The following is a 72,089-nucleotide window of genomic DNA, read 5'->3' on the forward strand; positions in this document are numbered from 1 at the left end:
CAGCAGGCTCGAACTGGCCTACAGGGCAATAGGCCCATGGTTGAACCAAAAATGCAAAATGCTGGTGTGGGACAGCTTTGGGGTGAAAGGGGGCCAGTTTTCGTGGTTACTTCACTATGTGGCTAGTATTTGTGTCCATTTTTTTCCCAGTGTTTCTGAAAATGTGCTCTTTAAAATGCACAATGAACATCACACTTTATTTAAAAAACTCCCCCTTGGGTACTTTAAAAACGTTGTCACAAATTGAATGAATTACCATTTGCAACTGTGGGCCACGTTTTGATTGGTGCCAGAGGCAATTTCATGGGCCAGTCTGACACCGAGGAGCAGGAGCAACATTAGGAATGGGCGGGGCTCTTTGAGCAAGCCTTTCTCATTTCCTAAGTGTGGCAGGCTGCAAGGGTCTCTGTATGACTGTCTTTTACACATACACCGTTTTAGCCTGCCACAATTGGGAAAGGAGCAAGGCTTGCTCCCAGAGCCCTACCATTTCCAAATGTAGCTCCTGTGACAGATAATGAGCCCAGGGTGAAACAGAGGTATTTAGCTATCATGCTTAATGTCTCCACCTCATCCTGGGCACATTTTTAGTTACAGGAGCAACATTAGGAATGGCGGGGCTCTATTAGTATGCACCTCATCTTTTCCTTTTGACTGTCTTTCACATGGACACTGTTTTAGCCTGCCACACGTGGGAAAGGAGCAGGGATTGCTCCCAGAGCCCTGCTGTTTCCAAATGTAGCTCCTGTGACGGATGATGAGCGCAGGGGAAAACCGAGACATTTAGCTGTCATGCTTAATGTTTCCCCTTCATCCATGGCTCTTTTTCAATTATATAAGCTACTCTTAGAAACAGCAGGGCTCTGGCATGAAAGTCCTGAGAGCGCTTGCTCGCCGGAGCCTGCCCTGCCATCTAAAAGTAGCTTATATGATAGTAAATGAGGTCAGGACAAAACGGAGTCATTAAGCATGATAGCTAAATGCCTCCGTTTCACCCTGGGATCCTTTCTGCAGAGAGTTGCTTCTGAGCTGCCAGTCCCTCCTCCAACAGCGCAAACAGCTGTGTGCACATGAAAGGAGGAGGGTCCATAGTAGCTCGGCACAATAATAATAAAAATATCACCATCCTCCTCCCCCGGCCAGATCCGACCTCACCTCATGTGCAGCTTCAGTCAGCCTCCGTCCTTTTAATTCAAGCACCAGCACAGTTCCAAGATCCAAAAAGATATTCTGGCAGTACAGAGTATCTTACTGTGCGCCATGGTGCTTTTAAATAAGAAAGCCCGGGCTAACCCCAGAGTACAAAGGGAAACAACTGTGGCCAATGGGGGCACAGCTTTCCGCAAGGAACTTGCTCTGGCCAATTACAGGACTCGTTCTATATGCTTTAGAGATCTGCAGCCCTGTGATTGGTCAGAGCACTTCCTTGCATCATTTATTTATTTATATATATATTTTCTGACAGTGGAGCACAAGTGACTTCAAAGGCGCAGGGGCCTGATGCATGTTTTACATGTACACAAATATACAAGGCCTATGTGGCCAGAGGCAATGTTTAGAAAGGCTGGCAAAATACAGGCCCTTAGGGTTAAAAACAATGTTTGAGTTTCATGGGCTTTTTGTAATTTTTAAATACACTAAAAATACATAGCCTTGTGGGCCAGATGGAATGATTACATGTACATGAATATAGTGGGTCTTAGGGAGCAAATTAAATGTCAAATGCACGTGCCAGGACAAGATGCAATTATTAAATTGCCACAAAAATATATGGCCTTTCGGCCAGATGCAATTTTTAAACGTATGCAAAATACGGGATCCTATGTGCTAAATGCAATGTTTAAATGTGCATGAAAACACAGGGCCTTAGGAGTCAGATGCATTGTTTGTTGTTGATATGGCTGAGATAATCAACCTTTTAAAAGAGAACACCTTATTCACAATTCATACATTATCCATAAACCATATTACACAATATTAAATAGTCACAATTTCAACTAAAACAAAGAAAAATCATAATATAGACAGCAATTCATTATAATACCACCTTCTAAACAGAATCAGTTAACATATCAATTGCAACACGGAATCTAATAGTCGCTAAAATCAAGGATACATATTGGCCTCTAAAAGTCATTGCCCTTACCTTATCTTCTGTTAAAATTGTATAACGTTCAAAGAATTTAAACAAATATTGTTTGCTTTTTTCTAACAGTTTTGGACAGGATATCGGCAGATTTCTCAATGTTTCAATTTCTACATGGTTTTCACAAAAACGACAGCATTTATCTCAATTAGGCCATTTCAAACATCTACCTCTAACTTCCCTTCTAGGCCATAGGTTTAAACGCATTGTTAAAAAACAATTTCGAAATTTGTAACAGGGACATTTCTTTAAATGTCTCTGCCGAGAGTTAACAGACTTTCATTCATATTTAAACATTTAAAACATCATTTAATTATTACATTGCTCCAGGGTCGTACACTGTTCATGTCTCCATAACTTTTGTTTTGCTTTCTCAGGCATCGATGTGCAAGTCTCAAAAGAAATGTACACTGACGTTAACCATTCCGAACATTCACCCTTCCACTTGAGCATAGGTCGATCTGTTTCCTCCTTTAGGACATTTCTGATAAATGGAATTTGGTTGCACTAACAAGCATTATCTCAAAAAATGCCAAGGCTTTCTACTTTACGGCAACTGCCAGGGAGAGCAAACCCAGCTCATGCATATGACCTGAACTGGACCTCCCTCCGGAAGCACCAAGACCCTTTCCCAAAAAAGGTCCTCTATGAGGTTCGTGTTCAGGTTATTAACAGATAACTTTGTCTGTGTGCCATAAACCAGGATTGGAACCACCTTTTGTTTGTAGAATGTTTTCAAGGACTCACAAGCATACCTACCAAACCATTGATGAAGGAACATTCCTTGATAGGCAGCTGTTTTAGCCTTTTGTATTAGTTCTGTTATATAAGGGGCTTCCATCAAGTTATCGTTAGTGCATACACTGAGTATATATATTCCTTCACCAATATTAGAGGGAAGTTACGCAATCACCAGTTAAAGGAGAATGTTTTATTTACTGAATTGGCTCCAAAACTCATTACATTTGATTTCATAGAATGAATTCTAAAGCTGTTATCTCTGGCATATAGTTCCAAAATCGATAACTGTCTTTGGAGCACATTAGAACAAGATTGTCGGCAAATAGCAACCATGGGACCTGGGCTTTACCTAGTTTTGGAGGAAAAATGTGTGCTACACTCAAATAGATTCCCAGGACAGCAATGAACAAATTAAGCAAGGCATGGGCCAAAAATTGACCCCTGCTTTAACTCTCTATGGGTTGAAAGAGGCTTTGATGGCTGCCCTTGATGATTCAAGCGTCACTGCGCGGATGATTGGGAGCAAAGATCATTCATTATTGTCAACAAATAAAGCGGACACCCCCATTTGTTTAGTTTCGGCCATAAAATAACTCGAGCCACACAATCAAAGGCTTGCTTAAAGTCAATAAATGTCAGGTACACCGGCTGACCAATAGGTTGGGCTTTCCTTTTTATCGCTGCTAAAGCAAACAAGTTAACTAGGGTACCCAGCCCAGCAATGGATCCTGATTGGAAGAGTCCTTGCCTGGGGCATCCAGAAGGGCTTTAGGGTGGTAATACAGCGGATCAGCCCGGTCACCTTTCTTAAAAACTGGTATAAATACTTATTTCTTCCATGAGGCTGCTATACATCAATTCTCCAAAATCCTTTAAAACAAAGTATCAAGGATTTGGCCCAAGCCTCTGGGTAGGTCTTAAACATTAGGTTAGAAAGCCCATATGGACGTGGGGCTCTCATATTACTAGATTAAGCAATTATCATCCTAATATCATCCAGCTCAAAGGGCAATGCCCATTAACATAAGGCAACAGTCTAATTTGTCTGACCAGTTTCAGGACCTGAAGCAAACCAAAGTGGGACACCCAAGCTTCTTCAGATATAGGGTCTGCTTATAAGACCACTTCCTGAAACTTGTTGACATTTTTTTTAACAAGGATCAGATCTATGCACTGTTTATAGAAGCTAGAGCTGTCAGCATGTGTTCAGCATCAGTCTGGGTTAATATGCTCCCATGGCTTCTGTGCCAATGTTTTAATTTTAGTTTTACGAGTTTAATGTTTAAATATCTCCCCTCTGTGTCCATTACCTTTGATCGCCTAATTTCTGCTCTAAGAGCTCTTTTCCACACCTGTGCCTCAGATTAAAAGGCATGTTTGTTTGCAAAAGCCACTCCGTTTGGACTAATGCACTTAAATACAAACACGTTCAGCACACTAGTTTAGGGCAACAAATGCTGGCTTAGGCTAAATCTATTTGTGGTGCAATTCTCCAGCAACTAGTTATTAAAAGCTAACAGAGAGCTTGCATTCCGTCTGAAGTTTATTCCGCCTGAACCAACTGTTAGTTTTGAACTATAAATGTAATTTTCTTGGTTCCTAAGCAGGAAACCGCATTTAGTAAAGACCAGATCGTGGTCACTGCTCTTTAGTGATAGCACGTGTAGCTCTTCTATCCACATAAAAACATTACTAGAGACAAATAAATAATCAATTGTTGCTGACTGGTTTTCCCTATGCCAAGTAGGCTGCGGATGAATGTCCGATTTCACACTGCCATTAACGATATGGAACCCCCTCCCCTCCATCAAATCAAGCCATTTATTTGCCCTTAGCTGTCCGGGTGAGCCATTTATGTTCACACATGTTTAGGGGAGCAGACACTTATCATCTTAACCCAAAGCAGACCCACCACCTAAGAAGCAAGTGCATGTTTTGTATGTAAAGCAAGTTTATTGTACAAATGGCCAGCAAGGGCTAGATGACCCTATGGAGTCAAACTAACCCAAGTCTCCCTGAACCACACAAGTTGACACATTATATACATTTTTGCAATATTTAAAACACTCCCATATATTTCATTATACACCATCCCCCCACGTGATTAGTTAAAAACTATATAAAGAAATCCCATCTTTCTCCAATTCTTCCATTCTCATTGGTAGCCGTTATCCTAACTACCATCTTCAGCTCATGTGTAGAACAGATCTCTTTTTAGGATTCATCCATGGGAGGTCATGACATCATCACACAGTTAAACATTTGTGTACAAAAATTCCCAAAGAACATTTGATCCTCGCCTGAGCTGGTCAAAGACCTCTTAATCCTAAATGCAATTTGCACATGGTTTGACCGGATACTTCAAACGACTTGAGAGAGAGCAGAATAAACAGGTTCTCTTTGAACTGTCGATAGCCAGCCTGCATGGAATATCCTGAAAACAATCAAAACACAGAGAGTATCGGTCAACCCTCTCCCTAAGTGCCCTAAACTCAATGTTTATTGTTAGTCAAAAACAAATGTTTGCATCCCTTTGCATTCCCCCAAGCACTTAAAAACAATTACATCTGCCTTCACGATATCACTAGGCCATAAAGGTTTTGGCTGATTTAGCTGTGCTGACCATTTACTAAGGTTTACCCCTCCTCTGGCCTCTGAAACTCTGCAAACCAGTTTCTCCAAGTCAATTAAAATTCATCTTGCGAATACCTGACGGTTGAGTTTAATCCATTTACCCTTCCTCCGGCCTCTGAAACTCTGCAAAACCATTTTCTCCAAGTCACTTGAAATTCATCTTGCGAAACACTGACTGCTGAGTTTAATCATTTATTAAAAAAAAGTCCACTAGATATAGATCTATAATTCCTTGTGTATGTATATCAGTGTGCATGCATGTTTAACAGCTGTCATGTTTTCTTCACAGTAGGTTCTCTATGACCCGTCCGCTTCCTTGCAAGTGCATTATAAAACTCCCCACTTCCCAACCTCTGGGCACTTCATCCCACAGTGTATCTGGATCATGTTTTATATTTCATTTGATGATTTTGGCATTTGTCTTTCTACAAGCGTGCACATCGAATATTTATCAACTAGAACACAAAATAACACTAAAGCAACATATCCCATTCACATTTAACTACACTGGATACATATACACCATTGCAACATCATGCTAGCTTTGCTGCATCCCCAGTCACACATATGGTACATGCAACATGAACCCCTCTTCATCATTAGGACCTTTCCTGACCACTCCAACATTCACCCCTTTCAGTTAATACTTTAATACTTTTAAAGTTAATACTTTTGTCTCGGGAGGATAGCTCAGGGCAACGTGCTTGCCCTGGAAGCAAGATGACACGCCCTGGAAGCAAGATGACACAGAGCACCACAGGTTCGCTCCCTGGGTCTGCGCATAGAAACCTCTGGATATTAAGTGCATTATAAATAACCTATCATATCATAACATAACTAACAAATCATATCCCTGTTCTTCAGCACCACCTTCTTGGGGAGAAACCCTACAATCATCTCTCACATCGGTCCCAAAACAGGCATACTGCTCTGCTAAACAAACCCAACTCGCACCCCCACCATTTCTGCAATCTACCCGCTGCTCCAAAACAATCATCCCAACTTGGTGGAGGACACACGACGGCTTCAGTCTCAGTACCCATGTAAGATGAACTGGTAGTGGTTCTAGCTTTGGACAGGGTCAAAGTCATCATTGCAGCTGCTTTTGGTACCTTAGCAGAACAACATCATAACAACATTTGACAAGAACAAAAGATTATTAAAAAGATTATTAAAAAAAAGCACTAGAATTCTCACAGCTAAGCTACTCCAAGACAGCAACCATGAAAAAAGAGAATCCAACCATGGGTCATTTGTGATCCCAGCGTTGTTCTCTGTATTACTCTAAGCATGTGTAAGGCAGCAAGAGTCTGAGTCAGGGAACCATTCTCTTAATCATTGGGAGGCAACAATGTGCAGCATGTGCTCCCTATCTTCTGACAGACCTCTCTCTGCACAGCTGTTAGGGCGCTCAAGAATATACCTATTCTGCAAGGTTATAAGCCTCATGATCTCCAGTGCTTCTTTGATAGCACTGAACGTTGATTCAGACAAATTAGCAAACAGAAAGAGTTCACACTGGGTCACATGGAGCCCCTTGGCATTTGCTATGGCTTGGACTCCAGGTGCCAGCAGGGACATGAAGATGGTCTCACTGCGACTAAACAGCCGGTATTATTCAGATATTTCCATTCACAGCTTGGTCAGATGCAATAGTCCTTTCTTCCCGTGGTCTGATAGAGTCATTGACATGTCCACATATGATGATGAAGGGGAAACAAGGGGTACAGGTGAGAAAGGGGCATGGGTGTGACATTGGGCATTGGGCAGGCGAGGATCAAATGTTCTTTGGGAATGACAAGAACTGACACATGAAGTGTGGTGAAACTGTACACACCTCGCCAGGCTGGAGGCAACTGCCTATCGGCGTATGAAGTCTAAGGTCTGCAGCCAGGTCAGCAATGCGAAGCGTGTGGCTGCAGTTCCCGTTTGTGCCAACAGCCATCTCCCTTAAAACTCAGAGAAAATCAGTGTCTGTATCTTAAAAGTTTTTTTCTGGCTCCTTGAGCCACGTCAGATGCTGCAGATAACTTTGCCACAAATTGCCACATTTTTGATTTAACATGCCACCCCTTCACCTGATAATCCCCTCATCCCTCCAGCTCTGCAACTCTTCAGCCCTTGCTCCCATCGGTTATTTGTGATAATAAACCCTTTTATACTCAATTGGACTCTTTGAGTACTCCAAATATTCTTCTGCTCTTTATGATCTGTAGCTGAACATTCTTCATCGATATGTAGAATTGATGCTGTGACTGATTACGCATTTGAACTACCATCAGACCCTGCACAAAGCTAGATGCACGAGACAGTGTGTATTCTAACTCTACTTCATTCAGTATTAACAACCTAGGGACACCAGAAGCATGGGGGATTTTAGAGCAAATGTAGCAAGATCCTACAGACCACTCTCTCCCAACTTTCCTCATGTGGCTGTAGCAAACATTATCTGTTGCAAAACCATGTGCATCTACTATTAAGTCTATTTAACCATCCTTATTGATCAAGAACTCAAGATCAACATTTCTTCTTGACCGCAGCAATATATTATTAGATACTATGAAACTAGATACATGTAAACCATCTATATTCATACTCATTGCCATCTTCGAGCATGACAACAAAAGAAACACAATAAACATGTGAACACTCATCCCAATAAACATTATAAATTTGAAAATGTTCATCTTTTTTTTTTTAACAAAGAAATGAAATTCCTAGATTTTTGTCCACACGTCCTGGAATGAACTGCAAATCAATATGTATACTTAACTTTGAGCCTGCTCTTGTGCCGAATGGAGGGGTACCGGTATCCCTTTGTGTATCGATAACAGGGATTCCGCTCTTGTTGTCCTTCACCTTCAGAGCAGTTGAAGTCGCATAAATCACACAGTGTGGCCTATGGAAACGCTGCTCATTGCAGTGGCACACAAAGGACCCAACATAAATCCAGTCTCCCAAGAGTAATGGTTGCTTGTGCTTATCATCGGTTTCATTGCTGCTTTCTGCTGTAGACTGTTGGTGAAACACAACCTGTGAATATATAATCTTGACACTTTTGGTTAAAGCCCTAAGGTACTCCCTAAACTCCTCTCCTAGGACCTATGTAGTCTTATGTGCATTTTATGCAGTACGCACAGTTGAGAGCGGTGTGTGTGTAGTCTACACCCGTCATGATCTTGTGAGGACTGAGTTGATGTTCTAGACAGTACAGTCATGATTTCCTTAATTTGTGTTACATCTTAGTCAACCAGACCTTGAGAACCCCGTTTAGAAGTTCCACAATCACGTTGGCCTGTGGCTGGTACACCAACCACAACCTGTGCTTGATTCCTAGGAGAAAAGTTATTTCTGAGAACAAGGCTTTAAAAAAGTGGGTCGCATTGTCGGATTTCAGGACCTCACAAATTCCCCACATGGCAATAACTCCACAAGGACTACAATGGTTGCACCCGTATATCTTTCACCAGCGCCCTGATCAATCGTCGATGACCCATCAACAAACAGAACCTAACCTCCATCTAAAGCATCCTCCTTAACACTTGCCCTCTCCTCCTCTTCTCCCGCATATGTTGCACAATCGTGGACAATATGATCAGGTTTCACTGATTTGGCTACAAATGTCACAGGATTGACTAGTTGACACTGTATCAATGTATTTGATAAAATAACCTCATACCCCAAAACTCTTTTAGTCATCAAAGTGGACATGGACTTTTCCAAGATCTCAAAGACTGCATGCTCCACGTACAATGTCACTGGGCAACCCATGATAATGGTTGACGGCTTTTGAATTGCAAAAAAGGCAGACCTCTGTGGATTCCCACGGGTGTCCTCTTTTGGGAAATGCATGGGGTTCCCTGTTTTCCTTGCTTGCTTCAACACTCTAGGCCTAAATCTGTAGGTTGCCCACATGAACAAAATGGGCAGTGGCGAAAGGCTTGGGGTTACCAGCGGGTTACCCTTTTCCTTGTGTGCCCCCGATAGGTGCACACACACATGTGAGGTACCGTTTTTGTCGGGACACCTGTGGGATACATTCTGGGCCGATTTGTGCAAATCATACCTCTGTGGATTCCCACGGGAGTCCTCTTTTCGGAAATGCATGGGGTTCCCTGTTTTCCTTGGTGGCTTGGACAGCCAAGGCCCATATCTGTATGGTGTGCCAGTCGGCAGAGAGTCTGAAATTCCGGTGTGAAAACAGACTTGGGGTTACTTGTTTTTTAGGCTTTCCCCTTGGCGCCCAGGTAGCTTCACCCACACATGTGAGGTGCCGTTTTCATCGGGACCCCTGTGGGAACACGGGACGGTAAGCCATGTGTTGTTGGGGGCGTCTTTCGATCGGTGCACCGAGCGAAACGTACGGAAAATGCGTTTTTGTCCCACATTCCGTACTTTGCCGGGGTGTCTGGGTAATAAATTCTGGGGCGATTTGCGCAAATCATACCTCTGCAGATTCCCACAGGTGTCCTCTTTTCGGAAATGCATGGGGTTCCCTGTTTTCCTTGGTGGGTTGGACACCCGAGGATCATATCTCAATGGTGTGCCAGTCGGCAGAGAGTCTGAAATTCCAGTCTGAAACCAGACTTGGGGTTAGTTGTGTTTTAGGCTTTCCCCTTGGCGCCCAGATAGGTGCACCCACACATGTGAGGTACCGTTTTCATCGGGACACCTGTGGACATGCGGGACGGTAGGCCAAGTGTTGTTGGGGGCGTGTTTCGATGGGTGAGCCGAGCGAAATGTGCGTAAAGTGCATTTTTTTCCCCACATTTCAGACTTTGCAGGGGTGTCTGGGTAATAAATTCTGGGGCGATGTGCAAAAATCATACCTCTGCGGATTCCCAAGGGTGTCCTCTTTTTGGAAATGCATGGGGTTCCCTGTTTTCCTTGGTGGCTTGGACACCCGAGGCCCATATCTGTATGGTGTGCTGGTCGGCAGAGAGTCTGAAATTCCGGTGAGAAAACAGACTTGGGGTTACTTGTGTTTTAGGCTTTCCCCTTGGCGCCCAGGTAGGTGCACCCACACATGTGAGGTACCGTTTTCATAGGGACACCTGTGGGAATGCGGGACGGTAGGCCAAGTGTTGTTGGGGGCGTTTCGATGGGTGAGCCGAGCGAAATGTGCGTAAAGTGCATTTTTTTCCCCACATTTCAGACTTTGCAGGGGTGTCTGGGTAATAAATTCTGGGGCGATGTGCAAAAATCATACCTCTGCGGATTCCCACGGGTGTCCTCTTTTTGGAAATGCATGGGGTTCCCTGTTTTCCTTGGTGGCTTGGACACCCGAGGCCCATATCTGTATGGTGTGCCGGTCGGCAGAGAGTCTGAAATTCCGGTGAGAAAACAGACTTGCGGTTACTTGTGTTTTAGGCTTTCCTCTTGGTGCCCAGGTAGGTGCACCCAGACATGTGAGGTACCATTTTCATCGGGACACCTCTGGGAACATGGGAAGGTATAACATTTGTTGTGTTTGTGTGGTTTTCATAATGTTTTGACCCATTTGCCGGTGCCCTTTGTCACACAACCCTTTCGTTTCCCAAATGTGAACTACATTTAGTCGCTGCTTTAGGCACCATACACTTTTGTAACCTGCACAAGTCACTTACCCTTGAAAAGGTCTGCCTGTGCTCTTTCAAAAAATGTATGCTTGCCGTTCCTCACCACATTGTTTTTCCTGATTTACACATGCTAAGTGCATCTGTTCAGGCCGTGAGCGTAAAACTCCTGTGTATCATGGCTCATTGTTTGGCTTGTGGTATTGCTTGTTTTGTAAAACACTACAAAAAATGTGTGCTCCCCTAACTGCAAGAGTCAGGGGAATGTAGCGGAGCATTGCTTTTCTCAAAATTCATAGAAGCCATTGCCGTACCAAGCCAACCATAGCCAACACATACCTTTTCCCGCTTTTCCCCCAATCTATGGCAGTTTCCCCTACCTAGTTGTTGCCTGACCTATGCAAATTACCCTTTCCTAAACTTGGAATTTTATCTACTTTTCAGAAATATATGCCTTTCTGTCCTCCAATTCGGCTTTCCTGCCCTTTTCTTCCATTCTGTCCATGCATGTCCAATTGGCAAAAATGGCCAAAATCGCCTACCTCTCACAAATCGGTTGATAACCACATCAAAATAATTTGTTTTTGTTTCCACTCAACTGGTTCCTGAAAGCCAAGACATTGGGGAATTCAGCACAGCAAACCATTTGTTCCTAGCTTTTACAAGAAAAAAAACACAGGCTTCTTTGTACATCATTTTATTGCATTATTTGAAAAAACCCAAAATGTTCCCCCTTTTTGGTTATTTTCTCTCACCACCCTACAGCAACCTAGGATTCCTGGGTGGCGTTACGACTGCCTACATGTGGGGAAAAAAGGAGCCAAATTTGGCCGAGATAAAGTTACAAGCCATTGAATGGCCACATACCGAAATCACCAAAAAAGGCCCTGGTACTGGGGAGAAATACCCATGGCACTTAAAGGGTTAACCCTCTGCTATAAAGGGCTTCACATAACAAGAGTAGTGAAAGATCCATGATCTACAAAAGTTACAGAGTCACAAAAATTGCTTCATCTGTTTCACCGTGACTGGCTGAGGCGTATTCTGAAATGTGGTGGCCCTCTCTGGCATTACCTTCCTTCCTGTGGCAATATCACTCGCCCCAAATATACTACCTTTGTCTGGCAGTAATGCAATTTTTATTTGTCCACTTTGTGTCCCTTCTCTGAAAAGCAGGGTGAGGAGCATTTTTATATCTCCTTGATACTGCTTTTCCGAAGTGCTACAGAATAGCAAATCGTCCACGTACTGAATTACTCTACTTAACACATGACAATTCCCCAAATCTATTTGAGCCACCCTGTTGAAAACACTCTGAGATTCACAGCAGTACCCCTGGGGCAACCTTGTGTACTCAAATCTCTGACCAAGATTTGTAAACGCCATGAGGTACTGAGAATCCGGGTATAAAGGGACAGAGAAAAATACCTTTTTTTTTAATCAATCACTGTGAAGTGGTTCAACCCAGTAGGGTTATTACAGAGAATGATGGCAGAATTTGGTACCAACAGAAATGTTGCCTCAATAATATTTTTGAGGGGGCGCAAATCCTGGACCATCCTCCAACTGGATGCCTTCACTTTTTTCACAGGGTAGATGGCGTGTTACATGGAGTCTCAGAAGGTTGTATTATGCCTTGCTTTAACATTGCCATAATGGTCTCATGAATTCCTATGTCTTCATCTCTAGACATGGGGTACTGCTTAACCCGTGGTAATATCACAGCAGATTTCAATTTTATTCACACTGCTCCAGCACTCTTTAGCAGCCCCACATCATGACTGCTGGTCTACAAATGGTCTGGTACCTTTCCCTAATCATGCTTCCAATGTGATGATGTATTTCTAACAATGAGCATGGACTGTGTTACTTCACTTTGCCCTATCACTATCTGACAAGGCACCTCAATCTCAAAAAACATATCTACTGAAACTTCAGTGTCTTGAAACAATTGCTCATCAGACAGGTCCCTAAGCGATAAGGTTGGATCAATGCACAGAACTGTGCACCACTCTCTGCCTTCCTCCTCAGTGCATGAGAGAACCACTCTTTTCCTCTTCATCGTTACTGCCTCTAGGATAAATGGTAACAATGGTGCCTGGTGCTGCCTCCTGCGACACAACAGACCAAAACAAAACCTCAATTGGTACCCATGTCTGATTTCTCATCCCCAGGGCACAAATCAACACAACCATTACCCTGTAAAGAAACAAAGTGGAATTTACTGCCTTTCCCTGATTGGGCTGTCACTTCAATATTCATGCAAATGTACTGCTTCTCTCACCGGACTTGTAGTCAATCATAATATACCTTCCTCTGTGAAAGAAATCAACATTTAAAGGATGCTTAAGAGGTATCTACCCAAGAGATTTGCAGGGGTATCTGTACAAAACAACAAGGGAACAGATAAATGCTGTGTAGCTACCTTGATACGCAGATCTTGAGAATAAGGAACCAACCGGTCAGCCCCATTGAGTTCTGTGTGTCCATCGTTTTGCCTGACAAGGGAAACACCCCTTCCTTGATGCAAGATTATGTAGCCCCTGTATCGACCATGAATAAAAACTTGTAGTCACCTACCTGTACACCTATCTAGAGTTCCTCTTGTGGATCGGTGGTAATCAGCAGGACTGGACACATCAGAGATCCCTGTGGAATATCCAACTCTTGGTGCATATCTGCATCTGGATGCAAAAATAGATTCCCTCCAAAAACAACTGCTCCAGTACAGGTGCGTTACAAAATGCTGCATCAAATCATAAAATATTATGAGTGACTGTTCCTTGGGGTAAATGATGTTCTCCCATGTTTCTACCAGTGTCTGTGCTGGCATGGCATAGTCATTGGAATCCCATAGGTCTGTGGCACCCCAATCAGTGGGTTCTGTTCAGCCCATTGATGCACAGAGCCTGGGGCATATCGCATGGTTGGGGATTGCATTTGTTGAGATCCCACCTTAAAATATTGTGACATGTCTTTACAATCTTGTGACACGTGTCCCATCCCTTTGCAAGACCAAAACTGAATCCCATACAACCCCCATAGTTATTTCCTATTGGCCCATTAAACCAGGGCCCCATTCCTCCAAACCCTCCAAATGACCTACTTCCTTATGAAAATCATCCACTACCCCTTGGAAACACTCTAATTTTCCTTGGACTGGGAACATACACATCCATACAACCCTCTGAAATACCCGATTCACCATGTCCCTGTTGTCCCAATTGCCCCTGCTGTCCTTCCATGGAGCTGATAATCACTGCTCCCTCCAAAAGATGTTTCCTATTTTTTTTTTAACAAGCTTGGCCTCTTCATTTTGTGCCTGTTCTGCACTCTCCTTTTCTCTCTTTTGCCTCCTTTTACATGCACAATGTGTGTGTGAAATTCTGGCCAACTCTTGGCTTCTATCATTACTACTGTATCTACATCATTCTGTATTTCCTTAAGGACTCCCTTCATTGGCATGTGGTAAACAATTGCCACATTCTTATGCCACACTTCTCCTGTCTCTGCCCTCCACATCTCCTGAATTACCTGAATGTGTGCAGCAAGATCATCATCCAACTTCATTGCTTTGTCAAGAATCAAATTTATATCAGGCACATTGGGAACCAAAGGCCACACCATACCTGCACCCTGTAATTATTGAAAATGGCACCATTATGACAATTGGAATCCAACTGAACTCTCGGATAACCTGCTCTCCTCCAAAGCTTGTCTGACCGTTCCCCAATCAGAGCCACAATAAGCACACTTTTGACTGACCTTTCTGTAGCAACAGAAACTGAGTTGCACCTGCTTTTACGGGGGTGTCACCTTGCTCTCCCTGCTCGACATCTGATTCCCATTCCCCTTTGTCTCCTACTCCTGTTATCATTTCCCCTGATATTTCTACAGGCACAGAACCATACTCAGCACTACCATAGGTTGCAGGCTCCCATCCTCCTTGCTCAAACCACGTACCCATAGCAATATTTCTGTTCTCCAGGTTCACATTAACCTTGTTGATAATCAATGTATCCAACCTAACAAGAACCTACCCATGCCTCCACCTTCCTTCCTCTACATCCATTGCCTGTCTCTTCACTTCTTCCTGCTCTTCATTTCTCTACTGCGATAACAGCATTACCTCTTCCTCAGATAGCCTCACCGCTTCTTTCATTTTTTCCGGCTCGTGTGTCTCTACAGTTTTTCACAATTTATCCTCTATCCTAGTGGAAAAAAGGCATAACCTCTAACTTCTCCTGCAGTCGCAACCATACATCTGCTCTTTTAGCTGCCGGCCCCCCTCTCTCTTGTTCTGCCACCCTTAATCTCTCTGCTAACCTAGCAGTTGGGGGACTTATTCCCTTTCCGCTCTCCATGCTCAGCCTTGCTTCAGACCTAACTATTGAAGGAGTAACCCTTCAACGTTCCTCAGTGTTCCATTTTCTATACATTTTAGCTGATGGAGACATTACCTGTTTCTGTCTCGCAACCACTGTTAGGGTTTGGGCTGGTATAGGGGCCAGGAGGGTGACAGCCGCGCTTGTAGGGGTCAGAAAGCTTTCCAACAAGAACGCCAGTTGTGTTCTCCATCCCTTTTACAGAACTGTGGCACAGGGATGGAGAACAGCCTGGATACTACAATTCCCAGCAGGCCGTGTGCAACACGAGCCTGCTGGAGAAAGGACTGCCATGCCCCGGCCATGCCCTCACCAACACACATGCGCGAGCCGCGCCCAAGGAACGTGGCTTGCGATTCTGACTGCAGATAGCAGATCTCCCGGTGGCAAGCTTCCGCAGGGCACCCGCCCGCCACCTGCAGACACACCTAAGGCCTGCATACCCGTTCAGATAAGTGCGGCTTAAATCTTATGCGCGCAGACAGTTTCGCAGTACCGAAGGGCGCTGCTACATCCAGGAAACACTAGCATGCAGGAACAGCGAACAGGATAAACGGGAAACGCAGTGTGCTTTCGTATTAACCCTGCATGAGACTGAACTAATAGCTCTTTCATGTGTCACTAGAAACAATGATATTGCTGCATGACTTGGAAGAGTGATTCCGCCTCGCGGAGTAACTAACTGTAGGAATTAACCCACGACAGTGTCACACATGTGGATGTGTGCCAGTATTGACGTTACCCGTGCTCCTTGCAGTGATTAACAAGGCTGGGAGTGCTGCAGGGGCAAGCCAACACGAAAAGGCCCGAAAAGACAACAAACTCGAACAGAAAACCAAAGCTAAGTGTATTTACGTTTTTTTCCTTGTATAGGGGACACGTACTGCATGGGGGGTATATGAATGCCTGTTACGACTGCATGAAGTAATGCAGAGTAGGAATCCTGCTTGGAGAAATGTGGGGATCCATGTCAGTCTAAGCCTTACAAGAGATATTGTAGGGGTTTGCAGAGAAAACATGTGCAGTGCAAAGAACCAGATGTTCTATGTCCTGGTTAAAGGGCTCCAGCATAAAGGCCCTAGTTAACCCTCTGACATATTGTGTGAATGTGAGAGTGCAGGAGTGTAAGGGCGGAGAACTCCAGATCTAGGAGCAGGAGCCGAGGAGCATGTGACCCTAATCTCCCCCAAACTCATCCACAACATCTACCTAACCCTCTTCCCGGTGTTCCTAACCTCCCCTGCCTATCCACTCAACAAACTCTAACCCTCTTTCCCCGAGGGGTCAAGGTGGCCTGTGTTAACCTCTCCCAGGTGCCAAGACCTAACGGGGAGGGAGGCGTTTGTACTGCCTCTGCACCTGGATGAAGCAAGATCTGACAACCACTGGAGGGCTGCTGGGGAAAATGGATGTTCAAACTCGGGATCTGTATACCCCTCTGCTGGTGATAAAGCATATCACCATATGTGGGTGGTGCAGAAGAAATTCCTGTATCTCCTTTTTTGGCCGTTTCTCTGAGACTTTAACATTATGGGCCTTCCTGCCTTTTTCATACACCTTGCATAACTCTAAAATGGTTAACAATTTCTCTAACTTTGAGCCCTTGTACTTTGTAGTTAAAAAGTATGCAGGTTCTCCAATATACCCTTTCGTAAGACCCCTCAGTAAGCGACAAATTTAGCATTTTGCCCTTAGATTCCCACAGCTATCCCCAATAGTATTTTGTTTGTTTGTTTGTTTTATTATTATATTGCGCACCAGACCCGGGGGTATTTGGGCACGAAGGCATCATGAGGGTTGTTAAGCTTAGGTTAAAAGTTAGACAGTGATAAGTACAGCTATGGTTACAGTGCTGTAAACATGAACAGACAAGCAAAGCGAAGTGGTGCATACAGTAGATTTACAGAAATAAGTGAGTGGCACATAAATATAGCAGAACAAATGAACAAAATAGCTCAGAGGGTATTGTCAGACGTCATGTTCCTTTAGCCATTGAATGAGCCAAGCTCTGAATTGAAGGTAAGGGAGATCTTCCCTTAAAGCAGGGGGAAGGGAGTTACAATATTGAGCTGCTTTAACAGGGAAGCTGCTCCCACCGGATTTGGTAAGCTTAAATCTGGGTACTAGCAAAAGGTTGGAGTTGTCTTTTCTTAGGGGGCGAGAGGATGTTTGTCTGGTGAATCTGTCTATGAGGTATTGTGGTGCTGCATGGTTAAGGCATTTATGTGTCAAGGATGCAGTTTTGAGGAGGATTTTATCTTTTGTGGAAAGCCAGTTGGTGGACCTTCTAAGGTCTGATATATGGGCATTTTTGGGGAAATTTAGGGCGGCTCTCAGGGCATTATTTTGGAGGGTCAGAATTTTGGAGGTCATGTATTTGTTACTGCTTATGTATAGGGCGTTACAGTAGTCTAGTTTAGACAGGATAGTGCTCTCGCTAGGGTGACACAGTTGTTGGGTGAAAGGAAGGGCTTGGCTGCTCTAATTAACTTGCATGTGTAGGAAGTAGCTGAAGCCATGGCATTTACTTGTTTACCAAAGGTAAGCGTGGGGTCTATATAGACGCCAAGGGTTTTGACCACCTTGGCCACAGTAATGGTGGTGTTGTCAATTATGAAGGAGGCATAGTTGGGACCTAGTTTTTTTTAATGTTGGAGGGTTTGCCTAGAATGAGGAGTTTGGTTTTGTCATCATTCAGGCATAGACCATGGGAGGCCATCCATGCCTGGATGATGAGGTAGACTCTGTTCACAAAGGCCAAATCCTTGTCATAATCTCCCGTCAACGGGATGAGGATCTGTGTATCATCTGTATAATTAGGGTAGGTGATACCTAGACCGTCTAGATCATTGAAAAGGGGCTTTGTGAAAATATTGTACAGAGTAGGAGATACACATGAGCCTTGGGGTACGCCGCATGTTATAGGTGCGGGGTCTGTGGCTGCTAGAGGAGAGAAGACTCGCATTGTCCTGTTGTCTAGGAAGGACTGAATACATGCGACTGCCTCTTGAGAGAAGCAGGCTGCCGTGGCCAAGTGGTTGCATAGTATTGAGTGGTGTACCAGGTCGAATGCGTCACAGAGGTTGAGGAGTAGTAAGAGTGACGTCATACCTTTGTCTGTTAGTGTGTCTATTTGTGTCTTAAGGTCTAGGAGTGCGGTCTCAGTACCATGCTGTGGTCTGAAGCCAGACTGGCGGACTCCTAGGAAGTGGTTTAGTTCCAGATGATGTTGAATTTGTAGGTATGCTACTTTATCTAGGATTTTAAGTAGGAATGGCACGGTGGTTATGGGGCGGTAATTAGTAAGGATAGCAGGGTCCAGAGTTTGTTTTTTAAGGAGAGAGAGGACCCAGGAATGTTTTAGATTGCTAGGTATGGTGCCTGATATGAAAGAGGCATTCATGAGTTTAGTGATGAAGGGTGAGCGTTCAGGGGCCGCGTCTTTTATAATTTGGGCTGGACATGGGTCGCCTTGGCAGTTGGATGGTTTGAGGGTGAGGATAACTTTCTCAACTTCTTTGGTGGAGAGTTTGTGAAAGTGGAAGCGTGGAGTGTCTGATGTGGGTGGAGTTAAGGTGAGTTGCGGAATAGGTAGTTTATTTGTGGCAGACTTGGAGGTGCCGTTACTATCAATTTTTGGAGCAATTAAGGTAGCTTTTTTGTTGTTAATCTTCGCCTGGAGCATTGTTATCTTGTTGGCAAGGGCATTTTGTATACTTGTGCACCAGTTCTTTTCCTTAAGGCACGAGTCAGGGGCTTGGAAAGGGGATTATACTTCCTTCAGGATGGCAAACAGTTCTTTGGTGTTGGATTTGGCTTGAGAGATTCGGGAGTTGTAGGAAGTTTGTTTGGCTAAGATCATTTCTTTTTTATAGAGGGTAGCTAATTTATTCAGATTATTTTTATTGATGTCTGATGGGTCTGATCTCCAGATTTTTTCACTTAGCCGTTTCTTTTGTCTGATATCTTTCAGAAGAGGTGTGAACCAGAAATTTAGTTGTTGGCAGGGTTTGCTCTTTCTAATCTTTAATGATGCAATAGTGTCCAGAGGCGAGCATCACTTTGTTATACATTTCTACATGGTAGCTGGGTCAGACTGATCTGAGATAGAGTTTAAAGTAGGGAGGATAAGAGGGATAAGATTTTCAGGAGTGATATTTTTTTTTAATTTCTGGTGGGTGCGGTGGGAGCTAAAATACTATTGTTCAAGGGTGGTGTGACTTCTAGGGTGAAGGATACTAGGTGGTGGTCGGACCAAGGTTGAGGCATTATGGAGGTGATACTATTGTTCAAGGGTGGTGTGACTTCTAGGGTGAAGGATTCTAGGTGGTGGTCGGACCAAGGTTGAGGCATTATGGAGGTGATAGTGGTTGGGCAGTTGTGTTCAGCAATCCAATCAAGGGTCCTTCCTTTGGTATGTGTAGGTTCTGTAATCTTTTTGGTAAATCCTAGTTCCTCAAGGGAGTTATTAATCTGTAGGGCATTAGGGTCTTGTGAGTCATTAAATCCGAGATTAAAGTCAACTAGGATGAGGCATTGAGTGGAATTTTTTAAATTATTGGATAGTAGGATCATAAGGTCTTCCTCGAAGGAACCTAGGGGGCCTGGTGGTCGGTATATTAGGTGAATGGTGATAGTTTGATTGTTGGCAATGGTGAGTTTAGCCGTGAGGGATTCACAAGAGTTGGTATTGTGGGGTGTGGAGAGTCTTAGCGTTAGATTATTTTTAACAATTATAGCAAGGCCTCCACCTCTGGAAGTGGTGCGATCCAGACGTATAAGAGTGTAGTTGTATGGAGTGGCTAGCATGAGGCTGGGCCTGCTGCTGGGTGGAGCCAGGATTCGGTGATAGCCAGGAGATCTAAGTTTTCATTTTGGATGATTTCAGCTATTTCAGTGGCATGGGCTACCGTAGAGCGGGCGTTTATTAAGGCGCCTTTTATGCCTGGTGGGGTAGGTGGAGCAGAAAGCGACTGAACTTTGTGTTGGCACTTCGGGGGGAAGGTGGAGTCTCTAAAGAGTCGACGGTTGAGTTGTAGTGGGTGTTGGCCATAGTTATCTTTGTGTGGTAGAGTATTGGTAATATGCAGGGTGTGCCTGGGGCGATTGGTTGTGGGCTGGGCATTGGTTAGAGGATCATAAATTCTTGGGAGTCTGGCGCGAAAGTTTGAGGTTTCGCTGTTGGAAACTGCAAGGTTTGGTGGCTATGTTGGAGGGCTGAGGAGGTGCCCTGCCATAGGGTAGTTGGTTCTGTGGCTGATGGTTCTAAGTAGAACAGTGTAGAATAGTGGCAAATACATTGTATGCTCGTTTAGGTATTTGTATTTTGTATTTTATTACATTTTATATAGCTCTTTAATCCAAAGCGCTTCACATGAGAACATCAAAGATACAATAGAAGCAATATGAAAAAGTCACGAGTCAAAACGAGAACAGTATGTGGAACAATTTGCTGAGTCCATTAGATTAAGAATCTGGGTTAGGGGGGACAGGGAGGAAGTAGTAAGAGCAGTCAGGAGGGATGGTGAAGAAGGTGGGATTTTAAGGAAGAGCGGAAGGAAGAATAAGAGGTGATGGAGCGGATAGGCAGAGGTAGAGAGTTCCAGTGGAGGGGGCGAGGAGCTGGAAAGAACGGAATCGGGAAGGGGCACAAGGAGGAGGAGGAACATTGAGTAGGAAGTGGTCAACTGATCGGAGATGGTGAGAGGCAGAGTAGAAGGAAAGGAGGGAGGTAAGGTAGGGAGGGGCAAGATTGTGAAGAGCTTTAAAAACTAGACAGAGGAAGTTGAATTTAAGTTGGGAGTGAAAGGAGAGCCAACCGAGAGAAGAAAGTGAAGCCGAGATGGAATCATGAGGAGAGAGGGAGCAGAGAGTACGGGTTGCTGAACGGTATAGGGATTTGAGGGGGGCCAGGTGAGAGGGGGGAGACCGAAGAAGAGAGCAGAACAGTAGAATAGACAAGAGAAGATGAGGGAGGAAATTAGGAGTTTGGTCGCATGGAAGGTGAGGGAGGAGTGAATTCTACGAACATTGTAGAGATGGAAATGCAAGCACAGGAAGTTAGAGAGATGTGGTGAGTAAAGGAGAGGTTAGAATCAAAGTGGAGGCCTAGATTGCGGGCAGAGCCAGAGAAGGGGAGATGAGAGGGGGGAAAGAGGATGAAAGGGGGGGAAGATGGGGGAGGAAGGTTGTTGGCGGGAAGAAATAAAACCTCTGTTTTGGCAGTATTGAGGGTACGAAAGTGGGAGGACATCCAGTTTTTAATAGCAGTAAGACAGGAAGAGAGTTTGAGATGGATGTCAGGAGTAAAGGAAGAGAAGGAGAGAAAAAGCTGGGTGTCATCAGCGAAGAAATGGTAAGAGATACCGAACGAGGAGATGATAGGAGCTAGAAAAGAGGTATTAAGTGAGAAAAGGAAGGGGCCAAGTACAGAGCCTTGGGGAACTCCAAAGTCAAGGGAGTGGGTGGGGGAGGAACGGCCACCCCAAGAGACAGCAAAGGAGCGGTTGGAAAGGTAGGAGGAGAACCAGTTCAGGACTGAGCCTTTGAGACCAAATGAAGAGAGAGTGTTGAGGAGTAAGGGGTGGTCTACAGTGTCAAAGGCAGCAGAGAGGTCGAGGAGAATGAGAATGGAAGAGTGTTTGGAGTAGCGAGCAGTGAGGAGCGAGTTGAGGACAGAGATAAGAGCAGTTTCAGTGGAATGTTTTGGGCGAAATCCAGATTGAGTAGGGGGGAGGAGAGAAAGGTTGGAGACACATGTAGAGAGTTGGGAGTATACTAGACGTTCAAAGAGCTTAGAGAGGAAAGGTAAAAGAGAGATGGGGTGAATGTTGGAGGCAAGGAGAGGGTTAGCAGAGGGTTTTTCAGGATGGGAATGATAGAGGCGTGTTTGAAGGCTGTAGGGAACGTAGTAGTGGTAAGACAGGTGTTGAAGAAAGAGGTTAGGTAAGGTATGAGGAGGGGGTACATTTTGGGAATAAGAGGGGTGGGAAGTGGGTCAGAGTGGGCAGCAGTGGGGTGAGTTTTGGACAGGAGGAGGGAAACGTCAGAATGAGTGACAAGAGAGAACGAAGATATGCAGGAGGATGGGGTGGAGAAAGAAGTGGAGGAGGGGAGTAAGAGGGGGAGAGAAGAATATTTTGTCGTAAGGAGAGTATCTTCGAGGAGAAGAAATTAGCAAATTCAGAGGGAGAAAGAGGAGAGGTGATGGAGTGGTTGGGAGTGGGAGTGGGAGAGGAGAGAAGACGAGTCAGGGTTTGGAAGATTCGTTGAGGGTGAGAGGATTGAGAGTGGAGAAGTTTAGAGAAGTAAGATCGTTTGGCTGAGTTGAGGCAGGAGTCATAGAGGGAGTGGTAAGAGAAGTAGGCGGCTTGGTTAGCTAGAGAGCGAAGATTAAGCCAACGTCTTTCAAGGCGTCGGAGAAGGAGGCGCATAGAGAGAAGGTGAGGGGAGAGCCAGGGTTGGGCAGGTTTGCGGGAGGGGCTAAAGGGGGAAAGAGGGTGGAGCTGGTCTAGACTAGAAGAGAGGGAGGAGGAAAGAGTGGATAAGGCTTTGTTAGCGGAGAGGGAAGAAAAGTGGGGGAGAAGAGGCAGGAAAGAGACGCAGCTATTGTAGAATTGAGCAGGGTCAACGTTGCGGAGATCCCGTCGAGAGAAAGAAATGGGGGAAGAGGGAGGAGGGGAAGGAGAGGCAGGTGGAGTGAGTGAGAAAGTGAGTAAAGCATGGTCAGAGAGGTAGTTGGGGAGGGTAGAGACAGGGGATAAGAAGAGCAGGGCAGGTACCGGGAGGTGGGGGCCAAAAAAGGAACCAAGTGGTGCAGCCCTCAGGCAGATGCTGTGTAATTGGTCGTTGTTCGAGTCAACTTGATCAGGTCTTTAGTAGAGCCCGGAGATCAATCAATGGTGCCCGAGGGCGGATCAGGCCCAGGGAGGTGAGGACAGCTGGGGACCAAGCGCTGCAGTAATCAGGTGGAAGCAGTGAAGAAAGTCCAGTAAGGCACTGGGAGGTCCAGACCGGGGCCAGGATCAGTAAGGATAATGTGAAGATAATCCAGAAAGGCGCAGGGAGGCAGAGGACCAAGCATTGAAATCAGTGATCAGGATGCAGTGAAGAAAGACCATTAAGGCACTGGGAGGTCAGACCGGGTCCTGGTCCAGAGGGATACAGTGGAGGTAGTGCAGTAAGGCGCAGGGTGTCCAGGTCAAGAAGGATACCGTGGAGATAGTCCAGTAAGGCGCACGGGGTCCAGGTCAAGAAGGATACTGTGGAGATAGTCCAGTAAGGCGCAGGGAATCTGGGGACCAAGCCCTGCAGTAATTAGGCAGATGCAGAGAAGAAAGTCCAGTAAGGCACTGGGAGGTCCAGATCAGGTCCAGGTCCAGTAGGACGCAGGGAGGTTGTGGTCAGGGGGGACAGGCGTGGCAGGTGAATGCCGTTGATAAGCTGGCCCTGTGGAAAAGAACCTGTGTGGGCCTGGAGTTGAGCCCGGAGATCTTTGCCGGTGGAGCTAGAGGGCGGCTAGGGACAGGCAGGGCTGCACTCAGGTGGGTGCCGAGGACGCTGTGGAAATGGTCCTGTGTAGGCCTGATGATAAGCCCAGATATATGCCGATGGAGGCCTATAGAGCACCAGGTGCAGCGGTGATCAGGTGCCGGAGGAGTCAGAGGCCTATAGGGGCCAGGTGCGGCGGTGATCAGGTGCAGGAGGAGCAAGAGGGCAGAGCAGGCACAGGGAGGCAGAGGCCTATAGAGCACCAGGTACGGCGGTGATCAGGTGCCGGAGGAGCCAGAGGCCTATAGGGGACCAGGAGAGGCGGTGATCAGGTGTCAGAGGAGCCGGAGGGCGGAGCAGGCCCAGGGAGGTGGAGGCCTATAGGGGGGCAAGGTGCGGCGGTGATCAGGTGGATGCAGTGAGGATAGTCCCGTAAGGATCCAGCACTGAGTTCAGAGAACCGCCGAAAGGAGACTCGTTGCCGAAAGGAGACTCGAAGCGGAGACAGCTTAGGGAGAAGGGAGCAGCTGGTGGTCAGACACAACAGCGTTCCCCACGAGAAGCCCGCTGAAAACACTCACTGCGCTGGTAGACAGGAGCAGGGTGAGCCGCAGCTCTTGTAATTTGCAGATGATCAGCCGGATGGAGCGAAGCTTAGGAGCGGATTGAACGCTGGAACGCTCACTGCGAAGGATCCAATGTAGGCGGAGACTTTGAAGGTGCAAACTCGGCAAGAACTGTGGGCTGGAATCTGGCAGGACCATGTACAGAGGAGCCCGCTGTAAACACTCACTGCAGTGGTAGACAGGAGCAGCTCTTGCAATTTGCAATGATCTTCTGGATTGAAGCAAAGGCGCATGAGCGGATGGAACGCTGGAACGCTAACCGCAATAGAGCTAATGTAGGCGGGATACTTTAAAGGTGCAAACCCGGCAAGAACTGCAGGCTGGATTCTGGTAGTACCAGGTAGCGGTTGTTGTGGAGATTTGGACCAGAGGTTCCAGGGGTGATACCAAGCGAGATTGGATGGTGTGGTATCAGAAAATTGTAATAAATACTGGATTCAGTCGTTTTGAGTCGGCCTGAATGTCAGAGACGCCGGATCAGGCTTCCGTGCTTCAGCGCCCCCTGGTACTAGAATAGGTGTCTAGAAAGCTGGTGACCTGAGTGAGCTTTGCTAATACCGGCAAGAGTAGGTAGCTTTACTAATACAGGCAAGAGTCGGTAGGCAGTGACTAGTAGCTAAAGGAGATATGCAGGCAGCCTAAATGCAGCTTTACTAGTGCAAGCAATCCTAAATACGACTTTGCTGGTGCACGCAAGAATAGGTAGCTTTGCTTACCTGACACAAATGATTCAGAGGAGTCTCCATACTCCAATCCAATTTACCAAAAATAATTTCACAAAAAAAAACACTCATGCCAATCCTGCGGCACAAAATGTCCACCCAAAGAACCCCTCCTTTTAACATCTTCCCAGTTTCATAGTCTTCCCCCACAATCACTCATCTTACTTGCTTTCATCACAATCCCCTAACTTAGCTATGCACTTTAATTATACTTCTCACTCTTACACAAAATACAGGATCTTATCCAAAAAACACACATCTGAGAAAATCTCAGAGATATCTCCTTCACTCACGCATAGAAGGATGCAGTGTTTTCCACTACAACACCACTGCTCTTGTTCTCTCCATCAATACTAGGGTCTTCTCTAACACAATACAGTCTTTTCCTGACTACAGGAAGATTCCCTTCACTACTTCGACTAAATATGAAAAGTGGGGTGAGGGCTCTGTCCAGGCAGTCAATGCAGAATGAAGGCCGCCAAGAGTATACTTCATGAATGTATCTACAGGAGAACGTGCCATAAGATGTCGCCTCACTTCTAGGTGAGGGCTCCAGCACCAGACAAGCAAACTGTAGGTCAGGACAAACCTCACAATGGAAGTGCTGGGTAGGATACCACCTCACATATCTAAAATAACAAACTAGGTAAAAAGGTATGCAAAGGACTTTCAATGAAAAACAGTTCATTCACTCCTTCAAAGAATTCACCATTTCAATCCCCATAACCTCAGCTCACTCCATACATACCAAACCCATTAAATCAAATACAACCACTCTTTTTCACCTATTTCCTCTCTCGCTTAACCCCCCAAAAAAGTGTTCTCATATGAATATACCTCAGCTCACTCCACCCATACAAAACCCATTAAATCAGAGAAAAACCCTCTTTTTCACCTATTTCCTCTCTTGCTTTACCCCCCCCAAAAAAAGTGTTCTCATATGAACCTGAAGCACTCCAATGTGGTGCGCCATCAATTTGTCCTGCACAAATGGACCACAATACCACACCTCCGGGGGACAGACATGACTTTAACTAATATGGCACCCCGTAAACCTCTCTTTTTAACCATGCACAGAAGACTGGTCCCCCCAGAGAGGTGCTGCAGCCACGTTGTGTGGACAGGAGACCCCCAACATCTCAGAAAACCTGGGGATCCTTCCTGGTCTCCACAAATGTAGGGGCAGGCCCCTAATCAACTTAACCCAAAGTGGGCCCACCACTTAAGAATTGAGTGCATGTTTTGTATGTAAAGCAAGTGTAATGTACACATGGGTGGAGGGGGTAGATTACCCTATGGAGTCACACTAACTCAATTCTCCCTGAACCAAACAAGTTGACACATTATATACATGTTTGCAACAGTTAAAATACTCCCATATATTTTATTACAAACCACGTGCACATTTGATTGGTTGAAACCTATTTAAAGAAATCCCATCTTTCTCCAATTCTTCCATTCTCATTAGTAGCCAGTATCTTAACTACCATATTCTGCTCATGTGTAGTACACACCTCTTTTTAGGATTTGTCTGTGGTAGGTCATGACATCATCACACATAATCACACAGTTAAACATTTGTGTACAAACATAATTCATTACAAGTCTCAGCTGGTCTGAGACCTCTTACTCCTAAATGTAATTTGCAAATGGTTTGCACAGATACTTCAAACAACATGCGGTGTTAACATCGATCCTAACAAAGGTATGTAGATGTGACTGTGACTGTCTGTAACTATTGTGGATGATCAATTGTTGCTAAATGTTGAAACTTTCCTTTGGATCTGTATTCACTCTATTGTTGACAGAGGAGTCTGGAATGTAAAGACATTGGCTCTGATGCAAGTTTGTCCAATTCTGTTTTAGTGCTCTTCTTTTGCATTTGAGATGATGTAGTCAAACACGTGTTTCTAAGTGTATTATGAAATTTGAGTCATGCAAATATATCCACAGACTATATCCACTGCATATGTTATCATACATTCAGTATCGTCAGAAGAAGTTGTGTTATAGTGACACTCCTTGGTCTGGATAGATCGAGAAAAGGAGACTGGGTGGAGGTCAATGAAGTACCTGGTTGGAGAAGATGAAACTATATTCCCAACTTATAAGGTCAGAGATGAAGGAGAATTTAAGGTTTATGGAGTAGCCTTCCATTGTTTTATATGGTCGACAGGCTGGCAGGAAACTTAGATTTTCCAGACCATCAATGATGCAATGCATGATGATTTGATGGGTCAACACCCCAGATGTTCATGCCACCCGTGTTTATGTGTTCTTTAGACATGATAGTGTACCTTAAATGAGATTGAAGAGTTCTGTTGGGAATGGCAATTGAATTGTATTGGCGGCATAAAAGAACCACTGTGAAAGAGGTGTTTCAGCTTGTATAGATTTTACCAATAGATATACAAGTGTGTCATATGGTATGCCATGTCTGTTATTATATGCAAATGATGGCAACTCTACTTCCATTTTCTGTGGCTCTGTTTTGGCTGTGACACTTGAAGATAGATGGTTGCCTGTGATTAGTTTGTATATATGCATTGCATACATTATTGCAGATCATAAACTGCTCCGTATGCAAGTAGGGGCCCTTAGTGATTGGCGGGCATGGATAATGGTCTTGTCCTGCTGCTTCCAATTGGCATTAGAGGTTTTGTGGGAAAAGCATCAGTGTCAACAATTGATTGCTGTTATTGGGACACGATAGGTTACAATTGTAAGGTAAGGGAGATACTGATTGGGTAATATTGCATCTTCCAGTGCCTCCTGTTGGTTCTGATATTAAACGCTGGATAAGGAGCAGTGTGACAAGATGATTGTGACATGGATCCATCACGTGTGAAGGCAATATTTTGAACGTTTTTGTGGATGTTTGTGGAATATTTGAGAGATTCAAATCTGTGTTTAAAAGAAATAAATAAAGTTTGAATTATCTGCCTGTGCCATGTATGTATATATACAATTCCACACCATTTCACCAATCAGTACCAAATTTTGCAGTTACCTGTTATGACCCTCTGGGCAATACTGGCTACATAACATATGGAATTTCTACTGCTTTCCCCAGATTTCAGCAAATGTGTGGGTTTGTGGCTGTTCCCTATACAATTGCACACTGTTTCACCAATCTGCACCAAATTGTGCACAGTCGCCCGTTAGAACCATCTGGACATGACTGGCTACATGACATCTGGGCAGCCCACCCCACTCAACAGATTTCAGCAAAAGTGAACATTTGGGTGTGGGTTTGTGGGTTTCTGGTTTTGCTATATTCCCTATACAATTCCACATAGTTTCACCAATATGCACTACATTTTGCACAGTCACCTCTTAGGACTCTCCGGGCATTACAGGCTACATGACATCTTGACACTCCACCCCTTTCCCTGGACTTCAGAAAAAGTGTAAATATGGGTGTGGATTTGTGGCTTTGCGTATGTTCCCTATACAATTCCATACCGTTTCACCAAACTGCACCAAAGTTTGCACAGTTACCTTTACCTATGAGGGAATGAAAGCCTGTTAATGCTGGGTATATCAGCTAGTTTATAATGAAGCAAACATTTTAGATTTTGGGTGATGCGATGTAAGTGATTGGCCCCTGGGAAATGTCCTGAGGACACTCGATTTAAGTATTTTTCTGGCATTTTTCAATACATAGAGAAGGACTAGTTGGCTATTTAATTTAAATATCCACATTTTTTGAGGTAATGAGTTATTGTGCTTTGGTCATTGTAGTTATTTTTAAAGCACATTGATTGATGTTGGCCCTCCCCAAAAATTAGAAACAAGCATGGCAATACCATCAGTTTGAGCTTTTTTTGTAGGCATGGGAAATACACTTGCCAGGTACTGCTGTAGTGGTATTAACTATCTATTGAGGGTAGCAGGTGCAAAATGTTGCGAGTACCTGGGAATCTAATAGCAGTGCCTGGCAGATGCCTAATACTTATACACAAGCCAAAACATTTGGCTTTGCCAATGCTTGTTTTCACAGGACTTCAATGAAGGACCGGCATAACAGGAGCTGCTGAATGCAGACTTGCTTAAATAATTTTTATTACACTAATAGCAAGTGTACAGCTCCAATTAAGTAATTAATTCTCGGAAGACTGCTTTAAAAAAAAAAACATTGGCAAACACTTCAAGTACGCAATTTGATGGTGCAACTTAATGAAAGTGAGCTCAAAGAGTTCCCATGATGAGGTGTTTTGCATGGGGAGGGGCAGGAACTGGGTGGGGAGGGCCATAGGGATTAGCATGACCATGGGATGTCAGTTAATGGGTGGGCCAATAAAGAAACAACACTTCCAAGCTGTGTGTTCGTCTTCTTCATAGGCCATTTCTCCCTATCTGTACCGTAATGCAATAGTTTCGGCTTATAAGTGGCACACGCGACACCTAGTAGCCCAAATTAAAAATGAATACGCTTCCAGGCTTGAAGTGTCATTGCTTTAAACCTCTTGATATGTTCTAGGATCACTGCATATACTTATTGAAATTGTGATTCAAGAACTATGGGGAACTTACATTCATAGCATTTTTGCATGCTGTGCTTTTGTTTTTGTAATTGTCATTTTAATAGTCATTTATATAGCGCTGTTTCCCCATTTGTATGGCGTCTGGGCTCAATGTGCTTTTAACAAACAGGACCAAATACACCACACCAAGACAAAACTGATGTTGTGGGTGCTAGGCGAATCAGAGGCAACAGTGGAAACAAGGGGCAGGAAAAAACACTGACACAGATCTCCAAAGCCTATCCTCCATGGGTATATGATGTTCCTCAGAATGTAGAAGACATAATAGGACAGATTCAGTGCTGTAGCAGTAGTCATTACATTTTGCTACAAGATAATAAAGTTCAGATGGCGGCCATTTTGATTTTCAGGGGACTTTCCCTGCTTGGACGGCATTTTGATTTTCAGGGGACTGCTTTGAAGGAAGGTAGGTACCTGGTCACAAATGGCTCCATCGAAGGGGGAGATGAGAAACTTGTCCTTGCACATCCCGTACATTGTGAACCATGGAACCTTTGACCAAGACTCAGGCCTGTCTAGGCATATGTCTTACTTCCAACGCCACAAGTGCAATGCGTCCCGCTTCGCGGGCCGGGGCACACTGGAAGCATGGCTGAAGCAGGCTGCTCCCAAATGATACAAATGCAAAGAGAGTGCACACTGGCCTTTCATCAGAGTTCCCAGAGTATGCGATACTGCCGCCGTGTGCAGCAACCTCTGGGGAAGGAGATGCTTTCAGGGTGCATGCTGTATCGCTGACAACAAAAGGTGCACATTAAATGTAGGGAATAAATGTCGTATAGAACAGGTGCACATGATGAACATCTGAAAATGCACCGGAGCATTCATGCAGTGGTGCCCAGCAGTGGAAAAGTGCTCATAAATGTCATGATGAAGTTGTACCAGCTCTGACGAATAGCTGCCCATACAGGCACCTTAAGATTGTGGAGTTCTTCGCGAGGTACCCGAGGCCCGCCTCTGCCATCTTTGAAATGATAACACATAGGCGGTTTTAGCATCTTTTTGGAAACATGATGGCCATGTGGGTGTGCACCTCTGAGCAGGCGGAGGACTGTTCAGTGGCAGATGTGAATGTTTCACTTTCCAGCTTTGGTTGAAGTAGTTATGCACCTAGTTTCAGAGGGCTTTGCTTCTGTGAGATTGCCTAGCACATGGGACTGTAGATTTATAGACAACACTTTGAAACACAAACCTCTAGTAATTGTTCTGAGATAGAATTATAGAGCCTTATAATTAGAAATTCCAGGATTGTCCTCTGTTGCCAGTTTATGCACCCATTCAAGTATGCGGTCAAAAAATAGGTCGAAAGTAGATACTCTGATTAAGTAACGTGAACATAAATGCCAATTGACACTCTCAATAAGTTAATCTATGTTCTCTTTGAGCACACACAAACATCTTATTTGCGTTAAAAGTGTCTGCTACATTCAGATGTCAGCTTCAGTGTGGCATGCTGTCACTATTCTTCTAAGACTGTCTCGTGATGGCTTTGGAATAACACATACCTATGTTAAATGATGCTATTTCATCTAATGTAATGTAGGTTATGTTATGTTGCAGTGGTTAAACTCTCAACTCTCATCGGTCCTGAAACACTGACGAGTAAGGAATCTGTAATTGCAAAGGGCATTGGCCCAACATCGCATATAATCAAGCACTTCATTGTATCACAGAGGGGATTCATGTAGTTACTTTAGTAGTGAAGACCAGATAAGTTTGAAAAGGGCAATATAGATATTTTCTATCTGCCATGTTGGAGTCTTTGTGTCGAGGGGTGACTCCAGAGGCCACTGCAGACCATGACTCAACATGATATTGCCCAGTGGCCTGCTGTGAGGAGAAGAATGATGCCTGTGCAACAACAATGGGTTTAAGGTCCACTGTGATTCAAAGTAAGGAATACTCACATTCCCTGCTTGCCATAGCAAGGGAATTCATTAAAGAGAGCTCTTTCCAGTTCGCACTGGCTCCCAGAGATGGTAGAATAATTTTCTGCTATCAATTGTATCATTGATGGATGCAAGTACAGCCTGATAAGTATTTAATGCAGTTTATGTCCATAGCCAGCACCTACCACGCAGACCGGGGTATACTCTGTTCAGTGAAACTTTCAAATTAGTTATGTGACATTGAAGAAGATAAACCATTTTATGAAAAGAATCATCTCTCCAGGGTCTTCTCAGTATGACAGTTTGTGACAATAGACCAACTGTTGGGCAGAGTGTTTGCAATGACACCTTACGTCTCAGGGGCAGTCAGACCTGGGACGTGTATCTGTAGCACAACACACCCATTAAATATTACATATTGCGTCTATCATTAAGCCATTGCACCAAAACTCTCCCTGGGTAAATCAGATGGGTAGGAGTCCAAATCGTAGATAGTTTAATTTACAAACATGCATTTCAAGGAGTAGTTTAGTGGTGTTATATGATGTGCCAATACTACTAGGGTGTGATGAATCAACTTTCAGGGCACCAGTGGTCCAGGGATGAATATCAGTTTCTAAACCATCAATCAGCCCCACACATCTAGTACACCAGAAGGGATCCAAACACAAGCAAATTATAACCCTCCTTGTATGATTTTGGTAACGTGGATGGAACAGCTGGCTTATCGCTGAAAGGTTGTGGGTCGTTGGTCAGTTCAAACGCAGCGAAAATACAACTATTACCCAATGATAAAAGGAACCTAGTCAAGGTGGTATAACAATATCTACTTTGTTGCTATCACAACAGACAGTTCTACCAAAACTATGAAATACAACCCACCCTGTAAAGAAATGCAGAGGACAGAGACTTTCAAAGAAGAAAAAGGAATGCACGCTGGGGACTGACAGGAGGGTGGTACGTATCATAAATAATCACAACAGTTCAAGGATACTTGGCTTCAGCACAAAGAGAGCAATGGATCTTAAAATGTCTCTGGGGCCTTCAGACAAGGACCAGGGGGACAGAACAATGTACCCTGTGCTTGTAGGTGTTCTTGGTGCTCGACAGGGACAAGTCAGTTTACAGGCACTTTGCAACTTCTGTGACAGAGTTCAAGACAGGAGACAGCTGCGGGTATCAAGCGGCAAGCAGTTCAGTGAGTGAAGCTGGACGGATGACTGCAGGCAGGCCTACATGGCGGCTCGGGGTCAGGCATTGGTTTCTCAGTGCTGGTCAGTGGTTCTGCAGCACTGTTCAAGACATCTAGGATGGCTTTAAGCAACTAAGGCGCAACAACAGTCAGCATTGCAGCCAATTGCAGCTGGAAGGACTGGACTTGCTCGAAAAAGCTGGACGTCGGTAGATGTTTGTCGATGCTATTCTCTTAGCATCTTCATTGGGCTCATGTCATTTTATAAGGTGGCTGGCCCAAAGCTGAGGAGTGTGTTGCAGGCAGCTGTCTTGCCCTTGGTTTCAGGTTCAGAGACTCTTTGGCACTTCCCATCTAGTAAGATTACTGCAGAGCCCAGCAGAGCTACTCCCTGGGTTATGTTTAGGGGAGTTATCTTGCTTCCCTCTAGGAGGTCCTGGCCTTCCTTCACTGGTGGAAGATGCAAGGCAGACTGTACCTTCAGCCAGGATCCAATGAAGAGTCCTTCCTTCTGCTTCTGGTGAAGCCTTCAGATGATTTACCAAAAGAGGTGCTTGTCCCTCTTTTAAAGCCAAATGCACCCCAGTGATTGGTGTAGGCTAAGTCTACCTTAATCAACCAATCATAGGTCCCCACCAACAATCTCCTGTATGCTTGAGGTCGTAACCAAAGTACTTTGCTACAAAAAAATATAAAGGGGTGAAAACATATAATACTAAGTCCCACCCATCTTCCTGTATGTTGTGGATCAAAGGTTCTCTCTGGTTAATGTAGCGCTCTGTGGTTCCTGATTAAAGCAGCCGGTCTCCCTAGAAACTGTGGCAAGACCAGATTCCCTGCCTCTGCCAAACCACATACGTGTACCTTGTGAAAGGGGCCCCCTTGCAGGGTGAAGTACTTTGAACATGCAGACCCAGACATGGTGCTCACTCACAATTGATACTGAGGGCGGGAGCTGGTTTCTGGTTGACACAGCTGCATATGGAAGGTTGTTGGGTTTTTCTGTCTCCTTTGTTAACCTCTGCATCCAGGCCCCATGTGGGCCTGTTAAGAAGTACATTCTATGTGTATTTTAATCACTGACACCAGCTCCATGGCTGAACAAAAGAGCAGGGCAGATCCCTGGTGGCTTTATTAGTTAATCAGCCTGGTCATGGCAGGGGGATGATTGGCCCTCCCCCTTACTGACATGAAATGGTGTACTCCTGGCTTTCATATCCCAACTAAATATGCCAGGGGGGACTGCATCTGTAGGCACTGTCCACCCAGAGTACACGGGTATATGCGTAAATCGTGCAATGAGCATGGGAACATGTGTGTGGATTAGCCCCACACATTTTTCAGAGGTTGATCTACCATCATTAATTTTCATTTAAAATGTCAAAACGCACTGGCGAACGCACACCCACCGTGTGGATGGTTGAATTCCTCAAATATGGTGCCTAAAAAGCCAAATAATATTATGTGACTGATGAAGAGGTAAGTAATAGGAAATAACGTGGGTTTCACTTTCTTTACTTAAATGAAGGACATTGAACATTTCATAAAAGCTTAGTGAAATCGAATTCCAGATGCAGGGGGCAAAGAAACTGAAGGATAACCCCCATATCCATACCAGCTTACATCTAATGGTTATTATTAAAGAGATACGTTAGTAGCAGTTATAATTTCGTTGTTGAAATATTTTCATTTTTTCAGCAGTGCGTGTAAGGGCTCTCTTAGTTGGAATGCATGCATATTATGCTGCAGTCTCTTTGCATTCTCTTTGGGTTCATCAATGAGTCCACATTTTCTTTTGAGTTGCTAGTAGTTATGATTAATTGAAATGTTTGCATTCATCCCATTAGTGGACCATTGTGTGTCTCCTTAAGAGAGACTTGGTGTGCCCAGACATGACTTCGTTGCTCCCTTTTCCCTTAGAGAACTAAGTTGCTGCTCTCTCTGGTGGCACCTACTGCAATAACGTGTCGATGTATGTATTAGTTTTGTCTAGAAGAATTATCTGATTTTGGATAGTCCCTTTGTCAAATGGTGTATATGGGACACAGATGGTATGGAATTTGTCCACATTAATGGAACTGGTATGGATTCATTTAAAATCGCGTATCACTGTTTACTCTGTGTACTTACATTATCATGCTGCATAATGTAGCAGGAGATATTTTCATTTTTATTTAGTAATGGTTATTATTTTGTGTCATATTATATTTTGCCAAGGGCACTTCTATATCATTAAGTATCACTGAAGCAATAAATAAAGACAGCAGTTCAATTTTCAACTAACTTTCCAGAGAATTGCTGGAGTTTGTGGGTCTTGCAAGATTCCTTTAGATTGTGGGAGTCAAGTAAATGCAAATTGCATGTATGTGCCCACCAACATTAGAATGTAGGTACTGTAAGGTTGTTTGTATGCAACTTGTAATACCTACGGGCAGACTGTAAACTGTAAACATGCAGAATAAATCAAGGTGAAAACGCCTTTGCTTTTCTTGCTTATTCATCGCAGACATTGTTTTATAATGAATTGTCATGCGATCCGCCTGCAATTTACCAGGTTTCAATTTGAGGACGATTCCATTGACATCCACTGGTTGTGTGCCTGCTTGGAAATCTCATGCAGGCGTAAAACTGTGTGCTCTTCCAAGACAGAGTAAGAAAGCAAAGCAAAGATAGAAACCACTTTTAAACCTACATTTAATGATGAAAATCACCCCATTCAGTCCTTCGACCTCTTGTGTCTCCTTATAAGCAAATCAAAAATCGGAGTCTTATTGGGGGTTCCCTGTGACTTTCAGGCAACAGCACTACCCTTTTAAAATTGTATTATATTTTAACATTCTCATGATAGTTCTTTAGGCATCTAAGATTGTTCCCTAGTGGTAGGGAACTTTGGCATGGGGTTAGCAATCCGAGCAACGATTTAGGTGTTCATGCTGGCAAGAGTTGAACTTAATGTGCCTGATCAGCTCTTGTGTTGGTGATTTTGAACTTAATATACTTGGTTATCCCTTGTGTTGGTTATTTTCCCCTGATAGAACCAACAACGTTGTGACAAACCCTTATACTGGCAAAAAGCCTTTGTATTTGCATACTACAGCTACATCATATGGAGGCAAGCTTCTGTAAGTTACCAGAGATGTATCCTCCATCTTCGAGGTAGCACCTATGAATTAACTCAAAACATCTGGGGTTTACTTTTAAAATGTAATTCAATTGCTGCAAATATGAATTCGTTTTTAAATCGACCAAATTGACCATGAAATGTTGCAGGGCCTGAGATCAATGCAAAATGCAAAAATAATAAACTCTATGTGACATGGACCAGCGTGAGGGAGGCAGCTCCTGCAGCAGCCAGGATATGGCTCGCTCAACACTAAACAACAGCAATCCCCACATGCACTACCTGCACCACAAGTAATTTTTTCTTATCTGCGTCAGTGCCTGCGAAGTTCTCCCCCTGGCAAACCAGATTTTACATTTGCCAGAAATCCCTCAGGGGTGACTGGGGCATAAGTGGAGAGTGGTAGTAGTGTGGAGAATGGTAATAATGTGGAGAGGGGAGAGTAATAGCAGTGAGCAGAGGGGAGAGATTTAGTCGTGAGGATATGGTAGAGGAGCATTAGTGTGGAGAAGAGACATGAGTAGTAGTGAGGAGAGCACAGATGAGTAGTAGCATAGATCAGGCAGAGTAGTATTAGTGTGAAGAGAGAAAAGTACTAGTAGTGTTGAAAGGGAAGAGTAGTAGTAATGTGGATAGGGGAGAGAGGGAGCAGTGTGGGAATGAGAGAGTCGAAACAGGCATGGCCAGAGGTTAGAGGTAGGTGGTAGAAAGAGAGGAACCTCAGAGGGATAGAGTAGATAGTGTAAGGGAGAGAGAAGAGAGGAGTTGGGTGGAGTAGTAGGTAAAAGAGTGGGAGAAGGATGAAAGTAAGATGCACACAGACATATGGAGGGGACACCCAGGCATGAAAGGAAAAGACTACATGGCACCTGAGTATCTGAAAGACACCAAGAGCTATGACCACCTATACTGTTAATAGAGTAGTGGATATCTATCTCTAGAGTCAATCCTGGGGTTGAGGGGTGCCTGGGCTAGGTAGGGAATGACCCGCTCTAGATGAGAGAGAGAGGGAGAACCTTAGTAAGCCCCTTTACCATTATAGAAATAAAAAACTCTTGAACTGTCTTTGAGAGTTGGTATGTTCTTGAGGCATTCTGTCACAGTGGACCGGAAAGAAATATCATATGAATAAACTACTGTTGCAGGAGGGTGAGTAGTCAATTTAGAATTGAAAGGTTTTAATTGCAGCCCTGAAGGGCTTGAGGTAGTCAATGGTTCGTCGATGAAGATGTAGAGTTCCATAGGTGAGGGTCTAAAATGGAGACGCGTCCATCTCCCTTACTGTTGCAACGTGCCGAGGGCACTCTGAGAAGGTTAGCATTTAGTGGATGGCCCATGATAGCTGGTAGGGGTGGGTTTTGATTTGCAGACATTTAAATATGGATTCAAATCATCATGAACTTGGTAGTTGTGGCTGCCGGGAGACAGTGAAGATCTTTCAAGTAGTTCGGGGCTCAGTGATGCATTTTTCCTTCAGAAATAAAATAGTTGGCTGCATTTCCAATCTTTTGGAGATAATTAATTTGAGATCTTGGAAGGCATTCCTAAATGGTGCTGGTATACTCCAGCCTTGAGTTGAAAAAAGCTTGGAATACCAAATGATGTAGGGGATAGTTATGCATAGTAGTTTTAGATGAAAAAATAGATTCTTGACTCACCATAGCCCTGGTGACCACAACCGCCGCACCAACCTCCACCCTGGCGTGCTGGCCGCCATGTAAATAGAAGAATGGTCCCGCATGGAGCCCTTCCTTCCAGCTCCACGGCAGGCATCTTTAGTATGTATTTTGTTTCAATGAATGGGACTCAGCAAGCCATCTCATTCATTGAAGCAAAACACATTGCTGTTTTCACCATGGGTATTCATATTTAAAACCTGGGGTGCTAATAGCAATAAAACCTGATCCAGCTGGCCGGATTGGGTGGTAATGACACTCGGGCCCTATAACTTGGCCTTTACAGGATCAGGTGTTATTGCTATCATCATCCACATTTATAATACCATCTGGAAAACATTGCACCATTTTCCCTGAGCCAAGACCCTCTGTCTCAGCGAGTGAATGCTAGTTGATTTGTTTCCTTTTTTTACATCACGGAAGATGTGTTACCGATTATATAGGCTTTCATGGGCTTCAGGGTTGCACTGCCAGTTGTGAGGTGTTTTGAATGCTTGTGTATTTATAACGAATTTTGGGGGTTGTACTGAAATGCCACGACTCCTACAACCTCCATTTGAATTGGCCTTGCTTTTTTATTATATGTTGTTTGTTTTTTTCTACCCAATGATGAATGGACAAACACATCTACAATATCCAATAAGGGGTGCAACAAATATATTACTGTTGCAATTGCTGAGGTTATAGATAGGGTCTCATTATATGCCCTGTGTTTAGTTTTATCCAAAGTTATGGTGTATAGTGAGCTGAAAAGAGTAGCAGATGGAGTCAGAAAGGTACTGTTGCAGAAGCGAGATCAGTGTGTTAACATGGCAGTAACGTTGCCATATTGGATGTTAATGCCTAGTATATCAGGAACAGAAAAGAAAGTAGGCGCTGATGTGGAGCTGTGGATCTGTTTAGCTCAGCTCCAAAAACAAATCCTCTTTCCAGTTCCCCAGGACAGAAGCCGAGGTCAGAGGCACCCACAATACACAGCCAAATGCTTATGCTAATTGTATCCAGCTGCAATGCTTGAACGTAGTGGGAATGCAATGTTTATTGTAGGGAGAGCAGGAGGGGGGGCATCATTTGAAGGACTACTTCATGAGAATAAGGCATAGGGTTTAGTGATGCCAATGGGCAAGGAGAAGATTTAGAGCACTACTGCCCTCATCTAAGAGTGGCCATCCCATTTGAATTACAAGCATATGTATAATTGAAAACAAACAGATCCCTAAAAATCATACTCAAGAGCGATGTCCCAGTCACATCACAACTGGGCACCTGGGGTTGAACGAAATACAGTGGGCGCTGTGTCTGGAACGTTCTGTGATTTGGGAAAGGATGTGCAGAGGTAATGTCAATACATTGAGTGCAAGCTGCAGCTTGTGTCCACAGCTGTGTCTCGTAATATGAGAAGGCCTATTGTATTATGAAAGCAGAGTTGGCGTCGCCAGTTAACTTTGATTGTGTCTGGTTCGAAGGAGTGCACATCACGTGATATTCTTGATTTATTACTGTGTCAATACATTTAAATCATCAATCTCATACCTGGATTCAATAGTGACGATGTAGTAAACCACGTGTTTAGGGGAAATGGGTTTTGTTAAAGTGTGGCCAATTGGTCAAAGGACTATAGCCAAATAGGGTGGTGGGGTGACCTTTCTATCCTCTTTATGTAGGCATGTTCTTTTATTTTATCATCATTTGTATGCATAGACTCATTTCAATACAACATATTTAAGATGTATATGAAAAATTGTGTGCTACCTAAATGTAAGCAGTTACAGTCAGACTACACTCCACTATCAGCAAAGCTATCCCAAAAGGCCAAGGAAGGGCAGCAAGTTAACACAATAAAAAACAAAATACACCCACAGTAAAGAAGAACCAAGTTCATAGTTCAAAGTTTGTTGCTGTCTAATAAAACACGTTTTAGAAGACCACCAGAAAAAGTGAGTGCCAACTCTTTGTACATTTTCAACAGATGTTATGGCCTTTTCCATGTCTTTCCGCTAATTAGGTTGGTTTTCAGTAGGCCCTGTTTAGGATCTTAATTTGCGATGCACATATTCCCCAGTCGAGTAATCAATGTGTCACATTACTTTAACAGACCTTCATAGTAAGTGTACTAGCTGTTTTTCCAACTCAATGGCCCATTTCTTGCCTGAAGCAAATCATGTTTTGGTCATTTTCAGTACTAGAGGTGAAGTAGTGAAGTGCCTAAAATTGTTTTCAAAAGACGTGTGATTTTAATAGACCCTGATCATTATTTGCTTCATTAAACTATTTGGTATAAGGTAGCCATATTCTGCATTTAGCCAATTGTGTGAGGTAGGCCTATTCCGCATTTAGCCTAATTATTTAAGGTAGCCATATTCTGCATTTAGCCTAATTATGTAAGGCATCCATATATTGCAGGTGTTTTCTAAAATCAATCACTCAATGTATGTCTACGCATCTTAGGATCTTTTCACCCTTTAAATATATGCAATTTCTTAATTTGTATCACATTACATCTTTCTAGGCATTTATGCACTCCTCTCCTTCTTGAATATTGGTGATACGTAGCGCTGCTCTTTGTACATAGACTGAACCCATAATGTAAACACTTTTGTTTGTACAGCTAAACCATGTTTTTCCCCTTGCACACTGCACCTTTGTAACTTAGCAGAAGATGCAGGCTCCTTCCACACACCCTGCTTTCAAATATAACACAAACACTATTGCACAACACCTCTGCCATAAGAAAGAAGCTATTGTCGGAATTGAAACAATGTTATGCCTCCTATCACAACAATTGTATGTGTATTGGCCTACGCCAAGTTGTCTAAACATCAACAAACTCTGCGGCAAGGTCTTGACCTTAGAGAAAGTAATGTAAGTCGCCATCTTGGATTAAGCCGTCATTTTAGGTTCTCTTGTTATATGGAAGTCACCCTGAACATCAAAATGGAGGCCGAATGACATTCTGAGTAAGATTCTGGCCGTTGTGACCTCCGTACACATGAATAATTAATATGCCTGCAGGCCACTTGTCGGGGTCGCGAACTGAGACCTTGTCCTACTGTTGACCTATGTGTAAATGTACAACTATATCAGCGAAACTAATCAAAATGCATATATTATAGGATTGACCTGGCAAGGAACTCATAGGCCCGACTCCTAGAATGGTTAACCCGCGAGAGGGTTGGCCAAGGGCTGGATAAAGCGTATAAAAGACCTAAATATTCCAATGAACGGTCTCTCTTACTAATGCATCGAACCTTCGTTGAAGTTCGTTACGTTACTCTGAGAGCCGAATAGCTATCCGTTTGTCAATTGACGTTGGTAACTGTTGTAGCTTTTAAATAAAGCACTTGTATGTTCTTTGTAACCTGTGTTGGTGTGTTTCTTTCTGGGCTTCCCGGCCTCATATTATTTTTATGTTTTCACAGTTGGCGCCCGAACAGGGACCCTCAAGATTGATGCCGGATCATTGAAGGTTGACGCAGACTATCGAACCGGGATCGGACGGTGTGATACTGCTGGCCCGACCAAACGAGACGCGATACCTCGGCAGCGCTGCACGATCCGATCCTTGGACGATAGTCGTGTGGTCTGACACAGCATCTTGATGAGGGTCCATTTTTAAGGCGGGCAGATTTGTCGAAACCACCAAACACAAGGTAAAATTCGTTAGGTAAGTTCTTTGGTAAACCATACGGTCCTCCTTAGGTTTGGTCAGGTGCAGTTGTGACCCGGCTCTTAATTTAACCCTGACAATTTGAATTTGGCGTATTGTATCTGCAGACACAATTATTGACCAGGTAACACCATTTTTTTGTGAAATGCCTGGGAAATTGTCTAGCTGCTTTAGGGGTCTGTTCTGCAGCGATCGACAATCTTTGGAATTTAGCCGCCCGGCACCACAGGAGGGGTCGCCGGCATGTACTATGTACTGTAAGTATGGCATTGGAAGTAAAGTATTTAATGATATTTGGCACAGACAAACCAGACATGCCTCTGAATTTCAGTGGCCAATCAATGGTAGTTTCGAGATCCCCCGTATTGAATACCTAGAATCGGTCTTGCTAAAAAAGAAGGCCAGACCTGCAGCATTTGATGTTTTGCAGAATTGGAAAAAAGAAGCGTTGCAGCAGCTTAACAGTAGGGATAAACATGCATGCTGTCATAAAACAAATGTCGAAAAGGCGTTGTTATATGATAGAGAAAAACATTCGGAGTCAGTTAGAAATATGGATAGGGCTTTCTCACTAGGTATCCAGAAAATGTATCCCTCTAAAGATTTCCATGTTTCTGAAGAATTTATTGAAAAATTGTTAAACGAACGCAGGCCTGGTGCCTCTGCGCCACCTCCGTATGATCCTCTCCCGGGTGCTCTGCCCATTCCTGCTGTTGTTCCTGCTGTTATTCCTGTTCCCCCTGTACAACCTATTGTTCCTATTCCTCTAGTTGTTGTTCCTCCACCTATCCCGCCACCCCTTCCTCTTGCGCCGATAGTTGCACCCTCATTGCATTTGCCCATATCTCCGCTCCCGAGTGGTTCTGTATTGACTGAAGTTGATCGGGGTGCGGGGTCAAAGATTGTCATACGTAATACTGTTTCTGCAGACAAGAAACCAGAATTATTTGCATGGGCTAAGCACTGCATGGAGAAAGGTGATCAAGTCAACGTTTTTTCCACATTATCAAATATGGACAATTTTCCCGAGAAAAATGTTTTTATGGAAGGTTTGGGGACTCATTTATGTGTAATGTGGGGTAGATTACATAATTCGGATCTCCCACAAGGGGTGAGGGATCTAAATACTTTAGCACTTTTGAGGGATACAGAGGAGAAAATACATGGTCATGTTGAGAGATTGTTTGAGTATAGGAGGGATTTTGAGAAATTGCAGGATGAGGATGATGAAGACGATAGTATGTATGTGCAGAAACGGTTCCTTCCGTGTCGTAGATCGGCACCTGAGGAAGTACGAATTTGTACCAAAGATGCGATTCGATGGATCTCGGATTCATCGATACCGCCAGATGAAGTATATGACACGTATGGTCAGTATACAGTAGAAATGCAGAGGAAGGTGATTCAGGTAATGGTACAGTACCTGCAGGAAGAATGTGTAAGGAAGAAGGTTAGTTGTCCTATAGAATTATTGGGAATTTGTAAAAGGGCTTTTTCGCCCGACACTTTTTCGACTGCCTTAGCGCTTGACCTAGCTCTGTTGCTTAGTAAGCGGTCGGAGTTACCTATATCTCAGTTGCCTATGAGAGAGGTTCCTCCGACATTTGTCCCAAAGGTTGAGATTCCCGCTAACGCTGGGACTGGTGCACCCGCTGTGGATATCCCTGCACATTATGTATCACAATTTGTTCACGTCCCGTTTTCACGACAGGAAGTGAACACTATTAGACAATCAATTCCCGATATCAAGAAAAACCCGACAGGATTCTACAAAGAGATTGGCCCTCATTACGACCCTGGCGGAAAGCGAAAAACGATGGCGGAAATGCAATACCGCCATCGAATAGCGCTCGGTGCGACTATGACCCGTCACCGTAAAGTACGATGCCATTAGCGACACCGTAGTGAACGCCAACGCTAACTGCACCAAGTACGCGCGCCATGCCAAACCGTAATTAGCACCATGGCGCAAGGGTACGCGAATTCCGACCCTAGCGGACATGTACCTAACGCCATCAAGCACGGCGGAAAGTACCATTCCGCCATGGTGAGAAGTACGGCATCGCGAATCAACCGTAAACGGCCCCACTGAGTGCCTGTACACCGCTCCCTGGCCACATAGTACAACTCCCCGTAGGTGCAACGAAGTCACAATGCAACCAGTGAAATGTACAAGTCACCCATGCATGCCAACGAACAAAAGAATCACAAGAGGGGCCAATGGGAGCTGCAGGGCACAGATGGCACGAATACAGAAGCTATACCAATGGACATGACCTCAGTCTCCCACCAAGAAACGCACGCAAACACAGGCAGCATAATTCCGATAATCACATCATTCCACCAATCCACCTGGCTGACCGGCATCTGTTACACAAAACCTACCCCCCGCCCCTGAGCATGACATCATCCAAACAGTCATATTGGCAGCCCTCACCCCTGACCTCACTGGGCTTCGTAGGCAAACGCGCCCAGCACAGTACCACGCAACTATACTCCGAAGCTGGAACCCAATGCAGATCTCCTCACAATACATCGCTCCCCAAATAGGAATATGCCACATCACTTGCAAAGAAGAACGCTACACGGCCCATATCAGAATAGAAATTTAATGCACAACAGATTCACCAAGCCCATACAGCCATTAGGCCATGAACTCCAAAACACATTTCACCATTGTGGGCTGCATCCGCAATAAATGACCAGCTACTTCTTGTGTGACGCCCTGTTCCCTCATTGTACACAGGGGCTACATTCCGTACGAAAAGGCAACATGGAAGCGCCTAGAACCGCAGGGCCGTCCCAATAGGGAGGCACTAGTCCAGCTGAAAGGCCGAAATGTTGCTCCGAGCCACTAGTACTGCGTAAGGGCATGTGGCCCATTGGCGATCGTCCCATAAGATCGTAATGCTGCTCCACTGATTAACACGAAGCAGCAGGTGTCGGGAGTAAAACCCATCTGCAGGAGTGGCATACAGATGGCAGTGGCAAAAGGGGAGGAGATACCTGTCAACCAAAAGAAAAGAAAAAGAAAAGAATGGCCATCAGAACTACATTCGAACAACTCACTTCAATGATCACACTAGATCCACAGCCATATGCATGCTAGCCCACTCCAAAGGATCATCACCACCCCAAAACCACTTGCGACTCATAACTATCCATATCGAGGTGAAAACACCATCACAAACGAGTGTACCTGTGCATGCGTCTGTGAAAACAGAATCCATCAGATGGGATTGGTAACGTGCATGGACACAAGTGTCTGAAGGCGCGTCGAGACAGGGAGGGCTCAACAAGGCCAGATAGACGATGGTCCCACTATGGCAGCCCTGCATCACATAGCGCAGGGGAGGCGGACAGATTCCAAGAAGCCCTGTACATGGCAAACACCGTATCAAATCATCTGCCCATGCATCCATTCATCATTCCCTCATTCCGTAATGATAACGCCTGTTTCCATACTCACATAACATGTGAGAATTCCATTGAGTCTGTGCGTTATGCAGCCTGCAAAATCCACTGTGCCCCAGCCCGTAATTCCAGTGTTGTGAAGTAACATGTATTTGGGAACGTCCGGCCTCATCATCCACTTCGCTATTGCGCATCTCAAACTATTCATATCAATCATTGCATCCTCGCCATGGCCCCTGTCCCAAGGACACTGAACAATAGAACGTTATATTTGCAGTCAGACCTGTGGGCATCTCCTCGCCGCTAGCTGAAGACCGAAAGCGCCGCCCTTCGAATTCCTCATTTGCAACATCACGTCGAAAAGGCATCTGTGGCCGCTTGAAATCACAAATTAATCCATCTAGTGCGGCTGTGTGTGAAAATGGCAACTGCCTTCACCCACAAATGGGACGCCCCGCCCATCGGTGCAACTTGGTACAGTGATGCATGAGGGCCCACCGTTACTCGAGTACTACGTTCCACTGACCCTTCACAAGTCTGTTCGCGACTGCAAAGAATGCATGTGAAACAATGGGACCATAGCCGAATGAACATATCAACCAATGTTACACGGCCATCGGGTACTAATACATGATTGTAATAGCAAGATGCCATTCCTCGAATTGCAGCGTTGTGTGCGGGACGTGCTCGCCCAAAGGGGAGAGCAGCTTGCACAGGTGGAATGAATCACCACAGGTGGAGGCCATACAGCCTGAAAACACATAAATTGCACGCCCAGTCTCCTCCCACAACCACTCCGAAATGCTACCGGCCGGACTCGCGATGTTGGCCCTGGGGGACCTGATAGCACTGCAAGTACTCCAACTCCAAGAAGAAGACGAACACCAACTACAACCGGCCGCACGGAGGAGACGCAGGAGGAGGAGGAGGGCAAGGCATGGCCAGCAAGGGCCGCCAGCACAGCCACTACCACCACGCAGGCAGCCCGCAATCCCACGCCTCCGAGCACATCCGTTCAACCTCACTGATGAGCAGATCCACACCCTCTACCGTTTGGACCGGGACACCATAGCCGCCATTGTGGACATGACACAGGCTGACCTTGTCAGCATGATAGATAGCCCAACCGCCATCCCACCCCTACTGAAGGTGGTGTCTGTAGTCCACTTCCTGGCCACAGGCACCTACCAGCACACAGTCGGACAGTTGCATGGCATTTCTCAGCCACTGTTCTCACGGACACTATTGCAAGTGCTTGATGCCCTCCTGCAGCACGCAGACGACTACATCTCTCTACCACGCTCGGAGCAGGAAATTACCAACACAAAAGTAGGATTCCATGCACTTGGCGGCATACCGGGTTGCATTGGTGCCATCGACTGCACCCATGTGGAATTGGTCGCCCCACATGCCATGGAGGCCCAGTACCGCAACCGAAAACAATTTCATTCACTGAATGTACAAATGGTGTGTGACTCCAACAGGATCATTACACATTGTTGTGCCCGATTCCCTGGATCAACCCATGATTCTATGGTCTTGAGGAACTCTACAATACCACGCTACATGGAGCGACACGCAGGGAACAGATCCTGGCTACTCGGTGAGTCTCATTTCATGCATGATGATGTGGGGTATGTGATGCGGCAATGACCTGGCAGGAAGGGGGGGGGGGTGCGTACGTAGCAATGGCATTCCACATAATTCGTTTATCGTCCACATACAGGTGATGCCGGATATCCACTGAAGAGATGGCTCCTCACACCAGTCCGGAACCCACGGGACCAGCATGAGGAGGACTACAACCATGCCCACTCACGTACCCGTGTAGTCATTGAACAGGCATTCGGCCTACTGAAGACCCGTTTCCGGTGCCTCAGCAGGTCTGGCGGGGCACTCCTGTACCGCCATGAGAAGGTTGCAAAGATGGTGATGGCATGTGTCATGCTCCACAACATGTGCGTACGTAGAAATGTGCCCATGCCCCCTGACGCAGAACTGCAAGCACCTGAAGATGGTCATGATGAGGGTGGGGATGTGGCAGCACCTCAAGGAGTCTGCGAGGCACAGGAGGGCCGTGAAATTCGTCAGCATCTCATAGATGCATGCTTCTAGCACTCACGCCTGGTGGCTGATACATGGACACGGGACTCGTGGCACTGTGTGTGTCTGGTACATGCACAATATGGACTGTACGCCTATGATGGCCTAGTACACAAAGATCATTGTCCACACATCTCATTGTTTGATCGTGCATTGTTTATGGCATATGTGATATCATGTGGAACACCCTATCGACCCGCCACCCAAGTGAGCCCAACACACCCCCTCCACCCTCCTACCTCCCCCCCGAACACCAGTGTCCAAAGATGCTCATTGTCAGTGGGCAGTCGCTATTGCAAGCCCCCTCTGCGGGTATCAGGGGCACCCCTGCCTGTGGAGCGCAGGTTCCTCCCAGATCTACGTTGGGGGCTGCCCTGGACGGAACTTGCAACGGATGATGTCCCTGCCTGCTCACGTCCATGCATGTCCCTAAGGGTTTGTGAGAGCTCAGTGAGCACACGGCGCACTGCGGCAAGTTCGGCACATACGTCTTTGGACGTCGCATGCAGTTCCCCCCTCAGGCTCTCGGTGCTTCTCTCCATTTGGACTCTCAGGCTCTCGGTGCTACTCTCCATTTGGACTCTCAGGCTCTCGGTGCTACTCTCCATTTGGACTCTCAGGCTCTCGGTGCTACTCTCGATTTGTGCCCTAAGTGTCTCAGTTGATGTTTCTATGTCTGCCTTAGTGCCCCCACATCCATCGGCATGGTCCTTGAGGAGCGTGGCCAGTTGCTGCTGTTGCACGATTAACTGGTCGTGGGACTGTTGCCTCTGCTGGGCCATGGCCATTTGCGGTGGTGTCACAGAGGGGCTGTTCGCCTCATGTTGCCCTGCCACAGGGCTTGTGGGGGATGGCCAGTCGTCGTCTTGTGGGTGCCCATGCGTGGTATCCTCATGGTGTACGGGATGGAACAGACAGGGGGATTGGGACAGGTCATGGATGGATCTGACTTCGACATCCCCGTCTTCTGTGTCGGAGCATGCTGCCATTAATGGGGTGTCACCTATGGTGCTGCTGCCACCAGAGGCAGTACCTTCTGTGGCATCCATTGGGGGGACCTGTGGTGGTGGTGTTGTGGGCATGCTGGCTGCTGGGGTGCCTGTTGATGTTCCCTCCTGTGTGCTGCCACTTGATATGTGCTGCTGCCGTGTCTTGATGCGTGCAGCTGAGGTGGAGGGTCTTTGGCCGTCGGTCTTGGCCCTCTTTGCAGGTGTGCTGGTAGGGGTGTCCTGGAGCTCGTCGTTTGGATCGGACCCTGTGGTGGAGTAAAGGAGGGCGAGCGTTGTTAATGGGTCTGTGGGAATTGGAATGGCAATGTATCACATGCATTGGGGTGGTACCTGAGGGTGATTTGGGTCGGGCCCTTGGAGGTGCTTTCATTTGTGTGTGGAGTGAGGGTGCAGTTGTTTGGCAGCCTGCAGTTAGGGTGTGCCTGCTGCACGTGTAGTGGGTGTTATTGGGGTTTTTAATTATTTATGTATTTATTGTGGTTTTAAAGTGCGCTATCAGGCCAATGTGTGTGGACGTTCTCCTGGCCATGTGTTTCTGTTGCACTATGTGGGCACGTGGTACTTCACATGATTGTACATTGTGGTTTTGGCATTGTTTTATTTGGGCCACCTACCTGATTCTCCGGATGTCTGCACTCCTTTCTCCATCCCTCCGACTCCCTCTATGCTCTCCATTCCGATGGTGGAGGCACAGATTTCTTCCCAGGGGGTCAGCTTGATGGGTGATTCCGACCCTCCCCCGGTGGCTGTGGCAATGTTGCGGTTGGCAGAAAGTATGCTACGGACGCGTATCCGCAGGTCGTCCCACCGCTTCCTGCATTGCTGTGGGTTGCGGGGTGCGGTCCCCACCGCACTTACCCGCTGTGCCACCAGGGCCCATATGGCCTTCTTGTTCGCAAGTGCCGTCCTGGTCATTTGCGTGGAGAAGACGGCGGCGGCATTCTCCTGGAGGGTCTCTGTTAGCACGGTGAGTTCCTCACGGGAGAAGTGGACCTGCCGCTTGCGGTCGCACGCTTTCTTCGCTACTTTTCCCATTTTTCTTGGTTTCACTAGGGTGGATGACGGGTTGGGATGTGTCTCAGGGTGGTGTTTTTAGTGGTTGTGTGTATTTTGTGGTTTTATAGGTGTACGGGGTGTTGTTTCCCGTTCCGGGCCCATGTTTTTACTTCCGTTTCCGTATATTTACGGTCGCCGTACTTTACGGTTGGCGCTCACTGCGGTGTCCGCTATGATGGGTGGCGGTATTGCACCTAGGGCGCCGTACGGCGGCGGTGTGGGCCGTTTTGGGGTCATTTCCGCCATCGCGGACTTTGCACTTCCGCCATGGCGTGGTGCTCGTGCCCGATGGGTCGGAATGGGCCGCACTTTGCTCCATCGTGCAATGGCGGAAACGCTATTTACGCTGTGGCGGTCCGGTCAGTCACTTTCCGCCAGGGTCGTAATGAGGGCCATAGAGTCCGTTTTGCAGTCCTCTGTGTTCACCTTAAGTGACATTGACTTGCTATTCCCTGTACTCCTGCCCGTAGATTTATGGAAGCAGGTTCGGACAATAGACAATGTGCCAGGGTTGGGAGATACGTGGGCTAACATGACTAGGTTTGATGGGGAAAGACCAGCTGGTGAGAAACCACCTCAGGTAATACTTACTTTGCCTGATAGAATTGTCGCAAAATTGAAAACCATAATTCCTGAGAAAAGAATTATTTGGGACAAGCTTACGGCCTGTGTTCAAGGAAAAACTGAAGGTGCCACCGAATTCTTTAATAGATTCGAACAGGTATTCTCTGACTTCAGTGAACAGGACTTGGGTACAGAGTCTGGGAAGAGGTTGTTTGTGGACAAATTTGTACGTGGGTTGTTGCCCGACATCCACTGACAGATTATGTCCTCTGAGAGCGCTTGGCAGGCGAAATCCCAATCTGAAGTTTGCAAATGGCTCAGTATTATGAGAACCGTGTTAATAATGAAAAAGAGAAAATAGAGAAGAGGAAAGGAGATTTGAAAACTAAAGTATTGTTACAACAAATTGTTAGAAATCCCAGAGGTGGTACGTCACAGATCAGAGGTCAGTATGTCCCAAAAGGAAACGCTTCTTTGGGTCCTGTGAATGTTAATCAATGTGCCTATTGCCGCCAGGAAGGTCATTGGCGAGCACAGTGCCCCGTCCTTCGACAAAGGTCAAACAATGCGTTTGGGAGTATGGGTAGACGACCTAGAGGTCGCCCTGGAGCAGGGGGCCCTGATAGAGGTCAGTTTTCACAAGATCCTCAGCAACCTTTTTCACGGGAAAATCAGACTTCGAGTGTGGACACAAGAAACATATTTGATCACCCTTTTGCTGCCTACCTTTCTGAAGAGCTTCCTTCCGATGACATTTTATTTCGTTAGGACTGCCTGAAGCAGGGTTTGGAACCTTCACTTATTCCCGTTAATCAGAAAGGTCCCTATGTTCAATTGTTAGTGGGGAATAGGAAACATCAGTTTTTGATAGACACTGGAGCACAGAAGTGCTCCATTGATCATTCCCGGGTTCCAAACATTCCACTGTCAGGGCAAACAAATGTTTCTGTAGGGTTTTATGGTATACCAATTGCTTGCCCGGTTTCTTCGCCGGTGTCTGTTTCTTTGGGTCCCTTTATGGACCATTGTCCCTTCCTCCTGACTTCAAACTGTGGAGAGAATTTGCTGGGGTTAAATCTGTTGAAGAAATTGAATGCAGTAATTCATTGTTCCTCTGAAGAAGTACGACTGACGGTTTCACCACAGCAACTTCCCAATTCTCAGTTTTTGACTCGACCATTGCCTCCTGAGTTTAGTGTTGTTCCAGAATGTTTATGGGCGGTTGACGACAATGATGTCGGGGTGCTACAGATTGAGCCTGTTAAAATAGTTTTGAAGCATGGAGTTAAACTACCACGCATTCCGGAATATAAAATATCAGTTGAGGGCGAGCGTGCTTTGAAGTGCATTGTCTCCGATTTTGTGCATGGAGGGTTGATTGAAGAGATTGCAGGTAGTTTATGTAACAGCCCGATTTTGCCTGTTTACAAGAAAGGCGACAATGCAATCCCAAACCGTTTCATAATTGATCTTCGTGCTATTAACAAAGTTGTCGCCCCACAATTTCCAATTGTGCCTGATGTAACAACGATACTAACAATGATCCCTGCTACAGCTGCGCACTTTAGTGTTGTGGATCTAAAGAATGCTTTCTTTAGTATTCCTATACACAAGGAGAGTAGATATTTGTTCGCGTTCACCTTGGGGGGACGTTCTTTCACATTTACTCGTGCACCTCAAGGGTATACTGAAAGTCCAAGCATTTATAGTAGAGCTTTGAAAGAGCAGCTTGACACCCTTGAATTGCCACCTACTTGTACCCTGCTCCAGTATGTCGATGACTTGCTTTTGGCCGCAGATTCTGAAAGTGCTTGTAAAGAAGGCACTGTACTGTTGCTTGTTCATCTAGCTAAAAATGGTCATAAAGCTTCGCTCAAAAAATTTCAATATTGTTGTCAGGAAGTTGCCTATTTAGGCTACCTCCTGTCAAAGGAGGGGAGAAGATTGACACCTGAAGAATAAATCACATTTCTGGCATGTCTGTTCCAAATACACAGAAGGAAGTCAGTGTTACGCTCACCTGACTCCCACGGAGGCGCTGGCCTGGTTCGCGCTGCTGTGACCTCTTCTAAGGTGATGCGCAGGGTTCGGAAGACGGACTGGACCGGGCCCCCAAATCTGGCTTGTCTGGCTCGCAGAAGTATCCTTCTGTAGGCGAAAATAGGGGATTAACTGTCTGCTGGGTAATGCAATCGGCCTCCCACTTTCCCCTCTCACCCTCCTTGAAACCCTTCTGTGATTTCTCGTAGCGTCTCACCTTAGGGTCTGGAAGGACGAGCTCTCCATCCTGCTTCTGATGCAGGGGCGCGTTGGTATCCAGTTACTTCACTGGATTTTCGGATTGGTGAGAACCAAACTTGCTTGGCTTCCAGGTAAGTTTTTTGATAAGAGGTTCCCCTTGTGTCGATGCATTAATGTACTAATGCTAGTGTCTTTTTCCCCATAGGGGCCGGGGAACAGGCACCGACCCGAGATGAGAGGTGAAATGCTTGTAGAAATCAGGTAAGTCTTTAATGAGCGTTTTTTGGTAATGTCTTTTCATTCGCTCATTAACGCTGATGTCTCTTTTTCCCCTTAGGGGCCGGGGTCCGGAAATGCCAGGATGCGGCGCGGACCCGAAATGAAGAGGGAATGAATCAACAGGTAAGTCTTAACATGAGATTTAGCTTTCCTTATTCCCTTCTCTCTCACACCTTTTGTTCTGGTCTTTTTCTCCCTAGGCGCTGGGGCGTGACTGCCAATCAGGATGATCGCTGCTGAACATGGAGGCGCCCTGTAAAGGTGAGTGGAATGCGGCGCTGCAGCGATCGACGCAATGAGCTTTCAAATTAATGTCTTCCTTTTCAGGATTGTCGGCGAGATGTCTCCAGGATGCGGATTTAGCAGGTAAGGACTTTTCGTTCTTCTGTTCTCTTCTTCTCTTCCTTTGCAGGTGATCCAGGATGCTGGCAGGCGTGGCTGAAGTCAGGATGCAGGAGCAGACACGGTGAGCGTCCAGCTGCTAGATGCAGAACAACTCGAAGCACGTGTGGCTGTTCGGGTGGGGTTTAAATAGCCTTGGAAGAAGTTCCAGGTATGTATCCTTCCTCCAGTCAGGTATGTATCCTTCCCCAACCACGCCCAGATGGTAAATTAGTCCCACAGGTAAAGTAGTTCCTTTCAGGCCTCAAGGAGGCCGGGATCCTGCAGCATGGTCTGCATCAGGTAAGTGCACCCAAGCATTCCATAATGAGCCTGGCGCCTATGGCGCCAGGACTGATGTCTTTTATGAGCCTGGCGCCATAGGCGCCAGGACACTGTCCAAAGGGCCCCTATATGGGGTTTCTGGGTCCTTCCTTGGGGACTGGATGTCCACTTTCGGGGACTCCGGGCTTGAACCGGCTCCCCGGGAGCGGGCATCATGACAGTCAGAGCCTCAATAGGTATGGCTTCTTACTGTAGGTTGTGGATCCTGAACTTTTCACTAGTGATAAAACCGATGTTGGCTTTGACGAAGAAGGGCATTTCTTTGCCGCTGCCATGGGAATCGGAACATCAACGATCATTTGAGCTTCTCAAAACCGCGTTATGCTCTGCACCGGTCCTGGGTACTCCAAATTATGACAAGGCCTTTGTGTTGTTTGTGCATGAATGTGATGGATGTGCTCTGGCTGTGTTAACACAGGAACACAGAGGGAAGAATAGGCCATGTGGCTACTACTACTCCACCCTTGATCCTGTCACATGCGCTTTGCCAAGATATTTGCGAGCTGTCGCTGGTGCTGCCGCGTCTGTAAAACAGAGTGAGGGAATGGTCCTAGGCCATGATTTAATTTTGATGGTACCTCACTCTGTAAATGTCCTATTGAATAAAACCCAAATGCAACACCTCACCTCTGCACGGCTGACAAGGTATGAATTAATGCTGTTTGCCCCTCACATTCAAATTAAGAGGTGTTGTGTTCTTAATCCGGCTGAACTTCTACCTTTCCTGCAAAATACTGTTTGCCGTGACGAAGAATTACATGACTGCCTGTATACCACTGAACAGGAAACGAAGGGCAGGATAGATCTTATAGATACTCCTTTGGGTAATGCAGAAGGGGAGCTGTTTTGTGATGGCTCCTCCTTCAAACTCCCAGATGGTAAATCTACAGCTGCCTATGCAGTTACTACGTTGAGTACGGTTGTTGAAATTAAGAGAATTCCGCATAACTCTGCGCAGGCCGCAGAGATTATAGCGTTGACCCGAGCTTGTGAACTCTCCAAAGGGCATACAGTAAACATATATACTGATAGCCAGTACGCCTTTGGGGTGGCTCACAACTTTGGGAGGCTCTGGTCGGAAAGAGGGTTCCTAACCTCACATGGGACCAAGATCCAGCATGGTCCCCTGATAGTGCAATTGCTCTCGGCACTCTCACTCCCTAGGCAGTTAGCGATCATGAAATGTGCAGCACAAATCGTAAGGTCATAGATGATGTGGGAAAAGGGAATGCTTTTGCTGACCAGATAGCCAGGCAAATGGCTACAGACTTTAGCGCAGGCATGTATGCTCTAAGGGAAACAAAAGATGCCTATGTAATGGATGAGGGTATCGGGTCTGTGCGAGATATCCAGACTGATGCCACAATAGAAGAGTCTAAAAAGTGGGCCGAAGGAATGGGGAAACTGGATGACGATGGGTGGTGGGTTGATACATCTGAAGGAAAATGGTTGCTCCCTGATTCATATGTGCTGGCAATGGTTACGATGGCACACGGTCCTACGCAATGGTTAGGATGGCACACGTGTGTGCTCAGCAGATCACGAAAATGTTAGAACAAGTCTGGGTGAATGATAACATTTCGAAGATTGCACAGCGACATGTTCAGAATTGTATGATTTGTTTACAGCACAATGTGGGGAAGGGGATAGTAACTCCAAGGGGAAGCTTTGGGCCCCCTTCTGTTCCCTTCGAGGTGATCCACTTTGATTTTATTGAGATGGAACGGTGTAACAATCTAAAATATGTTCTTGTGATTATTTGTGCTTTTAGTAAATGGGTCGAGGCTTTCCCCGTTAAAGATGCTACTGCCATGACCACTGCAAAGACTATGGTAAAATAATTCTTTCCACGATTTGGGCTTCCAAGGGTAATTTGGTCGGACAATGGTCCCTATTTTGTTGCAGCAGTAATTTTGCAGATATGCACAGCGTTACACATTGAAAAACGATTTCACTCAGCTAGACATCCTCAAACTGCTGGGTTGGTAGAGAGACATAACGGCATCTTAAAGAATAAGCTTGCAAAAACATGTGCTGACACCAAACTGAAATGGCCAGATGCCTTACCTATTGTATTGTTAGCCATGCGTACCACACCTCAAACTAAGACTGGGCTCTCCCCATTTGAGGTAGTGATGGGGAGACCTGCTAACATTTGGGGCCTCCGAAGCCCAAAACCTTAAGGGAGGTAGAAAATGTATTGCTTGTAGACTACTGTAACCAGTTGACTAAAAATCTGTATCTCATTTATCATCAGGTCCAATCAGCTTTACCTGTACGGTTTACGGGCCCAGGACACGATATTCAGCCTGGAAGTTGGGTCCTAGTGAAGGCCTAAGAAAGGTCTTCCTGTCTCGCTCCTCGCTGGAAGGGACCCTATCAGGTACTGTTGGTCACCCAAACAGCAGTGCGGGTGGCTGGAAAGAAGCATTGGATCCACGCAACGCATGTCAAGAAACTTCCTCACCCGACGCCACACGTTACAGAAGAAGCAGAACCCCTCGCTGATTCTACAATCTCTGATCCTGGAGTAGCAAACAGCGCTGTGAGTGCGTCGGAGAATTTCTCTGAGCCTGTGAAGCTTGGGGAACAGTCCATTTCATCTGAGCACTCTTTGAAAAAGTCACTTCCGGAAAACACTGTTTCAAGTCCTGCCTTCCGTCGCCTCCGATACGTTGCTTCCCTCAGGAAGTGACGTTACCTTGTTTCCGGATCAAACAGTTCTGGGTACCACCAGGTACGACCTTCGATGAAGAAAATAGAACTACAACACGGGTCTTTTTCCGTGCATCTGAGAAGAAGTGATTGAAAGTTTTCTCTTGTAAAAGAAAGTTCCTTTTGAACAAAAGGAAAAAAAAGGGATTCTGCTGGCTAGGGTTGGGAAGGACTAAGAAGTCGCGTGACCGTAGTGTCGCCAGCAACGACCATTGGGGTCGTCGATTGAGAAACTACGATGCCTGTCACCTCCACCGCTGCTCCCCGCATTGGACTTGTAAATAAGGGGGTGACGAACTCGGACAACGAACAATGTGCCTGGGCCGCGAAAACGTATTGCTGTGTTGTATTAATAATACTTGGAATTTGTGTAATCACTGCTGTGGGACTTTGGTACTTCGAAGAAATGTACCCTCTAAAACCTCTACTGCCAATTGAGATTGTACCTACTGCTCTGACTCCCTCTGTACACCTTCACACTTTAACACCTAGAGACTCCCAGCATAGACGAAAGTACCATAATAACACGTTAATGATAATAATGAATTCAACGCATGCCATTTTTAATAAGAGTAATTGCTGGATTTGTACCCATTTACCGCAACATGGGAACAAGGGGCTAGGATGGTATATTCACCCTTTACCTTTAACAACTGCTTGCTATGCCTCTCTTAGAGCACTATTCTTTGGCCGTTGGAATGATAGCATCTCAGGGAACTTTGATGGAACTAATTTAAATGATTTTGAGAAACGTGAATTGACTCCCCTGGGATTCTCGCTTTTTGCAAATAGAAGTAAACCTAATGTTGCTTCTATTAGGCCATCTGATAAACTATCTCTTCCTTTCCAAACTCTAATTTCCTTTAAAATGGCTCCGATAGGCAATAAGGACGCTGTGCCCCCTTCCTACTCTATTAATCATAGCCCCGATTCAGTCCCCTTCTGTGTACAAAGAAATGGCACTCGACCAATGGGAGATTTTGAAGGTTGTGTGAACATTGCAAATTTGACCGGAGAGAACAGGCCTCTGTATGTAGGGGGGCCTGTTTATTTCGTTTGTGGTAATTCAGCATTTCCCTGGTTACCCAAGGATTGGCAGGGAACCTGCTATTTAGGAATCCTGTTACCTGGGGTATTTATAGCTAGTACATTGGAAGTTTCTAAGGCTCGCCCACGGCGGGACAAGGACGGAGATACCCCTGGGCAAGTATTGGGAGATATAGCAAAATCAGTTGTGCCATTTTGGGGACAGATAGCAAACTCTGAAAACATTAGGGGGCTAGCAAGAGTACTGGAGAGAACCATCAACCGGACCACGGATATACTCTACAATATGGCACTAGAACAGAAGGCAATAAGATTGGTAGCACTCCAAAATCAGATGGCATTAGATGTAATTCTGGCAGAACGTGGTGGAGTATGCAAATTAGTGGGGTCCGCTTGTTGTGTTTTCGTACCAGATTCCTCACCGACAATTTTCAAAGCAATACAGAACTTGCACATCCTTAGTTCTGAAGTGCATGTTCCTGTGGGAGATTGGAAAATTAGCGCCTGGTTCTGGGATTCTCTACGATCCTGGGGTTGGAAGGTGCTTTCTGTTATCCTGGTTATTTTGGGAATCCTGCTATTCCTTTGTTGCTGTTTCCAATGTCTACCTAGTGTATGTACAATGCTAGGGGGATGCTGTGCTCAGGCAGTGAGCACAGTGGGGTACAAAATGTATGCCCCAGACACAGCATCTAAAGAGTTTGTGTTACAAGAGGTTCTGATGAACAACCTAATGGCTATAGACATTACAGATAATGATTCAGGATGTAAGGACGACAATGCATGGAGTTATTTACAGAAGTATTAGAAATGATATTAGCACTTGGCATAGGCCAAAAAGAGTGTTTGTCGGAATTGAAACAATGTTATGCCTCCTATCACAACAATTGTATGTGTATTGGCCTACGCCAAGTTGTCTAAACATCATTTGCGAACAAACTCCGCGGCAAGGTCTTGACCTTAGAGAAAGTAATGTAAGTCGCCATTTTAGGTTCTCTTGTTATATGGAAGTCACCCTGAACATCAAAATGGAGGCCGAATGACATTCTGAGTAAGATTCTGGCCGTTGTGACCTCCGTAAACATGAATAATTAATATGCCTGCAGACCACTTGTCGGGGTCTTGAACTGAGACCTTGTCCTACTGTTGACCTATGTGTAAATGTACAACTATATTAGCGAAACTAATCAAAATGCATATATTATAGGATTGACCTGGCAAGGAACCCATAGGCCCGACTCCTAGAATGGTTAACCCGCGAGAGGGTTGGCCAAGGGCTGGATAAAGCATATAAAAGACCTAAATATTCCAATGAACTGTCTCTCTTAGTAATGCATCGAACCTTCGTTGAAGTTCGTTACGTTACTCTGAGAGCCGAATAGCTATCCGTTTGTCAATTGACTTTGGTAACTGTTGTAGCTTTTAAATAAAGCACTTGTATGTTCTTTATAACCTGTGTTGGTGTGTTTCTTTCTGGGCTTCTCGGCCTCATATTATTTTTATGTTTTCACACTATCTTTAAGGACAACAATTCACATTATAGCTTCTCACATCATTCTCTATCTCCTTAAACACAATCCTCCCCTGTTTAGTTGGTAGTTTACCTCCACTGTGCCTATCCACACGCTATTCAGACATGGGTGACTGGTAGGGTCTTGCCACCCTCACATAACTGAAATGGCTGAAATAACCACACACATAATACAACCTCCCAATTCTCCCAAACTTGGACTCTGGTCCCTCTGTGGGAGTTCAACCGACAACATGTTGGGACCATAATTATGGTGAAAGGCGCTATGCAAATGACAAAATGAATGAACGAAGCAATGAATATGCGGTTCTCCGCTTAATAACCTGTAACTTCTTGGGGCGTGAGAGCACCATGTCAGTTCAGTTCTATGGGGTCATGTGAGACATTTTTGGATGTAATAAACCTTGTTTTCCCTTGCAAAGGGGTGCAGTGATAATTTGGTATTTTGGATTACTTTTACCATTCGGGTTATGGGTTAATATTCTCTTTACACCTGCAATGCCTACAGTCATTGTCATGGAGATGAGCTGAAAGCTGGGGGCGTTTTTCGTTGCTGGGAATTCCATTATGAAAATCCAGCCTGCCTCATAACTCATGGGAGTTCCCTCACATGACTTCAGATCTACTGCACACCAGTGGGAAAGTGCACTTACAGGAGAGAAGAATTAAGAATGTGGAAAGTCAATGTTTCACAGCATTGTATACTGTATGTATTGGGTTTCGTCAATACTGTACATGTTAACCATTTCCATTTTGGAGGGGAGACTCCTGGCGCGTGTGCCATCTCCCTCCTTTATCTCTCCTCCCACCCTACTAAAATATCACGTATCTCAATACAACTCAATGGGCACAATCATTCTCGTAATTTCCACATTAAAGTCTCCAAACCAAGTTTGAAATCTTGAGAATGCAAGCATTCCTGCCCATTACATTTTTATTATACTTGTTGGTGCTTGTGAGAGATCACTGACTCCCTGATTAAAGGAAGACACCTAGCAAACTGTGACCACGTTCAGGTCTCTGCCATCTTCTTGTCACAAAATTAAAGTAATAAATCGAGTCCTTTATTATGCTCAGTGAGATTTTGCAAGTTCAACTTTACTGTTACCCCGAGGCTTACTAGATTGGTGGTGGGGTAGTTGTGTACAGTGTTTGTTAAGTACATCTACCGTACACATACTCTACTGTACACAACATAATCCGCTGCATTTCACTCTACAGGCGTTTAGCCACTCTTGGTTTTTGATTTGTAGTCGAGTGCCTGTTGTCCTGGCCTTATATCGTGAAATAGGCGACTGGACATTCTTTTAGGATGTGAAAAAGCGGACTTGACCTTCTTTTTTAATGCTTTCAGACACGGATGTTAAGACACCCTCCTTAAGGTTTGCGGGGCTCTTTACATCTTGCTTTCAAAATTACTGTAAGTAAAGTATTTAGTTGTAATTGACATTTGGAATATCGTCTGACAAAAAGCACCCTTTGTCATGATAGAAGAAGACTGTTTGGAATATGCTGCTGCACTACTTGATTCATCTCATTGAGGCATATAAAAGAAATAATAAATATGTTAATAACAATATGTACAGTAAATGCAGATGAAAATAAAGACAAACACTACATAAAAAAATAAAATATATGTTATGAATGCATTCACTATCTAGCCATACATTATTTCCATTCCACCAAAGAAATATTAACTTAAATAAAAACACAACCAGAGGTTTTAAATGTAATATGTATTGAACACAACCTAACATTGAATGACCTAACATTGGTCCAAGAAACAGGACTCAACAATGACCTAACATCCTCACCTACATTTTCCCCAATAGCCATTCAACAAACCTTAAAATGTGACCCACAAGAAACAATATCTGTTACTCCATTCATCAATAGAAACCCTGTACCATCCACCAGCACCACACAGGAGGACCAAAGAGATGCACTAGACCACAAGAAAAATCTGCTAAACCTAGTTGAATCTGTTAACCTTATCATGGAGCCTTGGGCAACTAAAGAAAGCGACTTTTACAACCCAACACCACTTGCCCAAGCAGCCAAACCAATCCAGAAATGAAAGGCATATACTTGAGATTTCAACATCTGGCTTAAGAAAGATGACAACACTATTAAAAAGTCACTTGGAGCCAACCGTGCTGCATTATACCTCAAACAGATGGGTAGATGGCCAAGGGTTGCACCCACATAGCTGGACACATTCTGGATGTCATTTTTTGTAATGAAAACATAATCACTGTCTGCTCCCCAGTGTGCCTCCCCTGGAGAGATCACTATCCCTTTCACAATATTCACTGAGACACCACACCTCAAAGGAACGTCAAAAGAACCATCGACCAGGGCCAAACCATGGAAAGAATACACATCAAATACCTATTTGAAAGACAAGAAGCAACAAGATCTATCATATTCACAGATGGGTGAAAAACCACATTGGATGCAAAACTCCACCAGATTCACAACTGTATTATGTTTGTGTTCGACTGCATTGCCCCTAAAAATCTCCCAAAAAAGAACAAAGTAAATTATTCACCCCCTGACTAAATCACTTAAAAAAGGAAAATTTAACATTGGAGAAAATGTTGAGGAACAACAATTACACATTAGCAAATCCACCTATCACCAACAGTTAAGCCTTTTAAAGGGCTGAATACTCAAATCAAAGATAGTGCCCTACTCCAAATAAATTGATTCAGTGAATCACAACAAAAGGGAAATGTTTACGATCAATTTTAAATCATCTGGGGAGTAGGGAGTGACCATGTACGGATAAAAACAGTCATAGCAGATATCAATGTCATCCAAGTAGATAAGTATGCCCATGACTTGGTATCAAGAAAGGGCAGAGCCCTCTTTGTAAAAAACAAAAGAGAGGGGAGAAAACTAAACAACAATCTCTCTGCCACTACACTAAAAGAGCTACAAGAAAACTGCCACCCCACAAATGTTATGAGGTTTATATGGCAGGATGAAGGTCGAAAAATGCTCAGCATCGCCACTCCTCATGGTCCCAAAAAAAACTACACAGAGAAATAATTAGACATCTAAAGAACCTCAATCTGGACAAGAATACCATATGAGAAGAGAAAAAAAACCTCGCAAGAACATACAAACAATGGTCCCTCTCAAGGAAACTCATGAGCCTCATGTGCCATCAACAGGATAATGAGCTGATGCTGGAGGCACTCTGTGGGGACAGCTCTAGACATTTCTGGTCAATTATTAACCAACTGGAAAAGAACAATAATAATGTACAATGCAATATAGTCACAAATAAGTCACAAATAAGAGATGGATATACTATCTCACAAAACATTTTCAAAGTCATCAGGAAGACCAGGGAAACTGGCCAGAAAAAGGCAAACTGGGAACTAGCCTTTTATGAATTGACAATAGTAGAACTAATAATAAAATCCTCGACATCAAAGGCAGCAGGGCCTAACGGACTAACCTACCAGGTCTTGAAACATAACAAAAAAATCTGGTCGAAGCGATTATGCTGGCTATACAGAGAGATCTTGGTGAGACGCACCTACTCACCTATTTCCTCTGCTCCCCACGCCTGCACTAACTGTGTAAACCTATGCAGACTGTATTGTTTAGAAATGCTCCTATTGCCATGTCGTGTGTGCTCACTGTAACTAGAACTGCTCCTATTGCCAAGTTTTGTATGTTCACTGTAACCAAGTCCTCAAGTATCCTTGTAATGTTCGCGCACGGCTACCTGCGGGTTTGGTTTTGCGCTATATCAAACAAACAAACAAACAAACAACCAAACAAACAAACCCTCCTGGAAACTAGCCATAATAATTCCATTTTACAAGGTAGGCGACCAGTCACATCCAGAAAACTATCGACCAATCGCCCATAGAGAGCAATATCTTTATGAGAATTCTGTTGAAGGAACTAGAAGGAACTAGAGGGTTGGGCAAAGAGCAAATAAATTCTATCAAAATTCCGAACAGGTTTTAGAAGTGGAATGTCTACAACTCTCAACGGGCTGGTACTTAACCTGCTGAATGAGCATACAAGAGATATGGGAGAGGGGCAAATATATGGAGCCTGGGTCGATTTTTCAAGGGCCTTCGACCTGGTGATTAGAGAACGTCTCTGGGCTATATTGAGGAATTGGGGTGTGCCAAGGGGTCTATTGTCCATGTTAATTGAACTACATAAAGACACCTTTTTGAGGGTGCGACTGGACGAGGCTGGACACCACACACCCGATTAAAGCTGAGCAAGGAGTAAGACGGGGCTGTTTGGGTGCACCATTCTTCTTCAATCTATATCTGGCAGACATGGGCACCTTTCTGCAGTCCTGGGTATTGGTAGTCCAAAATTTGGGACAACAAAGTTCCATTGGCTCACTTACGCCGATGTTATTGTTCTGCTCGACAGGACATTGGTGGGCTTGAAACGCCTATTGAATCGGCTGAGTGAGTACGCTAAAGTAAATGGCCTAACTATTAACCCAAATAAATCTAGGGTAATAGTACTAAAACATTCACGGAAACAAATAAGGTTTGCACGCTGGGCACTGGAAGATCAAGTCATTCCAAGAGTGAAGGAGGTACTATACCTGGGCTACAAAGTACATGCCTCACCAACAGCATGTAAAATAGAACAGGACATAAGGGAAAAAGTGGACCGATTAGTACCACAGATGAAGAAGATCTACTATATATTCTGCAAATTCTCCATTAAGCCGCTTCTCAAATACTATTTAGCAAAGGTGGTACCAGTGATCTTGTACGGCCTAGAGGCGAAACCAGCACTTTGGGATACCCACTGGCAAAAAGTTGGAAGGCTTGATCTGGAAAGGGACTCTTGGGCTGCCAACAAGTCTTCCAATGCCAGGCCTTAGGTTCGAATTAGGCCTTAAGTCTTTGGAGTCAATTGCGGACTGGAAGCTACTCTCTTTGTACAGGTGCATCATCCTGCCCCTTAAAGACTACCTTTATGAGGATACAAAATCATATCTATCATCCCACAAAATAAAGATGCTAATCCACTTGGAACAAAAGGCCAAGAAAACATATTGAAAAATTCTCTCAAATATTTGAATGTAGCAAACAATAGTTTTTTTTTTTAATGTTGTCAATTTTTAAAGGTTGTTGTACAACTATAAACACATTTTATTTTAAAGTATACGATCATCTGAGAATACAAAAACCCAAAAGCCTGTAAAGACATCCCTAGCAGTACTCAAGACCTTTGTGACCAGTTTGCTGCATATTTAAACCAAAAGATTCCAGACATCCAGGATCACCTTCACAATAAAGGACACTCCCAACTGCATGCCACCAAGATCCCGCCTATACCTCAAAATACCTACCCTCCATTGTCTTTCGGCCTTCTGTATTCAGAGGACCTACACACTCCTATTCACTCATGAAACCAATCAGGATCTCCTGAGTATCCTTGTACCCCCAATCTTTATAAAACTATCAAGACATTCCAGACTTAGTGCCCGTATTCCTATCCCTCCTCAATGGCTCCATCATCTTTGGAAGAGTCCCAGCTCAGTTGAATTCTGCATACATCAGATAGTTGATCAAATATCCCGCAGCAGAACCATATGACCAATCCAGTTATAACCCCATCTCAAACACACCTCTCATCAGGAAACTTTTGGAAACATTAAATAAATCTTCAACTCTGGGACTTCAATGAAACAAACCAACTCCCGAATGAGATACAGAATGTGTGGGATGTTTTTACCCATGCATCCAAGCCCTGCCATAAAACTGTGCGGTACTGGCATGGAAAACATCATGATGACCAGAACTCCCCAGAGAGTGCACAGTGAAAACATGAAGAATAGGCTGCCACCCATTTTTGCCTGTGTTGTGAGCACAGGAGGGCAATGCCTAAAACCACCATTGGGCTACACACACAGTAGCCTGAAACCATTGGGAATGGCAATGCTGATTGCCAAGAAGCAACTCAGAACTGTGGGGAATTCATTTTCTTAATCCCAAAAATGGTTGCATTACCAGTACTCACCACTATCAGAAAGCCGGCGTTTTAAAACCACCAGACTTTTGTGTAAAACTGAACAAATGAAACAAAACCAGACCAAGGAAAGACTTGCTAAGAGGTGGATACAATGTAAAACTATATTCTGAAATGACTTGAAGGAAGTAATTATTTAATGTATAGGTAAAAATTGTCAGTTTGATTTGAATGTAGAAAACTGGGAACAAAAAGTGACATTTAGCTGAAACCTGGCTTAATGAAACTGAATTCTGCCTGACAACTACCCCCGACAGGAGTTGAAACTGGATCAACAGCCACTCTTCCCAGGCCTAGCTGCATCCTGCTGCCCCTTGCCAAAAGGAGTTGACACCTCTCTGATTAGATTAGGGGTGGAGCACCTGGGAACTGGAAGGGACCAAACAATGCAACTTCCTTGACTCAGGCAAATGTTATATTGGGGGCATCGTAAAATAGCTTCCTCTTGGGAGAAACTGGGGGGCAGCTGTGCCACTGTGAACAAGCTGGCTTGGGGGAAGTGGATAAACCAGTTATTCCACCATGTGATGTGGGAAGCCACACCCCTTTTTGACCAGGGCATAATTTAAAAAAAGATGGATAATTCATAGTACGGACTTGTCAAAATTATATAAGTAATACCATTATTCTTGTGATTTTTCGGTGCACATTTTAAGAGGCGTTAGGACCCTGTGGTGTATTCTGGGGGGTTGCTAGCAGAAAATAGGGTCTTACTCCAAATGTCTACATGTTAAAAATCTGACACTTCATCAATTAATGTCCATACTCCTTGCGCACATGTGTGTAATTTTGGGTAAATGTCCGATATTGCAAAACCAGTTAAAAAGTGCAAAATGTTGTCATTTTTGAATGCAAGCCCCCAGGAAGATCAGAGGCGGACAAGCATGGACTATAAGGAATATATAATGTGTACATGTAATTTCAACAAATTGTGTATCTGGGAAAGATGTATTTGAATCAAATATAGATTTGTGGACAAACTGACCAGGGGAGGATCCTCTGACCCACAAACAGACCTCATCATGATGACAATCCATTTCCTTCTCCCAATCATGGGAGAGCGGAGAATTGGGCCAATGACAAGTAGAGAGGGGCAGGCTTAGCTAGGCCCAGGCACACACACATTTTCAAAACACATGAAAAGAGACTGCTGGGACAGGTAGACACATTCAATTCCATTTGCTGCGGAGCATGCTGACCGACGACTTCACATCGAGAGATCCAGACTTCAAATCCATCAATCTCCAGAACCTGTAGCAGAAATTAACTCCAGAATTTGTAGCAGAGAGCCTGAATCCACCAGCTGAATCCTCTTCAGCAGGCCTCAAAACTAGCCAAACTATTCAACAGCCAGGCAAGCTGTTTGAAGTTTTGCCGAGAATTTTTGCAAGAACCTGTAGCAGTACCCAGAAAGCAGTGTTACATCCAGAATCCAGAGAGGCTAGTGCCTGATTGACCCGCCGAGCAGACAGAACACCAGCCGGACGTGTTGACCAGATCCGTGACGAGGCCTAGTTCAAATTTATATTGTGAGTACCTAGCAGAACTGTGCAGAACCAATCTCTTAGTTAAAATAATCTAATCCAAACTATTTTAACCTAAGTAGAACTGCCTCCTAGAAATCGTGTCATCTGTCATTTTTAAAGCTGCACAACTGTCACCTGTCAATTCTGCAGCTGCAAGCTGTCACCTGTCATTTTGAGTTTACTTTAAATCCGAAAAACTACCTTTATTTAATCGTCCGTATCTCTGGAACCGTTTGGGCTAGGAATGTAATTTAACTTTCATCTGAAAGCTTAGACTCTAGGCTTTCCAGCGAACCTAGAACCGACTTCCTACTCCCTATACCTTTCCCGTAATCGCGAGTCACGCACTCGCAAAATGTACCACGATTTGCGATTTTGGCTCAATTTCTCCACTTGTCAAAATAGCAGCTCCATTCTTTCTTTTGTTAAAATCCGTTTGCAACTTGGTAATAACTCATAGAGCATTGTTAAAGTGAGCCTGAACTAATATAAAGTAGCCATCACCTACCCTGAACCTCTAGAGAGAATTAAAAGCAATTATAGCACATTTTCACTTCCTTGCAAACCACATTAAAGTAATTCGCCTGTGTTTAAAACTCATCCCTGTTTTCCCTAAGCTTGCTGGGAGAACTGGAACTGTGTATTGCATTATAAAGTGTGATTTGTTGGGATTCTTGAAGACTGTGTGCTCTCCTTCCATTTCTTCTATTGCATACGGGGGGAGTGAATTGTCAAGGAAAAGTGATTACATTGCCTTTTGTTGAAGCCATATCAAGTTATTTTCTGTACTGCATTTCATTCATCATTGCGTTGTCCTTGAAGCCATAAAAGCACTCTCAGCTACCTCATCCTCTATACTACTCTTAAGTAATCAAGTGTACCACTGTAACATTATCCATTGTGGATCCACATCATATGTCTCAGTGTACTATCAGATATTAATTTATTATAAAAGTGTGATACATATATATATATATCGTTTAATTTTTCAAATAAACCTTTTAATTTGCAAAACAAACCTACTTCTTGGCTCAGTGGGGTCAGGGGTATTCTAAGAGGGGGGTGTTATACAAGGGTTGTCATCCAGAGTACTGAACTGAATATAAAAATAAATCAATAAGGGTTTTCCTCAGCATCCCAGACTAGGCATTGATTTAGCTGTAGTGTTGATTGAATATCGCTTACAAAAGGTTTTAGACCTTCTAGGAGTACATAATTGGCTACGTGCTCCATCTGTAATACACTTAAAAACAATGTTTGGGGAAACTCAGTGAGTGCACTCATACTGCTAGACATCCCAGCTGCTTTTAACACCATCAGCCTCAAGATCCTGCTGAAAAGACAGGAAGATAATGGTATTAAAGAATCAGCTCTACACTGGATCACCTTCTAGCTCACGGGTGTAACAGAAACCACAATCTTCGTCCCCTACAATTCACAGCCTCGCCCACTCACCTGTGTAGTACCACAAGGATCCACACTTTCACCCTCGCTTTTCTAAAGCAACAACTATGCAGATAACAAACAAATAATCTAAAAAGTGTTGAATCATTGATCACCAAAGGCCCCAGACATTAAATAAAGCCTAGCACAGTTGGACAAATGGTTGACAGCATCCTGACTAAAACTCATCCCTAGCAAATCAGAGCTGATGCTCCATAATCCTACAAGTTCTAACTACCACAGTTGAGTGGCCTGACAGGATGGGACCCAGTCCAAACCCATCAGCAAGAAATCATGGAACAAAACTGGACTACACCCTCACTCTTGATCCACAGGTCAAAATCATCGCCAGAAGCTGTTTCTCTCATCTGTGTGTGCTATGCAGCATCTCACCTTGCTTAACATTCATCCGCATGGTCATGGTCATCATTTCTCTAATACTATCCAAACTAAGCTATGCACACAGTTTCTATCTTAGACTCACTGAATTCCTAATGAAGAAACCTGAAAGAGTTCAAAACATAGTGTAAAGACGAGTTCTCAGATGAAGTGATTTGAACGTGTCACACATAAAACAAAGGTTAATTTAAACACGTTGTGCCTTGCCCATTGTTCGTACCATGGATGGAGGCCCTTCCTTCATCAGAAGTACGTTTCAACACTTGACTCCTTCCAGAACACTTACATCCAGCAATGCTGCACTAGTCCCCAACTTCAACAGGAAAGGTAAAGGAGTATCCTCTTTTTCATATCTGGCCACAAAATTGTGGAACAACCTTCCCAAACCTCTTCGCCTGGTGGAGATCCGCTTGACTTTCAGGAAACAGCTTAAGACTTGGCTTTTCAACCAACCCTTTTGAAAGAAAAGACAAATAATTGCAACAGAGTAAAGAACTATGTACCAGAAATGTGGGCTAATATAAGACAAGCATTGTTTGAAACTCTTGGCACTAACCTCTAAGCCTCTCCTGCGTGTCAATGGGATGCACCTTTAATCTGAGCGAAATATATTGCCAAGAGCCAGGAAGTGACAACACCATCACCCCCACTCTCCACCCCCTCATCCTTCACCTAACTCCTTATTACAAAGATATTGCATCCTTACACCTCTGAACTCCTACAGATGGCCTCCTAGGTCCAGTGTACTTAACAGTCTCGGACCTATCCATCTTCTATCAACAACACTGCTTTTAATTTTTTCCACTCCACAATCCGGATACTGCCCATATGGCTAACCTGCATGGTTGGTACTAAACACAAACAACATGATGATTTTCTTATCAATACAGAGGTAACGGGAACCTCTGACCTGCACCAATCAACACCAAAGGTTTCTGCATCTGCCTTCCCGTTATCCAACTAAGACACCCTGCCTTCCTTTCTTACAAAGCCATGTACAGCAAGGCCAACATTATTGGCAGAAGGCTGCTATATAAGACCACTTTACATTACATTTACATTTTCACATTCAAATTAGCATTAGTGGAGTTGATGAAAACCTGGTTCACAGTGAATGGAGGGCTTCACCCAGTTGATGTGGTATTCACTGAGTGAGTGATGTGTTAATCAGGCATGAACCCCAATCTCTTATATATCATAGGTAACGCAGACAGGCACTACATCATGTGTCCATAAATGGTACAGTGAACAACAGGCACCTTAATACATATGTGCTTGAAATAAATCTTACCCCCCCTCCCTCATCCCTTCTCTCTCTCTGCACTTGCACGTTCTGAATGCTCATAAGGCCTAGAAGGACCTCCTCTCCCTTTCATTGTTATATTTGCCTTTCATTCCCATATCCCCTCTCCATTGCCCCGTGGGTGCTTCCAAAACACAATTTACTTGATGTATCAGTGCCTTACAAATGAACAATACAATAAATACATGTCACACTCCCCTTATCTTCACAGTGCTTTAATGGACAGTGGCAGTGTATGCAGGTGTATGAGCTTTGACTCCTTTGGCTGCCAGGGATCCAAAAATTAGTCAATTTATAAAAAGCACCTTGGAAGGATGTGCATGACTTGGTTTGGAAATATTGCAGATATATTGAGGCCAAAACAGTAACAAATTGTTTATTTCTATTTTTAATTAATTCATTATTTAGTATGTCTGTCAGACGGTTGATTCGGCCAATAAAAAGACTGAGGTGTTCATTTGTTGTTCTTAAATACAGTAATTGACAGGTGAATGGTCAAACACAGACAGCTTTCATGCAATATCCATTTCCTTCTGAATGTACCTTGTTTTACTTTTTTAATCCAGTCACCTACCAAATGTCTTCAATAGTGGCACACATGTTGCCTAGCAGCCAATCCAGAGCATTGAAGATGGGCATGTTCTTTCAGTTAGTAATGCACCTAGCTTTTACCTATTCATACCATTTCATTTGACATCTTAAAATCATTTCTCAAACAAAGTTTATCACTCTAGTGCATTCTCGCTCTGTTTGGAATGTATGTTGTTCATTTAATGCATTATTTCATTTGTTAGAAACATTGTTGATTCATCTGCAGGTTTGCTTTCATCCACCATTTGTTTACAATGACTGCTTAAGCAGTTTGACTTACTGCATCTCAGTGCTCAACATCTTGGCAGCATGCTAACTTTCAAAACCTTTTTCAGATTCCCCTCTAACAGTATGTTTGATTTTGTGTCTCAAGTGACAGCCTGCCACTAAAAGGAAAATAAAAACATATTAATGTGTTTTTATTTTGTAAATGTTATCTATTGGACGAAGTTGTGTATCATAATTATGCATTCTGACATTAATGTTATTTTGGGGAAAATGAATCCTTAGTTTGTATCATTCACTGATTCTTGAACTGATGGATTCTGAACAAAATGAAGACACGTTTGTTGTGATAGCCAATGAGTCAGCACCCCACCTTATGTATTATGTTCTATAATTCTGCTACCAGCAATGTTTGTGTTAATCTTTATTGTACTTACTCATACCAATGAATGTGTGTGAAAAAGTCCTGTGCCAGTTGTGGGGAAGGATGCTTCACTTATTGATCGACTTCACGATCAACTTCACCTGCTGCACCTGCTGCACCTAAGAGATGAGTTGCAAGCTGAGGGAATGTTTTTTTGCTGGGTATTCCATTATGAAAATCCACAATGGCTCATAACTCTTGAGAGTACCCTGACATGGCGTGAGATGTACTACCACGATAGTGGGAAAGTGAACATATATGAGAGGATAATTATGAATACGGAAATTAAAATGTTTAGTGTATTATATACTGCAGATAGTGGGCAATGGTTGAATCTTGATGTGCGATTTCTCCCTCCTTTTATTCTTTTACAAATCACTCATTGGGCACCATCGTTTCGCAATTGCCTGCTCAAAATCACGCAAAACATTTACACTGTGTTGGACGCTAAGTCCTGCACATTACTTTTTTGCTGTACCTTTAGGTGCTTCTGAGAGATCATTCACTCCGTGATTAATGAAGATAATTAGCAAACTGTGGCCAAGCTCAGATCTCTGCTTCGTGTCACAGGAACAAAGTACTCAATAGAGGCATCTACCATGCTCAGTGAGATGTCGGTTGGAAATGGTAGACGGTGATGTAAGTTTGACTTTATTGTTACCGTAGCGGTTATGAAATTGGTGGTGTAAACAGCTTGTGCATTGTTTATTTCAAGTATGTCTATGGTACACATACTTCAATGTACTTTACAACATGATCAATTCCATTTCAATCTGTAGGTGTTTAGCTAGTCCTGTTTTTTCTTTTTTTTTTCTTTCATTTGTACTCTAGGGCTTGCTGTCCTGATATTATAATGGGAAAAACCAGACTGGACATTTTTGTTGTTGTGAAAACGCAGACTTGACCAGGTTTATAATGCTTTCAAACAAACATTCATAATAACGCTCCTATAGATTTGTGTGTTTCCCTAACTCTTGTTTTTGAAATTACTGAAAGTTGAGTACTTTCTGCAATCACTCCTTTGCCACTGGCTCCTTCCCGCCACTCCTCAAGCAAAGCATTTTCTTGTGCACCCTGTCCTCAAAATACCTTCGGGTGACCCCTCCTGCCTGGCTAACTACCACCCTACCTCCATTACTCCTTTACTGGGCAAACTCTTGGAGATGCTGGTCATCTCCTGGATGATAAACCACACTGAATCTTTTGGTTGTCTCCAGAGGCATGGAAATTGCACTCCGGAACACCTGTGAAGATATGCTCTCAAATTTTGATTCCAACTATATCATTATACTGGACTTGTCCTCTGCCTTTGATACAGTAATTCATGCCACCCTTATAAACCGGCTCTGTGATACCCTTGGCATCATGGACCTGGCACTGGACTGGTTGATCTCCTTCCCCTCTGACCGACCATCCCACATTCAACTGGGCCCTTTTTTCTCATCAATCAAACTCTACTCCTACAGTGTTCCTCAGGGCTCTATCCTCTCACCATGGGTGTTCAACATATACCTTGCCCCTCTAGCCCACAGTCATTCTCCCTTTTCTCATCTTCCCCCAGAAACTCAATGGGCCCCATTACAAGTAGCCCGGTAAAAGCGGGTTAATTACCGGCATGCCGGAATGAGCAGGTCCATGCTCGTATGAACCCGCTAATAGCGGGTGATTACGAGTGCGCGAGCACGGGTGTTCCCCCATGCCGGTAATGGCAATACCGCCATGCCGCTAAAGGGCCTCCAACTCCCCTATACCGGCATCGTTGGACCCGCCCATAGCGGTACCGCCTCATACCAACCCCTAAATACCGGCACGGTAATACCACCATGGTAATAAGGTGTTTGGAAAAATTGGACCCAGAAATTACGTCATCCGGCAGGAACGGGAAATGGGCCGGCGGCCATCTTTAAAAACACAATCCATTGCCATCCTCCCCAACCACCAGTACATTTGTGTTGTGCTGTGACAGAAAATAACCAGGATGTCCAAGGCAACCAGGAAGATGACCCCCAGGAAGCGCAAACAGCGTTTTTCAGACGCTGAGCTTATTATGCTCGCTGACACCCTGGCC

The sequence above is a fragment of the Ambystoma mexicanum genome, chromosome 7q (assembly GCF_040938575.1).
Source record: "Ambystoma mexicanum isolate Mex_15411 chromosome 7q, UKY_AmexF1_1, whole genome shotgun sequence".
Classification (NCBI taxonomy): Eukaryota; Metazoa; Chordata; class Amphibia; order Caudata; family Ambystomatidae; genus Ambystoma; species Ambystoma mexicanum.